General features: G+C 32.6%; 1 long non-coding RNA gene across 1 annotated transcript; it reads left to right on the top strand.

Annotated features, from left to right (window-relative positions):
• Positions 1 to 29915: 29915 nt before the first annotated feature.
• On the top strand, positions 29916 to 62154 carry LOC118188652 (uncharacterized). Its single transcript, XR_015042889.1, has 3 exons — positions 29916 to 30036; positions 61147 to 61235; positions 61856 to 62154. It is a non-coding gene; the product is annotated as an uncharacterized LOC118188652 (long non-coding RNA).
• The last annotated feature ends 9935 nt before the right edge of the window (positions 62155 to 72089 follow it).

The following is a 72089-nucleotide window of genomic DNA, read 5'->3' as shown; positions in this document are numbered from 1 at the left end:
TGTTTGTTGCCAAATGTTATACTTATGGCATTATCAAAGTGCCAGTTGAGAATCTACTCTAATTAATTTCACCGCAAAGAAGAAAATTTCACAAAACCAAACATTAACTGGTAAGACAACAAAAATGAATTATCTTGCCAAAGAATCAACCTAAAATAAATTTATAAGACTAACAATCAAATCATTACTATTTGAGCCTTGCTTTGTGTTGTTAGAAAACCCCAATCAACCCGATTTCCAAGTAACAGTTTAAGTGGAATAGAACAAACAATAACACAAACACATACTAGGTTTTATTTAAGAAGATAATCTTAGATAATTTCTTAACTTTTAAAGATATTAATCAATTACTCCAACCATGGTGAAGTACCATTCAAATAGGTTACTGTGGTGTGGTGTTAATGCTTCAACGGTGTGGTGTGGAACTCCAACGAAAACTCTTATGATGGAACACCGCATAAAAATTGTATTGAATAAAAGGCTACATACATACATTCAAATATCTCTACAATTTTCGTGCGAGAGCCATACGTGGCTCTCGAGCCTGCGTTTGAAACAATGCCAACATATTAATATTATTTTTAAAACAATTAATTCAACAAATATTGAAAATGTATTCGGAAGTTAAATAATAATAATATTCATCTTATGCTCTAGAGACATCCTTGCCCATATTAATCTTCAGTTTCTTCTTCCCTTATGCAACCTTGTCACACTACAAATAAATCCAATTTTCATAATTTACTCAGATTAATGTAATTAACATGTTATCCCAATAGATTACTTTACTACCGGCAGGTAATATATTAATTCATCAATTTAGTAATTTTAAGGTTAGCTGCTATAAACTCTAATCCACACTGTCTCAAAGAATAGTAAAAAGAAATATTGCCCAAATACAACCAAACAAAAAAAAATGCACTATCCATTTATTTAACACACCGGATCCACTTTCTAATTTGATTTTAAATATTTAGTTTCTTACTTCAAGAGAAAAGGAAAAAAATTAACTTTCTTGTACTAAAAACAATAATCATTTAAACTAATTTTTCTACACAACTAAATTTCCGTTAAATAAACTTGTTACTACAGATCACAACCTGTCTGATTTCCATTTGTTATGATTATCTTAACAAAAGTTAAGACGAAAAGAAACACTTAGCTGTAACAAAGGCGAGATCTGGAACAAACACATAACAGAAGTCGAACTTCATAGTTATCCATGTGGCTGTAGAGCTACGAAGGAGGCATGAACTCCGGAAAGTTAGGTCGGCACCTTGTCACAAGGAACTACTGCTGCTGGACTCCCGTTGAGGAGAAAAAGGAAATGAAGAAGGTCGGGCGGCAGGAAAAAATTACAAGCAAGCCATCTAGGTCCGGATCTTGTCACCGTCAAATTTTCCAGATCCGGAAGCAGCTGGAAAAAACACAGAAGTTCCTTACTTGGCTCTCAGTAGGATGAAAAACAATGGCGGTCAACGGACCAATGCACGGTGAAACTGTGGAAATTTCCATACGGCATATACAAGTTGAGCAAGGTAACGTTGTCTTATAAAACTTGGAGATGTTAAAGTTTTGCCAGTAGTGAAGGGCTGGAGCTATTTAATACCAGAATAAAACTCGCAGAAACTTATAATCCGAAGTTAGCAGTATTAGGTATTTAAAAGCACTGTCGAATGCGCAAGCTAATAATCCAGCCGCAAAAGCAAAATCTGATTTTAGAACTTTCTTACGATAAAACCAATTAAACAAATGAATAACTAACACCCTTTTATTTAAAGAACGTAAAAATTGTGTAACCGAAATTTGGAATAATTGATTTAATGGATGAATTAGTTAGAAATAATTTAATATGACTACACAACACAGTTAAATTCGACTAACTCAGGAGTATTTTTCCGATTTTAAAACTAAACTGAACGCTTGATTTATGCTATTTGTGTAATAGTGGTCTCTCACGAATCAAGTAAAATGGCGCCATACATCTTATTATGATAACGCATTTATAAAGCCGTTTACTACGCAAATCGGTGTAGAATTGTATAAAAATACTTTTCCACAATATAACCATAATGGTCTCTATAATTTTGTCTTCTCAGTAACAGTTCGAATTTTGGAATCAGGAAAATAAATAATGTACTTTGCTGAGTATTAGATAATTTCAAAAAATCTTTCGGAGACCAAGATTATTTCATATTTTAAGCCTCATATTTAAGAAGGATGAAAAGTGAATTATCGCTTGTTTTTTTATCTTTCGTGGTAAAGGAGACGATATTGAATTAATTTTATCTCGAGTTACGGTATTTAGATCATTTAATAAGTTTTCTCTTAGAATACGATCAGCATATCAAGCTGAGGTATAGGATTTGGATTTATTAGGTTTATGGGAAGTATATCTTCCTTGTACTTGCCATATATCTGCCTAAGCGAAGAGATAGCTTAGTGGCTGAGATGTGGAAGCAAGCAGCTTTATATGCAAAGTTCCATTTATTCTTTATAAATTACTTTCAAATATATAGAATTGTCTTATATCTAAGACCGAGGTATATTTAGAATAAACTTCAACATATAAAAAATACAATTTTTAATATTCATGGTTTTTATGTGCTTTCGATAAGTATTACTCTTCTTCATTAAAATGTTAAAATGAATTTGAAATTTTACCATAAATTAAGAAATTAAATTTTTATAATTTCAGAAGTTTTTTAATTAAATTCATTAATTGAAGGAATTAAGTAACTAAGTTTTCACGATCTTCGATTTAGAAATATTATTTCCATTAGAAATATTTTAAATTCGTTTTATCTACAAAATTTAATTTAATTATTAATACTCAATCAGTAATTTCAAATGAAACCTTTTTTCCTTTAGTTTCCTAGTTTTTATTTATATAAATAATTAAAACATGCTATTCGTATTAATTTTCGAAATGCAAATATATCATGCACCCTATGCTTTTTCTTCGATGTTTATTTTTCTAGAAAGTTATTTAAATGCATTAGCTATAAATTTAAAATAAGAATATTGCCTTAAGGGTTTGGTTAGTTAATTACTCGAAAACAAATGCTACAAATGTCCTAAGTAATGAGGTTATGTGTGCGAATGAAAATGAAAAGAAATATTTTTTTTTTTTTTTTTCAAAATATAACTTTTTCATAGAAATAGATAATTTCTTTGCCTAAGGAGGTGTGTTTAATTTATTCATTTTAAAGGGGTTTATGGGCTTTTTAATAATTGAAAGTGTATTTATGTGATTTTAAGATAAATAACTGGTATTTATCTGCGCCTGCGCGTGATTTGAGTCAGTCTTCACCTTTAAACTTATAAGACCTATAATACTATATACTGCTTTAGTTTTGCAGATTTGCAAGCGATATGGCAAAGAAAATATTACTACTTGAGAGAAATATTTGTTGCAAGCTTTGTTAGAAAGCAATGTAATGAAATAAATGCGTAGATATGCCTTGAATACTAAATATTTTATTCATTAAATAAGCACATAAGGTGCCATGTGATATAGTCAAAAGTATCCATCTTACATTAATTTATCGTAAAGTAATACCATTGCAAGTCTTTCTTTTTCCTTATTATTTTGCAAGGCCGCGATTTTTGAGCTTCGTTTTAAATACATATGATTATTTTATGGATTATTACCTCAGTATTTAGTTTATTAATTCTTAAATTAATCGTAACTATTGAACTTAAAATTCTTTTAGGGGTTAAATTGAAATCAGTATGTGAAGAGAAGATAGCAGTTTTTTTTTTTATTATTTTAAAATTTTTAAAACTTTAACTAAGAATCTGTCTAAGTATTAGATAGTAATGTGAAATCTTACCAAATCGCAGTTTATTTGTCCATCCTTTAATTTTTTTACTTACAGAAACAAACTCTTAATTGAAAAATTACATGCAGCAAAATTTCTCACAGCAATTAATTCCCATCAGCATCATACTTTAAAAGTAGCTGTCTATCTGAAAACATTTTTAAAAAATAAAACATAGAAGTTAATCATCTGTTCCATTATGTTTCAGCTTGTAGAGAGTAGGAAAATAATCTGCACTCATTCCTGGGAAGGTTTCACTGAATACAGTGAAGTTACTTGTTTCATATTCGATAATAAATTTATAAGATATTTCTCTCGCCTTCTTAGCGAGCCTTCGTGGTGTAGTGGTTCTGCATGCTGGGCCGGTATTACAGAGGTCCCTTGTTCGATTCCCGGGGAAGGCGGTTGCATATTTTTCATATTTCCTGCCTCCAAATAACCTAAAGCGCACGAACTAAAAGAGTTGTGGATGATGACTCTCCACACCCAGTATTTGAGTCCCCTAAAAACCCCAGTTGATCTAAAGGTGAAGTATATAAGGTATTTCTCTCGCCTTCTTATCAAGCCTTTGTGGTGTAGTGGTCTGTACGCTCACTGCGTAATTGAGAGGTCCGCGGATCGATTTTCGGCGAAAGCGTTATTAATTTTTCATCTTGCCTGCTTCCAAAAAATACCTAATGTCTCTACAAATTAAATGAAAAATATAAACGGTTTTCAGTCTTACACTAAAAGTTTTCCTGTAATGGCAGTAATGCTGCAGATGCTGCTGATGGCACACAGGATAAGTGAAATGTTCCGATACCTCTGTAGCGTAATATATTAGTACTCCCTGAAACTTACAAGAGCAGTGGCGCATACTGGCGAAGGAGACGCGTTCCCACGCTAGAAATAGACATAGCTCTAGACAGAAATTGGGAGTTAGGACATTTCCTTGTGTTTACTTTACTATGTATGTTAATGAAGATCTTTACATGACACACATTTGTGCACCATTATCCAACCATCCAAGTGTAAATATTTTAAGGCAGAGAATTATTTAGGTTGATTATTACATTATAAGGTATTTCTGCCGCATTCTTAGCGTGCCTTCGTGGTGTCGTGGTCTGCACGCTGGGCGCGTAATTCCATAGGTCCGTGGTTCGATTCCCGGCGTAGCCGATACTCATTTTTCATGTCACCTGCCTCGAAATAACCTAATGTCTCTACAACTTTCAACAACTACAACTTTTAACAAGTTAAAATTTTACTTCTATAAAAACCTATTAGATATGTAATGCAATTTAGAAAGGAATATTAAAGTATCGTACATAACTTCTTGATTTCTGTTAGCGTGAGAAGCCAAGGGGAAAAACTGTAGAGTCATTGCGCTTCTTGAAGAATTAACATAAAAAATTTGCAATGCCTTGCCTTGATTTCAATTTTACACCTTCCGATTTCTAACACGACGGGATTTCCAGTTAGACATTTGTGGTGCAGAAGGAGAAAATACCTCACATTCTCTGCCACCTAAAGGGCGACTGGAGTGGGGAACCAATCGCCAAATCCTGGTGATGATGAATTATAGTCTTCCACATTTTAATTCGGGCTCCATCTGTAGATACACCCGAATTTTTTAAAAATCATCAAAAGCAATCGGTTCACTGTGCCTTCCCCGGGAATCAAGCTTTAAATCCCACCTTTACTTTAGAAAGTCATAGATCGTATTGATTAATTCATTGCTGTGTTAGTTATAGTTAAAAATTCGTTTACCATGAAATTTTTGCTTTGATGTAAGTAGATACATAGTCATACATTTGTTGATACATTTCTCAAACTGCTTTCGATATAACTATTACATTAGCTGAATAAGGGAATATTGTTGGGTACGATGACATGTAGTAGTTTTAATAATATACGGATGTAATTTCGTCCACAACGTTTACACAGTTTATTAATCCCAAAATCCAAAGACTAGAAAATCAGGCAATCATACTGAAACGTACATTGTGAATACAAAGTAACGCACTAGGAAGCATTGCGACTAATATTTTGCATTAAATACATGTTATAAAATGTATAATTTAAGGATTAAATGTATTTAAAGTTAAGAATTAAATATATATAAGTGTATAGACAACGTAGATGAGCTTTATTTAAAATTTACAAATATATGTGTTCTTTATTGGATAAAGTAATCTGAATAAGAATCCTAATCCTAATGCTAATCTATATAAAACTATGGGCATTATTCCTTCCTAGATATATTGGTTACACGTATCACAGGTCACTTATATACTCAAGCGTTTTGGCTTTCTTTGGTATGACTGTGGTTAGCCTGAAGGCGACACATGAAGAACCTAAATTCTTTATTACACATATCAGAAATTAAGTCAGAAAATTCAATTTAACAAACTCTTTTATTATACACAAAAGCCTTGTAATTTCAAACCCCCCTAGAATAAAGTGCATTCTCACCATATAAAATCAAGGATTAGTGTAAATTCAATCATTGATCTTTACAAGTCTGAATCTTTTCAGACCTTGCATAAAGCGCCATGTTGAATATTTAAACTCATCTGAGAAGTAACAGCGCTTCAAGATGATTTTAAATACAGGACAGGACAAGTACAGAGGGTACCATATCATCACTATGAACAAAAATGGCATTGCCCCGATGTACCCTTTCTGTATTTATTTAGAATTAAAGAAAATGACATACTATCATACAGATGTTATACATTTGGATATACATAGCTGCATATTGTTACATTTGGTGATGGTAATGTTCATAGGTAGGTAGGTAGGTTACGGAAGACTGGAACGCCTGGTGTCTAACAGAGGTAAACAGGCATGTGTTCCAAACCCTCCTCTAACTACGGCAAAAGCTTCCTGGAACCATACGAGGCTGCACCAGGAGATTATTGAGGTTGTCAAAGGGAAGTACATTGCCTTACAAGGGCATTAGTAGGATTGTATTACAGTTTGAAGAGGCAAGCTGTGGTGTTACAGATAGTATGTAGTTAAACTAAAAATACTTAGATAATAAGACGTACGCATAAAAAGACATAAAAATGCATAGGCAACAATACACAAAGCACAATGCGTAAAATGCATAAACAGAGAGCACAAAAAAAACAGGTACATACACATAGTCACTTAAGGCACAAAAAGATAAATGGAGTACATGAAGTCACATGAAAGCTGGAGCACAATGTTAGTGTAAGGCAGTTCTGTTGGATATAAATACAGGTACATCTTGAATGATGAATGATGAGTTCATGAATACTCATGTGTGCAGAAGAAGAGTGCGGTTAGATTGCTAAGGCGTTGATTATTGTAGCATCGCTAAGAACATAGATAAAAACACTGATAAAAGGCACGAGGATGTTGTAGCACTAATTATTGAGCAGTGCCACAGCAATGTGTGCACTGTGAGGCACACAAGCGTTCACTAACACTGCGTAAGAAGATGTTGTTCACATGCTGTTGAAGGGATTACACAAGTATCATTATGGAGGCATAACACATCTCTCTAAGGAGATGCCACATATTTGCGAATTGTTAGTATTGCCACTTTAGATTGTGGGCAGGGGAGCTTAAACTAACAATTGTGGTGAAGCCCAGATATTGTAAAATTCACTGGACTAGTCTTAGAGCTTATCGTCAGTACACCATAACGTCATTTTAGCACGGTAGGCAAAGGTCTGTGCCCAATGCCGCGATGGTATTCATGATGCTGGAGATTGAATTAACCGCTCCTTTATGCGTTATAAGGAACCGGTGATAGGCGTTCCTATTATTTGTAGGTAGCGGAAGATGGTGTGCAGCCGTCAAAGGACATTCAAATACGTAATGGTCTGATGACCCTTCTGATCCACAGACACAGATATCTGTATTTGAGATGCCGTGGCGATTGTAATAGCTGGGAAACGGGCCGTGACCAGTGATGAAGTAGGTGAGAGGTGCTACGGCAAAGAGTCGATCGGCGGAAACTTTCGGGAGGTAGGTGAAAGTCCGTCTGCCTGTCTCGCATTTGGTCCACTCACGTTGCCATTGGTGCATTCCTTGCTCTCGTAGGAGGCCCTTTAGATAAGAGCAGGGCGCAGGTACGGTGATGGGTTGGGCTGTCGGGTTGGAAATTGCATCTTTGGCCAACGTGTCACAGCCTCGTTGCCCTTATTATTCGCATGGGCTTTAACCCAGACTAGATTGAGATGGTAATGAGGGTGTTGCATAAGGAGATGTTGGAGACTGAGTATGAGAGGTGAGACATGATGATGGTTCTCAAGTGCAAGTAAAGTTGAAAGGCTATCGGTAGGTAGGTGAGATACAATAAAGTTCGTAATAATAAATCGATACAATATCATGGTATGGAGGTAAGGCACATATATGAATGAAGACAGAAGGCACGTTAGAAGTGTGTGTTTGGTGGAGATAACAATGGCACTCTGAAATTATTGCAGAATGAGAGGATTGAAGATTAAGGGTGGCACATATTGAGTCCTTGTCTCTGGAGGTAGTTGATGATGTTCTTTATCTGACTAAATGTTTTTCTGTGCTTGATTAGAAATCGCCTGAATTCTAGACCTGAGTTGCCTGTGTAACGGATATGGTGAACAGACGTCATTGGACAGTTGAAGATGTAGTGCTCTGGGTTTCCGTTGCTTCCGCAAATACATCTGTCAGAGGAGACTCTGTGTCTGTTGTAGAACTAAAGCAGAAACGGTCCGTGGCCCGAGATGTACTGGGAAAGGAAGTAGGATGAAAAATTGATGTTTCACCTACTTTAGGGAGGAATTCATATGTTCGTCTCCCTTGTTGTCCGTGATCGCATTGATGTTGCCATTGTGCATTCGCAAATAGTTTAAGCTTGCATTTCAATGCTGACTTTGGCTACGGATAGAGATTGGAGTGCCTATTTGGTGGATAGCTGCGTCTTTTGCTAAGAGGTCAGCGCGTTCATTTCCTGAACAATCGCTGTGACCTCTAGCCCATGATATTATAAATTTGTTGTTGCTGTTGGATATTAAATCCTGAATTAGATATACAATTGGTGAGTTTGGGAACTGTTGTTTGATAGCACAGATAGATGACTGGCTATCAGTAATCACTCGAATGGTGTCCGTATATGTTGGTAGAAGTAGCTTGATAGCATTCAGAATGGCTGTAAGCCCAGCTTGGAATACGCTGTTTTCGTGTCTGAAGACACCTTGCCATTCAGTGTAGGTACTTGTCCCGGAACTTATAGTGACTCCGCAGCCTACTTTGTCCTCTATCTTCGATCCATCAGTATATTCTGTAAATTTAGTAGATGGTGGAGGGTTGTTGAGGTTGCAGTGCAAGTTATGAAGAAAGTTACTCGTGTGTCTAATGTATTTCCGTGGTGTATCCTCGTAGTCTTGTGGATTGTGATTTTGAATAAAGATTTGTAAACCATTTGTAAAATTTTACGGTTCTGAAATAGTAATTTTGCTTTTAAATATTGGGATAAGAGTATATTTCATCTTAGCGTTCGTAAGCAAACATTACGACTCATATAAATACAGGAAACTAACGCTGCAAATTCGTGTATTCTAAGTTCAAAGAGGAGAGCAAATTATTTTGACATATTTGTATTTCAAGTTATTGCACGTATGTTGACTTTTTGTATAGATTTCAGCATGGAAACAAAGAATGGAATTTGTAAAAAGTAAATTTAATTTCTCTTTTTGCTACTTAAAAGATTTACACTCATTTAATTTTTAAACTAACTCGTTCTTGGTGCCGCGACAAGAAAAAAAAAAAAAAAAAAAAAAAAAAAAAAAAAAACTAAACTTAGCACTACTTAATTACTTTCATAATTTCATAATCAAAATAAAAACACTTTTTTATCAAAGAAGGTGAAACATTCATCCCTGGTGTCTTGATAGAATCAAAGATTAATTTTCAAAACAATTCGAAAATGCACTTCCGCAACAAAATCATTAACAAGCTATCTCTCACTAAAATAAAACTAATTCAGATCTCCAACCCGAAAACACATAAATTTCAATACAAAATCTAGAGATAGCCTTAAACCCAACATTTAAAATGCAACACAGAACTCTTCAAAACACCAGAGAAGGATAAATCTCTCACTTAAGCAGTCTACTCACAAAATCAAAATTAATTAATTAGGCCAATCGTATAGTCACCAACACATAAAACTAATTTTTTTTTTTTTTTACTATCTCAATATGGTTACCCAGGTTCGATAGAATAACTATGTTCCGTAAGGATCACATGGGTGACTTACAGTAGACCACAATTAACTCAAAGAAACATACAATAATAAAAATAATAAACACATTTATTAAATAATTCAAATATTATAATTTAAGATAGCTGGCCAGACTACACCTACAAAACATAATCTAAATATTTTCTCAATGATATCTTATTTGTTCACTTATGTCGAGTACAAGTGTGAATACTACAATAATTTCACATTTAGAAAAGAAAACAAATTATCTTCTAACATTTAGTAAATATTAAATTCCTGGATATAATACTGAAATCATAATTACCTTTAGCGAAAATTTCTTTTCAGAAATATTTATTTTAAGACATATCGAAATTAAATAAACATGACCATTAAACATTAAAAAATAATGAATTCAATCCCTCTATTTAGAAAAACACTAGTAAAAAATAACAAAATTAGAGGAAACGAGAATGCACTCACAAAATCCGCTTACTGAACTCAGTGGAGCTCGGGAGTTGCACGGATCCAGTCACAAGACAACGAAACAAAACCATCACACTTCTTCGTTCTCAGGGAACCGATACTGAAGTCTGTTCCAGGCACAACGGAAATGTTTTTCATAATTCCCTTTCATCGTTGTCACGTAAACCGATACTGATGTCTGTTGAAAGCACAACAGGAATTTTCTTATAGTTTCACATCCTCGTTGTTAGGAGAATCGATACTGATGTCTGTTCAAGGTTCTGTTTTCTCTCATAGAACCCGCACTACTCGGTTCAGCAGCATTTAACTCAAAAGAATTCACCCTTTTATTTCGAAGACTCTCTGAAGATAAGAGAAGGAGATGGACAACAGGAGATGACAACATTCCTCTTTTTCCATATTTTCCAAAGCAAACTGGAACTTCAGAGAGAGAAATTCAGACTGAACTCTTCCACACGTAGAAAACGTCAGAGACATGATTAAGACGCTGGACCTAGCTCCAGATCTTCAGCCAATTACGCCGGAATTGAACCGAAAGGAGACCGCGACGAACTCACACTGGTCCCGCTGCCAGTGCCACGGAGATCATCAATATTAACCGTAACCGCGGTCGCCTCCAAGGGGTCGACGGGTACGCTCCTTTCAAAGTCGATCAAAACTAGACCAAATCTCACAAAAATCTCACAAAAATCTCGCAAAAATATCTCTTTTCATCCTGCCGTGCAACGGCTTAAGAAAATTAGGTTGACACTCGCCAAGAAAACGCCTCTAATTCACTATTGGCTCAAACATTAATAAAATTCAAATTTAGCCAATTTTAAAGAAACTTGGACCCCCCTAGCCAACTACAACCAGATGATAAACCATAAGAAAATTTCCAAGAAAATTCAGAACTCTCAGCAAGATGACATACCCTTTCTTTTCCACGCAAAGAAGAATGTTTCCAACCTATAACTGTGTCAACTACCGCCGTCCCTTAGATCTATTCGCGAAGCGAGCAAAACACGTGTTTTCAACCTCCGCGAAAAGAGGAAAATGCAGCTGGGCAGTCTGACCCCTAACCTCCGAAAGAAGCCGACTCGTGAGAAACAAAAATACACCCGCGTCCTTTTAACTGTAACGCATCTTCTGCCAAACTTAAAGGAACTTTGCCGTAATTGAGTTTAAAGAATAATAAATACTATGCATTAATTCTTAAATAATAACAATACTGATTCATTAAACACAGTAAAATAATATAATTGCTAAGAATACTTTATTGGCAGTAAAATAATACATAATAATTATGCACAACAAAATAATACATAACAATTTCCATAACAAAATTTGCAAGCTTCAAAACATGAAAGAAAACATTCATGAAAATAAAGAACGGAAATTTGCAATTCAATTCTAACAAATGCTTTTACCTTTTTTGAAAATTCCAGTTTTTGTACCTACAGGAGTCCCAAATCCCTTTAACCCTTTCAATCCCAATGGGTTATTAAGTCCCAGTAGATGTTTAAAGAAGCCCATAGTTTGCTACGTAGTTGATGTTCCACTAGTAATAGGCATCATTTCTAATATCCACACTACAAAGTTGTATATGGTAGATCATACACTACCGCCACTACAATATGGTAGACGAGGGTTCCAAGTTCCTTCATCCAGTTCCAAGTTCCATCATCCAGTTCCAAGTTGTTGAACATAGGAGACCACTTACCCATCGAAGACCCAAGAAGAAGGTGTCACAGTTGTACAAAGAAAAAAAAAAAATCTGATGTATACACCACATGACTTCCTTGTACGGAATAATAAATTATACGCATTTTTTCTTGAATTTCATTTAAATTGATTGGATTTAATTAAATCTACTTCGTCGACAGCGCATAAACCACAATAGAATAAATGCACTCTTTAAAATTCACTATATTTGTTTACTATAACGACACTCTGAATGCACAAAATTTAGATAATTTGAAGAATTATCGTTGCTACATGTTCTATTCAAATACTATAATAAAGTTAAAACGATGTATGAAAGAAATTAAGCAAACAAAACAGAGAAGAAACAGTTTTTCGCAGACGATTTAGTTTTTCTCATTCAATTAATTCAGCTCTCACTTCGCGACAAGGCAAAAATACATAAAAACTCAAAATATCTGCATTAAAAATTACGAAGTAAATCTTAAACACTTATTTCATCGAAAAAATTCCAGAAAGGATTAAGCATGATTTAATTCGCAATAATAAATGAACGCGTTATTTTTGTGTTGCGAAGCTTAGTCTCTCTAGATTGGCAACAAATCTACAATTCTGCTGTTTCAAATGTAAACAGCTGCTGTTTCAAATGTATAAATATATTTATGTCCGCCATGTTATTTAAAACTTAACCGCACTTAAACAGCTTTTAAATTGTTGATAATTGTACGAATATTGCTTCCAGAATTACGAAAGGCATAAAAACCTTAACCGGAAGATAAAAACAACATAATTCAGTCATTTTTAAAGCAAAAAATGTACAATTTACAAACATATAAGAGTACAGATCCTGAGATCACTGAGCCGGGTAACAGAGTGGATATATATATATATAAATATATTTATATACGTTTGGTGCAGCCGATTGCAACCAAAATACGAGGTGCACATCTACATATTATAGCAGTCCTATATACAAAATTTCAACGTTCTGAGGCTAATCATTTTTTAGTTACGCGAGATACGTACGTACGTACAGACGCCACCAAAAATTCTCTTCAGAATTAATTTTAAAGCATTTTTATAATTTTTTTGGAGGAAAGGTGTATTTTATTCTGTCCTTAACGATTACAATACTTCCTTTTTACTTTGTACAAGGAAGTAACAAGAGAAAAGAACTAAAACAATTTGTGTGGCATGCAATCTATGACTATGCAAAAACTGATTTACTTCTTATTAAACATAAGTTATGAAAATAAAAATAGGTTCTTTTGATTTTTTCTGTTATGTGTCAACAGTTTAGTTCTAATGGGATACATATGTCCAACCATTACCACCCAGTGGGACATATTTGTCCCAGGCCCCTGTAATCTCCCCATTTTTAAATAAAATGTTTAAAAAGATATTTTTAATTCTTTGGGATAATTACTAGGAGTACATAAAAAATCAGGTCAGTTGAAAAAAACAAATAAATTAGGACTGAAAGAATTAATACAGCTTATATTTAAATAAAATTGAATAAAATGTATTAATTTAATTAAATATTTCTAAAATTAAGACACAATAACACGCCGAATAAATACTAATTCAGAAGTCAAACAACAAAAATCAGCGTTATATTTACAAAATTTTCACAGGACTAGTTTCGATGGTTTTACCGAACCACCATCTTCAGCTGCAAAACCGCAAATGAACCAGATAGGAAATAATGATTAGATAAGATAAGAAGGCCTGGACACAACATTGTTGGTCCGAAAACCACACTTTCAGTTTTTCTGCTGCCAAAATTATTCAAAAAAACAATTTCCGTTGGAGAACTGGATTTTCTAGAGGCATTTCACATTCATAAAAATCTTTCTGTTCTAGTTAACGATCCTAATTCCAATCCAAATTTGCGTTCGGCCTTTAAAGAAATTATGTTTTAGTTCTGGTTTCACCAACAGATGGCGCCACTTGCTTATTCTGTTTGATTCTGTTCTTTGTTGTTCGACTTCTGAATTAAATATTTCTAGCCTAAAAGGACATAGCCCAAATAATCTTGAATCCTGTATGTGAATGTAAATGACAAAACGCCCCTTTGGGCGTAATACAAAATATGAAAGTTTCAGATTGTTTTATTATTTATTTAATACTCGTACTTTTAAACCTAACATTTAATCTCAGTGCCATTACTTCAAATGATGTATTAATTTTTCAGAACACATCGTTTCTACATAATCCAGCTTCCAATGATAATCTGAAAGCGATGAAAGACTTGAACTGTATGATAAAAGATGGGCGCAGTAAACGTCTTAAGATTTCTTATTCCAAAACGATGATTCTATAACGATGCGTTGATGAGAAGAGAAGAATGTAAGAAATTAATAAAAAATTCTTCATGCTTTTGTGTAGCAGTGGCAACATATTCATCAAAGAACTGAGAGAATACTGTCTAAGCCAGGTTTATGTTTAAATTATTTATTATGCCCAAACGACTGAGGCATAAATGTCTCTTCAGGCATGTTTTCGTAAACATTTTCATGATAATATTAATATAATTTAAATATTTAAATGCGTGTGTTTTTAAAAACATGTATGAAAAGCGTTTTTAGACTTATATTCCAAGCTATAATTTACCTTTAGATAATGTTTGATTTTAATGCGTCTTTTATGCATCTAAAAATAGTATATGTTGTCATATTATTTTTCTTTACTGTTTTTAAGGGGAACAGAAATTGTTATAAATCTCCAAACAAGCATTAATTTAATTTGAATGAAAAAATGAGATTTTACGAAACAAATATCAGAGAATTTTCAGTGATTCTGAATTCAGAATGAAGCAAAATTTGCAAAGTTCTGTATTTCGTAATGGGATTTAGAAGATTATTTGACATTTGGCTGCTTCCTTAAAATAGGATGTATTTAAGCGAAGTCTCGAGATTTGAATAAAACATGAACATTTTGCTTATTTTTGCGCTTTATTACAGAAGAAAAAATTCAAACTCCATGCAACGAAAGAGCAGCGGCAGCGTGTGTATATGTAGGAAAAATTATTTGAGCGAGTTAAAAAAGATTAGGATAACGAGCCATAAATTTTTTATCTCAAGACTCACCCTGTGTTTAATGTATCAAAACAGACTTATAAGGATTGATAATATATTTAATTTTATACAACTGATAAACTGATACATTTAACCTACATAAGCATTGACCAAATAATATTTATGGTTTATATAGATGATCTGGCGTTTCTATGTTCTTTTCCCAATCATATATTTATGAATCAGTAACACTAAATTTGTGACTGTAAATAAAAGAAATATTCGTATTTGCATAATAGCACAAGTGATGGTAACAATTTGCACCTGATATAAGTTAGCGTTAAATTAACTCTTCCTTAGAGCACAGAAACTGCAATTATACTAATAGTACTAAAATATTATAATTGAGACTAGTTAATAACTGCAGTTTATCTGTTGTTTATAAACGTGAGCAGTATGTTAAAACTTAAAGCTATGGTTCTCAAATCGCTCTTTTTAGGAATGTCTTTCTAAGTTATTATTATCTTATCCTAAGTAGCAGAATTGTTCATTATTGGTTTAGTTGAAAATAAAGCTTTTCAGGTAATACAAAAGATCGCGCCATTTGAACTAAATGCTAAAGAAACCCAAACCAAAATTAATTACGAAGATTGGCATGAAGCAAATGTGGAGTTCTAAATTTAAACAGAACATTTAGAATTTTATAAATTCAAAAGAACATTCTTTCTCTTCAGCGAACTTCGTTTTCACATTCTCAGATAAAGGAATGAATTCACTTTAATCTTCGAAACAAATTCTTCATGCTTACCTCTGTTACGAATATATTTGCTGCAAATGTGTTCTTTGTTTAACATTTTCACTCTATAACCTTCCAAACGTTAATGAGTGAGAAAAGACGATAAAATGACATTTTCTTGTATATTTTTCATTCTTAAAACTTTTTGAATTATGAGGTAAGGAAGTAAAATAATGAATTGCAATATTATTCTTTGAAAATTATATCTACGGTACTCATGATATTTTGGTAATAGTATCTTTATAAGTATTACATATTTTATATATTATTAAAGCATTAAGATTAGATATGCTTAGTTAATATTCAGGATAAAAATATAATGCGAAAAATAATTTTAATGCTAAGTAATATGCATATATTTTAAAGTCAATGTATATTCTGATATTCTCCCACTCTTCTTTCGTTTGGGTAAACTTACCGTTTAATTTATTATGCCGAAAATGTTGATTACCCTTATTCTCATATATTTTTATAATACACATTTTCAAACGAAATTGTTACCAGACTTTCCACCTTGAGCAGAACGGTAGCTGACCACTTAACATAACTAAAGATTCTGCACTCTTCCTTGTGATATTGCTGCGTATGTGCGTTTCTCCCGTGTGTAAAACAAGTGCTATTCAAATTACCCCGGAGAAATCCTCTTTAAGGCTGACAAAACGAAAAAAGTACCCCATTCCGCTTTAGCCCTACAAGTGACCCGGGGGCAGATGTTAAAACTGTTGTATACTGATAGTTCGGCGTGCTTTGGGTTTGAACTCAAAAGTATCGTTTCTTTGGTTTTCCCCGTATGTAAGGGAATACAAAAGCCAGTTTCCCTCAGAACGTACTCCACGAATACATTCCTGCGTTTAGGAAGATAGCTTTTATGGCTTTGCCATATTAAAATAACCTCACCTAACCATTCCATTCGGAGAGTAACCAAACAAAAATATATTTTAGAAACAAACTTAATTCTTTATTGAATTTTATACAATTAACATTTTTTAAATGAAACAATGTTCTTCACTAAGTATTATATAATTAACATTCTTTAAATTAAACAATATTCTTCACTAAACGTTTAAATGTTTCTTAAATTATAAGGTTATAAAAACTTTTGCCTTATGTATTTGTTAACAGTTAACTAACACATTTTTGGTAACTGGTTAATTATTATCTACATCGTAGTTTTCAATAACTGGAATAAAACATCATATCTAAAATTGATTATTTATCTCTACCTTTCGTCTGAGCTGCAGAAATGGGAATTTACCAACTAAACGTCCTCCACCGTATCTAGAGGCAAGAACATGAAAGCAGAACAAATAAAATAAATTCTAATCCCCGAGTACTTAAAAGAAAGCAGGTAATATCTGAAAATTTAGAATGTAGCCCATTCACTTACTATCTTAAAATTCTTATCCCTAGGATTTTAAACGGGCTCTCTTATCAGTGTTGTGTTTATTTTCAATTTACACTTTTACTTCTACTTTCCACCAGCAACAAAAAGAAAAATATATTACTTGTATACTTTAACAGCTGGACATTTTCGCTAGACTAAGCTCTTCACCAAAGCCCACTGTGCCTTCATAAACTAACAACGAATCTGTACTTCGGAAATAGAATTGAATTAAAAAGGATTTCTGAAAAGAGTTATATAGTTTTTAAGAGGAGAAAAATTTAATCATTTTGTTAACTAAATTTTTTTTTAAAATTATTGCTACTAAAATCTTACTAAATGATTGTGGTTATAATATATACTACATTAAAATTTTATATGCACCATTTGAAGCTACAATGAAATGATTTGTTTACATTCTAATAACTATTTTATGAAGCAACAAAATTTAATATAAAAATCAGCCTTTCTGTAATATATTCAATATTGTAACATATTTCTTGCTTGGAAAATGTTCATGTTAGATTCTATAATATTCAAAATATGGTTTTAAAATCTCTTTTATTGACTAAATTATATACGGAGCAAAGCGCGACTACTAAAATTTGGGACAGGAAATTTTGAAGACAATCATTGATGAAACTGGCAACGATTTATAGAGAAAGCTAAATGTGCTATCTGTATATTGCAGTTACTTATCGGTTTCTCAGCTATTGTATATTGCTGTTATTTATGGTTTCATTGCTTGTTCACAAGGTTTAGCTTGTGAAAGTATAAACTTAACTGAATTTAAATTAAATTTAGAAAAGTATCGCCAAATCTGTCTAGAGTTTATTAGTGACTAAAATTTGCATTTAAGCAAGCAAATCTGAAATTCATGCTGCCACTTCAGAAAAACGTCCAAGATTAAGCAGCAAGAATCCTTGTATTTAATTGAGATACTTCGCTTTACTGCGTTATACAAATAGTTACTTTCCTCCTCTCCCAAAAGACTTATGGCAGTTCTGCAGCGAACAAGTTAAGGGGCGATCTAATTACGTTTCCTCGCTTCTTGCATCTAAACTCCAGTTTGTTCATTCTCCCGAAAATTTCAGCGTAATCATACTGAAATGAGATCAAACCGTTTTTGTGCGACAGACACCACGTAATCAAATATAAAACCCCACTTTTTATTTAAATCTCCTAAAATTTGTGCTTTCTTAAATTTTGATTATTGTTAAAATTGTACATTGTATATTTTTTGTCCAAAATATTAAAGAATGACTTGTGTTAATTTGTACAACACTTCGAACTTTTTCGTTAAAAATTATGGCAAATAGGACAATTAAAATACAAGTAAAAACATCTGTGTGTTCAAATGAAAATAATAATCTGCTTGCCAAAAAAATAAGCTTCTAATTTTAATTAGCATATCTGGAAATTAATGATTTTAAAGAAAAATACACCATAAGGTAGAAAACTCAGTAATTTTGTTTAACTTTTAAGGAAATGCAAGTCTGTAAATAAACTTTTGTCTAGGGTATGCAAAATCAGTAGGAAATTAACTGCCTTGTTTCCTATATTACGAGCTTTACAAAACATATACGAGAGGACAAAAAAAATCAAAATGCCACTGAATTGAATTCTGGACGCAATTGCATTTAGGAAGTATATGACTTCAAAATCCCACAGCTCGAATGAAGGATCTTCCGTGATTTAGTCGTGGGCTTCTGATGTCGAGTAAGCAGATGTAACTGCTGTCATTATAATCGGAAATGTTGGTTCTGGAATTTTGTATCCTTAAAAATTTCAATTTGTAGCCTGTAAAAAGTGATTTATCGAAATTATTCCAACAACAATATGACCCTTTAGCCTTTCGAAGGCGTCATGCAACTCTGTTCAATTTTACTGGGACACATTTTAGGGTACAATTTAAGTCTTGTAAATAATAATTTCATTAAAGTGTTCTCTCTACACTGCGGATACCGCATCATATTAAATTATATTTGTATTCACAACGTTAATAAAATTACAGTACTGTTGCGTGCATACGGGTTCGTAATAAATTGAATGCACAAGTCCGATGAAAAGCGAATAAAATTTATTCTTATCACAACAAATAAAAACAAAATGCTTAAATTTCCTCAGATATTCGTACAATATTGCAATATCTTGCAGTAGTTATCTTTTAAACTACTGAAACATTTAACAGAACTAATTCAAAATAGAGAAAGCTAATCCGATTTCACCGCGAATTCGCTACAGTAAACAACAGTTTTCTAAACAGATGAACTGAGATAGTTTGATTCCGCTTTTTTTATAAGCTTTTTAAATGCACGAGCACAGCATACTATTACGAGATATCTACTCGTATTTATAAAACGCGCGCGCTCCTGTATTTTTTATTTTTTCGGCGTAGCTTTCTTTTCATATTTGTCGCGCGCAGCATTGCACGGGGAAATGAAAAATTTAACAATAATTCTATTTAAAAATAGCTAATTCAACACAAAAACCGTAACAATGCTTTGGCGAGGTATTTTGTTAATTCTGAGTGTTTACCCCACTTAACTTTAAAATAATCATAACAAGATTACAAGACTTGATTTACAAATTAAACCAGTAAATTTAATTATATTAACGATCGTCTAGATTAAAGTGCAGAGATGTCAGACACGCAAACTAAGGTTTCTTCCTAGGCAGGAGAAAAGTATTTAATTGTATCTGAAGCCTTTCTTTTTCTTTTTCACTAACCTCATTTGCATTTCTATCAATAATGTATTTGTCTCCGGTATAATTCTATAATAGATACGAACAATGAATTTTTACTTTTTTTCACAATGTTATAAATTAAATTAATAATTGTGAGTGCAAATATCTGTTTATCTGTACATTACACACAGCAGTTATTTCTATTTCAAGTAGCAAATCCGGAATATGGTATTTCTTATAAAAACATTATTCCTTCTCTTTACAGAAGTAATGAAATTTGACTCATATACAATTCATATAAACGTTCTTAATCAAAAAATAAACACGGAATATTTAAACTAAAAGGAACTTATCAAATGAATTTGAGAGAAATTTACAAGATTAGAGTTTGCGCACAGATTAGGCTACATGCTAAAAATATGCAAAATAACTGGGGAAATACGTAAGCTATAGCTATGACATTTAACAGTCAAATTTGGAATGGAGAATGTTCAGTGCGTATGTTTATCTGTTATGTTATGTAGAAGTGAGGGGGCTACCTAATATTTATCCTAAGCAGGTATTAGCCCCACACACTAACTAGAAAACTAACAACATTCTGGCATCATTCCTGGAGTCGTGATGGGAATTGTGACTCCAGTGAGCACTACAAGTACTGCCACCGGCGGCGACAATCAACGGTACTCCTAATCTTTCAGCGTTAAATTAGCTCAAGTAAAAGGGATTAAATTACATGATATACATTGCGATATACATGGTTGTACAAGTGCATATTTCAAGATGTTACCTATGGTACTGGGTACAGGCAACATGTTTCAATATTTATCTGTTGTTGTCTAAGCTAATCTTGTCTAAGCTAATCTGAACAAACCCAAGAATTTTAACATGACAAAAAGTACAAAATAGCATCTGGCGTTGGCAAACGCCTTGAACATCATACAGGTGACAGTTCGACTCTGCTTAATTCCTACTTATTCTGCTTAATTTTTAAGCAGAGCACGCCGTGGGATGGTTCTGAGTCTTCCAACCCTTCCCCTACCACCAAACATCTTGACAGGACTTTCCAAATGCCGCATATTTTGAGTGCCCCTACGCCGCACAGGCACTATGCATTTGTAAACACCCATGTCTTCTTCGGGAATCAAACCTACGGTACCTCAGTCAGCATCACTAATCACCTTCCCGTTTGGGCGGTGTCTGTTTATTTAAAAGTGTGTATGGTAATCTTTAGATAAAATGTTCTCATGATAGTGGTGACAAATACCTATACTAGCATTACTGATTGCTTATTGTAGCAATAATGATCTTTTTCTCTGTAAGACAGCATGTTGTGACTTTTAAAAGGTACTTAATAGAACATTGTAACCTGCAGTCCCCTTTCCCAATATACCTCGTTAGTATCCATCGGATACAGGGATACAGGTCTATTGAGTTATAAATGGTGTCCCTTAAATGTTGCGACAAACTTCTGCGGGACGTAGGGCACATCATAAGGATTAAAAATTGCATAGGAACCTATGTCCAGAAACGTCACTGTAAGCCATCAGAGGGGGCTGTACAGGAGAGTGCTAGTGCAAAGTGAGGATTGCCTCATTCGAGCGGTAGGAAGGATACGAAAAGCATGGGAAGCTATACTAACGGAAAGCTTGTAGACAAGCACTTAGTGTATGGAATAGCTGAGGGTAATGAACGAACCGCTGCATGCATTTATCGAGATCGCTTCCCCGACTGACACCCCAGTTTGTTTGCATGTCTCATCAAAATTTGTGCGACTACGGCAGTGACGGGCGTGTTTGTGCTGGGTTGCCATCAAAAGTGTCGTGTATCACAGTCCTGTTTTTTCTGAAATGTATCTCGTGACAAGTCTCGCCTGCGCAGCTGCTACAATCAAAAAACTCCCGGTGCGTCTGAACATATCCGACAATCAAGATCCGTCGGTGTCAGGCATGTTTGGCGTCTGATGGTGCATCTGTTGTAATATACAAGCTGTCGCCATGTCCAATAAATGTTTGAAATTAGACATTCTCTTGTTTCCTTTCCCATCTTCTACATCTGCTTCCATTTAACCTGCCATTTCTGCGAATTCCTATGCAATTCTTAATACTTATGATGTATCCTACCTTCCCCAGAAGTTTGTCTGGCTAAGCATCGATTTGGTTAGGTGGAATGGAACCAGGTCCTGATATAAAATAAAATCAAACAGGTCAATTTACCTTGGGGGCTACTGCATACGTAGAATTGTTTCATTTTCCGTTGTAGCAATAAACTGTCCGGGAATAAAATGCAGAGCTTCATATATATTCGAAACTTACTGTTGAAACTACACCAGAAACATGTAAGCTGTTCTATATTGTGCCTGTCTTCAACAGAAAACCAAGTCCTCTGTTATTCCGTCGATGGTATTCATTGCGTGTATATATGCATATAGATATTATCGAAAGATGCATATATATATTATCAATAATTTACAATTAGAAAAATTTTGTATACCATCTCCAAGGAATAAAAATTCAATTAAAATCATGAATTATTAAAAGAAAAAGAATTTAGTCATTATTTTAATTATTATTTTAAATTAGTATTTTTAGACCTCTATTGCTTTAAAAACACAAAAGAAAAATCTTTAATCGAAAAAAAATCAATATATATATATATATATATATATCAATAAAGGCACAAAGTAAGAAATTTAGAACTAATTTTTCACGAAGAATATAATACTAGGCAAGATTATATTTAGTTTTTAAAATTTTTTTTGTAATTTTATATATATGCATATATACGTTATACACTGATTACCAATAAGTATTTGGACACCTGTGATCGAAGAGAAAAACTAACTTTATTCAAAATCAATAGTTGGTAGAGCCTCCCCGAGAGGTAATTACAGCGTCGAGCCTCTGGGGCATACTTTCCACAAGTCTTTGTATGACAGCTAGTGGTATTTTCTTCCGCTCGGCTTGGAGAAGACATAGAAGTTCCTTCACCGATTTTGCACGGGTAGTGCACCCCTGAATTCGGCGATGCAACTCGTCCCAGAGGTTCTCGATAGGGTTCAGGTCTGGACTCTGGGCAGGCCAGTCCATTCGATGAACTCCATTGGCACCATGCAAGCCTTGGTTAACATCGAAACATGACAATTGGCATTGTCGTCCTGAAAGTAACAGGGGTCCAACCTTTAAAACTGCCACAACGTAGGAAGCACATTGTTATCCAAAATAGTGCAGTAGGCATCGGAGTTGAGCTTACCATGAATGGGCACCAAGGGTCCCAGCCCATACCAGGAGAAACACCCCCAGACCATAATTCCACCTCCGCCGAACTTGACTGTTGGCACAATGCATTCTGGCAGGAGACGTTCTCCAGGTAGACGCCAGACCCAGACCCTGCCATCTGAACGGTAAAGGGTGAACCTTGATTCGTCACTCTAAAGAACCCGTTTCCACTGATCTACGGTCCAATTTCGATGTGCTTTGCACCACATTAACCGAGCAACGCGGTTGGACTTTGTGATCAAAGGCTTATGGGCAGCAGCACGACCATGAAAACCAAGCAGATGGGCTTCCTTACGGATGGTATTCATAGAAACAATACTCCCGGATGCCTGTTGAAACTCCTCAGGATGAGGACCATCGGTTGGGTGCAGTTCTTCCGAATTTCTCTGGACAGCACCCGTCGGTCTCTATCTCCCAGTTTCGCTGGTCTGCCGACTCGGGGCACATTCTGACAATCACCGCTCACCTTCCACTTCTTAATCACATAGGTCACTGTCGATTTTGGGTACTTCAGATCGCTAGATATGTCTCTTAAGGATTGGCCACATTTGTGATTAATTATACCTTTCTCGAAATCAAAGAGCTCCGAACTGCGACGCATCTTGCATGCGACTAAAGCCGATGCTGTTTCCTTCACGATATATAACGGCGGAGTCCGTGACGTAACTTAGGACCGCAGATATCGTCACTTGCATAGGTGTCCAAATACTTATTGGTAGTCAGTGTATCATTCCCCAGCTCTTCATATGAAAAATCTTAAAAAAACTCTCAAGGCTGTTTTTGGTGGTAGATATCTTCGCAATGAGTACTTAATTTCATTTTTCTTGTCCTCGTCTGAGATACTTACTTACCAGTCCAGCTCAAGTTGATTGTGAAATGAAATGGTCATAGATGCATACAGACAACAGTTCTTACAAACAATCCACCCTCAGCTTACACAAAATTGTTTTTTACGATGTGTACTTTATTAGGAGAAAAACTATGCCAATTGTTAGTGCTATTAGCATTCTACTGCATTTCGTTCTTTAGCACAGAAAGGGATTGTGTGCGGCTGGAAGAATTCTACAGAATCTAAATAGTTTAATTTCCATCATATTTAGTTTTTAATATTACTTTACCAAGATAGCTCTTGACTACTTTATTACTATACTAGATACATTTTATAACACATTTTACCGTAGCTACATTGTGAAGCTTACTGCGTGGTAAGCTATCTCGTAAGATTATGATATGAAACTTTTAAATGCTTTGGGAAATTTTGTTTTTCGTACAGTTCCGTTCGGACTAAGACTGTGCATTATAATATTCATTTAATATTTATTTTTGAATATTAGTTTCAAATATTTGAACCATTATAAATACGGTTCACGTATTTTAAATTAGTGCTGAAACACCATGTCCTTAGTTATGTACATTTTAGGTGTTAGTTCTATATAATATATATGATATGGTCATTTTTAATTTCCTGCTTTAACAACAGTGTACTGTATATAGGTTTGTGGTTCTACGTAGTTTATATATCTCAGTCTTAGAAAAACGCAACAGTAAGATACTGTCTGATACACGTGAGCACATTCCTGTCTGTCAAATGCTTAAATTCTCAGATAAAAAAAAGCGCTAAATATCATAAGAAACTGTAAATAAGTTGGAACATCTTTTTCTCAGGTTTCGCCTCGGTTCTTACAACTATGCACATGCTCTCAGCATTCTTTCTTGCCTGATATCACGGATATATTATATAAAAGCAACTGAAACATGAAAACATCACTCTCAAGCAGGTTACAGAAATAGCAAATAAAATTATATGACTGAAACATATAGGTTTATGTTTATTAGTCACATTATTCATGGTCATTCAGAAATGTCAGATATAAGTTGCACTGCTTTTTCTGACATAACATGCATTGTTTTTTCTTGCATAGCTAACGAATGTAATATATTCATTGAGCAAAGCATGTTAGCACTGACGGACTTCGTAAAATCTGGCTATTTGCCATTTCTGAGCAAACTGAGAGTTATTAAAGAAGAAAATTCTTAATAATTTTATAAACGTTTATTAAGCCAGTATCCTTAAAAAAAGGAAATTTTTATTGGCACATTCATTACGTCATATTCGGTTTTGAGTTTTGGACACATTTCGAAGGCAACAAATTATATTAGATTTTACTGCGTAGCAAACGTAAATAATATTAACATGTCACTCTGCATCCTAATAATAACACATAAATTATACCTGAAATCAGCCGCCAGGATTTAAATAAATGTATTATTACCATATTGTATACTTTTTCTCTCAGAAGTAGATATGTATGCTTTTTGTTACATTTTTCTAAAACTAGTCTTACATATCTTCGAAGCCACCATTATAAAAAATTTTATATTCTCAGTTTGCTTCTTAACATTTTTTTCCCTACCAAGCAATAGCTACAAGGTATTTATGCAGATTTGAAAGCTTCTGCAAAATTTTCATTTCATAAAATTTAACAGAAAGATTTTTCGAAAACTTTATTTCAAAAATTCATTCCCTACATCACTGTATGCATTTTTGCCACTGATAAAATATTTCACATAAAAACGAGCTGTGATTGTTCATGTCAGTTTGACACAGTTGTTGAATGCCCAGAATAGGGTTAAAATGTTCTAGATTTTTTTTTTTTTTTTTTTTTTTTTTTTTTTTTTTTACAAAGGCTGTTTAATTTTATAACTTAATGTTTTATGAAAAAGAAAAGAAATGGCCTTCAACATTTTTTTCGGTCAGTTGTTTTGCAACAAGCCTTATTATTAGCGATTTTTTCAATCCTAGCACTAATGACGTAGCTCCAAAGGTTTTATTAATAATGTTATATTCAAACATACCGTTGCGTTCTACAGGTAGGTGAATTTGGAGTGATCGACAACAACACTCCAAATCCAAGAAATCAAAAAATGCTGCTTTTATATGTTGTGGAACATCCTTGAGAAGAATATAAATAAGTCTAGACAATTTTGTTTTTCTTTTAAAGCGTCTCATTAAAAAAACTGGAATGTCGATAATGCTTAGTACTGAATTTTAGTTACGTTCTTGGATATACTAGTTATTTTTGGAGGTGCTTGTCTTACAGAATGGATCGGGATGAAAGGTTTCACTTTGTTAATTCCATTATGTAAAATTTCCATTGTGTTATGGAATTTTTGGCCTTCTAAATTCTCTTAATTTCCATTTGTTAATGACCAAAGAAAAATAAATTTCTGATGTCGACATAAATGTACTGGAATTAAATTTAATTCTAATTTTCCAAAAACTTTCAGTGGAATGATAACCATTTAAATATATAGCATCTAAATTAATGGATTTAAGAGGATTAAAAGTTCATAGGATTTTCTAAATTATTCTTCATTACTTTTACGTGATATTTCTAACTAATGTTCGAGATATAATGATAAATAAACCATTATCTTCGAGCATTTAAGGAATTATACCATTCCATATTCCAAGATAATTAATAATGCATTTTGAATAAGATGAGAAATTTGTTTATCAAACATGTTCGTGAGTAAAATGCAGAAATTAAAGTGCGACATTTGTTATCGAAACAGATAGTTCATTAAATTTAAATCTTGCTTAATTTGAATTTGCATTAGTTTCGTAAACGTTATGTGCAAAGCAAAATAAAATAGCAAACTCACGTTCGGAAATTGTTTGCTTTTGTTAAAAATGCGAAACTATTCACTAAAATGTTCAGAATAGATAAAGATATTATATGTTAAAATAATTGCATTAAAATTTACTTCAAGAACCAGTACAAATGTAACTGGCATTTGCTTATAAATTGTTTCTATATAATTGAAAGTGTTTAATTTTCCTTTCAATAAAATGTAATATTTCGGTAAACAGCCAAGAGCTGTTACTTATTCAATAGCATTTCCATTTCGATAAATCTTCTATCAAATATGCTGACTAAAAGTACAGTTCCTTTAAAAATGATTAAACTAAAACTTTGCAAATGAGTGCTCGTATACGCTAAGTGCTCTTTGCGATACCATGTAAGATTGTCGAAACCAGACAAACCGTACAATTTGGGAATTATCTCTATCAGAAAAATGCAGACAAAATGTTGCGAAGTTTTGAGCACAATTTGCAGGAATCAATATTTATATTGATGAAAGGTAATATTTGCATAAGCTGATATCTCAAGAGCTGCTGGTTACTCAAGAACGTTTCTATTTATAGAAAAAACTCACTAAAAATGTTGTCTCTCTAAAACCATATTCAGGACAACTAGAGCTAAGTAAATGAGGCTTAAGTATAGCAAAGTGCTCTTGCGTTACAGATACGATTTACAAAATCCCCCAACTGCAAAAAATGGAAATTAGTTCTACTCTCAGAGAAACTGTGCCAGTAGCAGGTAAACTTAGATTATGAAAATTCTAAAATATCAGTTAAAGGAATCGACATTTAACATCAGGAACATCAGGAATCGACATTTAATCAAACTGGATTTTAGTGACAAATAGCCTTAAACGCCAACTTTCTAAAATACAACGTGTTTACCATCTGCTTCAAGGCTTCAACATATAGTTTGAAGTCATCAGAAGAGCATTCTCAACAACTCATTGGACATGCATGCATTTTCTGCAGCGGGTCTGTTCAAAAATAAGTTGTAATATTATTAATTTCTTTGAACTGTTGATTAGTATCACTGACGATTCAAGCTTTGAGTTGCAAGGTGTTTTCTCCATGCCTTCGTGGTGTAACAGTAGAGCAATCGGCGCGAATTCGAGAGGTCCAGGTTCGAGTCCCGGCGCGGGGATTGCACATTTTTCGTGTTTTCTACTTAAAATCCTAATGACTTTTCAGAATTATAGAGCAGCAGCAAGTCGCAAAAACACCTGTCCAGATTCTTTAATGCTTGTTGGCTTAACAAATATAATGTTAATATGTTGTCGCCTTAATTTTATGTTCAGAAGGTGTGTCATGTCAAAATTTTATGCGCAAGCAGAAATCGAATTTCGAAAACTTAGAATTTACAACATTCTGTTTACAGACACTGTTTCTTCAAACTATAGTTTCAATTTTAATGCTGTAAAATAACATAATTCACAGTTTTACTGCTGTTACTCATATTTTTCAAGATCCTAGAACTAACATCCACGTTTGCCTACAATGAGTGTTGATTCTGATCTCATTTCGCTCCCTCATGGTTCCATGAGGGAACTAAATTACAGAGGTGCAATAGTCTACTACACATATATGAGAAGATATCTGAGTGACTTAAAGATCGGACTGTGTAGACATCGTGAGTAGAATATATAAAAAGTAGATGCAGATCTCTAAGAAGAAATATCAGTTTAAGCCAAAACACCAGAAAACATACTCTAAGGAAGAGTTAACGATCGCCCTAAAGGATTTGTTAAGTATTATGTACTCTTGATGAGCTCGCAGTCTACTAAACCGCTGTTGCACTCACTGCTGCTAACCGACTTTTTTTGTCTTTTTAGCTTTATTATTAGACACAATTTTTTTTCGCACTTACGCCGCATACAATTCAACAACAAAATTACGAAAAAATTAACAGTAGCGTAACAGCATATGTTTAGAACTCGCGATGCGGTGTGGAAGTGTTAGGATACATTCTTTACTTTTTTCAGTATTTGGCTTGGATTATTTAATTATGGCAAAGCACACAAGGGCTATCTTACCTAAAGGGAGGTATGCCTCCGTAGAGGAATTTCTAAGGGAAACTGGCTCGTATACACGTTACACATGGGGAAAACCACGAAAATGCCCATGCAGCTAGCCCGTTCGCGGGATTCGAACCTCTGACCGAACTACCAGTGTTCAGCGTCTTTACCGCTCGGCCGCTGGTGGGCCTACTTTTTTCAGTCTCTTCTCGGTTAATAATTTTCTCTTTACTTAGTAAGGTGACCAGCAAAACTTTTTTTTTTTTTTTTTTTGTCTTTTTACTTTTAACGTTTTGTTATTTAACTTTATTTGTTGTGTGTAACATTATTATATTCTTAGCACTTTGTAACATAAAACTCAATTCAATACCAAAATTACAAAATAATTAAAAACATAACATCTTTAGAATTTCCGATAGACACTATCGCGCGCTTCGAACTGAGGTACAATTGGCGTTTAGCTGATTAAGATTTAACCAATATGAATTTCGCACGCTGGTGGTAAAGTTCTTTATCTCGTACAGTGTTGCCACTGCTCGCCTTCAAATCGTTCATTTTGTTAATCTAAAATTGATTAAGTTTCACAAAATATGAAATATAAAATTCGAAATGCAAAAATCAGGCATTCAGGTGCCCATGATCGGAAGGAAACCTATGTTATTCAAAACTGGATGACCTTTAGATATTGTCGTTTCTCACAGTGCGAGAAATACAAACATGCAGATTTTTCATTATTCTATATCTTTAAAAATAATACATGGCAATAATATTTGGTGGCAACTGTTTGAAGAGAGAACAGCTGTTTATACTCGGCGACGCAAAATCCCGTTTCGAGAGTAATTTGGGCTAATAAATATTCTTTATTTGAATAAAGTATACGAAGTTTCAAAATTAAATAGTATTGTTTTACGGAGAATTTATTACATTATCATTTTCATTACACATTTAATTCTAAGATTTGTATATCTGCACTGAACTCGGAGATAATTCAGAAGTAAAAGAATTAGTAAGTAGTAAAGTTAAGAAGTAAGTAAATTTATAATATTTCTTTGTGTATATTTGTTAAGGAAACATGCACATTTTATAAATGACCACCTGCTAATTCTAGACTAAATCATTTCAAACATTTGCAAGTCATGTTTATTAAATTACTGTTTTGATATAAATTAAGCTTGATTTTTGAGAAAAATATCTAGACGCACTTCTTATCATTAATATAGGTTGCAGAAATTTCTTTGGTATCTCATTTTTTGGATGCGATAATAAGTATGATGAAACAAAGTGTGGGCTTTAGTATCACACCACCGTAGTGTTTCGTGCATTTTTATTGTTGGAAGGCCTTTTCTCTCGCTACAGAAAATAAAAAACTGAATAAAATAATTTACAGGAAAGCAAATTAAAAATAAAAAAAAAACTAATGTAAAAACAAATTTAACATTTGAATTGTTCCTGTGATATGAAAAAAAAAAGTTTATTATTTCAACGATTAATACTCCGTAAACTGTACATCAGAGAAAAATAAATGTTGAGACAACATATAAATGCATGGTACTTAAAACTTTACATTTATTTTTTCAGTGAAAAAGAAAGAGATACAACTTTTCGAGTTTAATTTTGAATACTCTTGCTCCAGTGAGTGAATTTAATAATTACCCAAAAAGTGCAAAACAATGGAGCAAAAATAACTTTATTTCAAAACCTCTCCTACACAAAAATATTGTTAAGAGCATTTTTCGCTATTTTACTTCTACAAAACGGCAAGAAAAACGTAATTAACCTTTTTAATTAGCTGCGAAAACTTTTCCACAGCTATTAGCACTTAATTATAAAGAACAACTCTTATCCTCTGAACAGGAACAAAAGCCTAAATTTGCAAAGAGTTTTCTTTTTTATTTTTGCGAAAATTATGCCAAGCGAGAAAATTAAAACTGAAAAAATAAATAAATAGAATTTTTCTACTCTTTGTGATAAACATTGCTTTGTTATCTTCTTTTCTGATGTACTAATGATTCAGCATTGAGCCAGACAATGTTGTATATTCATGTTTTTTAGTTGCTTGATTTTTCCAATAAATAACTTAATGAAGCTATAATAAATAATTAATTAAATATTTTATTTGTTTTCGTGTGGCACATTCATAATTCACCATAAGTTTTGGATTAGCGGCAACATATTTTTTATGTTCATGGCACTAGCAAGTTTTTTTTTTTTTTAACCTTTCTAAATTAGCGATCCCCACCTCGGCTTCCTGTGTTATATACGCGGTAGTCCTCATATTTATTTGTCAGTTTACCGCGTTTTAATCATCTTTTATTGTCACAATAGTTAGCCTTCATAACTAAATTAAAATTTAGAAAAAAAATTTCTCGAGTGGTAGAAACTGTTTGTAGAAAAAAGAAAAGAATTCTTTCTTAACTCTCTTTGTCACACTTTATTGCCATTTTTATTGTTTCATGCTACAATTTTATATCATATGAGGTGATCTTCAATTTTTTCTTTTGCATTTATGTGTCATCATGTTATGTATGATTCCACGAAAATTCAGTAAATTATAAGTCATAGTCTCTGAGAAATCCGTGAATTTATGCATGTAAACATAATTTTGGATATGTATATTTATATATATATCCACTCTGTTACCCGGCTCAGTGATCTCAATATCTTTACTCTTATATGTTTGTAAATTTTTTGCTTTATAAATGATTGAATTATGTTGTTTTTATCTTTCGGTTAAGGTTTTTATGCCTTTCGTAATTCTGGAAGCAATATTTGTACAATTATCAACAATTTAAAAGCTGTTTAAGTGCGGTTAAGTTTTAAATAACATGGCGGACATAAATATATTCATACATTTGAAACAGCAGAATTGTAGATTTGTTGCCAATCTAGAGAGACTAAGCTTCGCAACACAAAAATAACGCCTTCATTTATTATTGCGAATTAAATCATGCTTAATCCTTTCTGGAATTTTTTTCGAGGAAATAAGTATTTAAGATTTACTTCGTAATTTTTAGCAGATTTACACATACATCGTCCACTGTCGCTTACCGTCCTCGACTGCGTTTGTATTTGAGCTTTAGACAATTTGGAAAGCTGACGAGTGAACTTTATCTCAGCAACAATCCCCACCTTTATTTCAGTTTCAATCAAGGAAGAGTATGTGTATACCACAGGCCTACGGCACCAATGGCAAAGAGAACGATGTCAAACGACATACGTCTTGGAAATGTGCTGTACAGATTTGGGAGCCATCACTTAATGGTGGTCACTCTGTAGGGTTATGTACATGTTTATGATAATATAACACTTATACGCGGTTTTTCACTAAACTTTAGAACCGCTACATTTCACAGATGTTGTAAGTCATACGAATTTCGGCAAAACAATGCACTTAAATGTTTTGCAAACATTTGAAAAACTCTCAGATTTGGCACAAATTAAAAATATCTGCACAAATGTTTTAACCCTCTGAGTGGCCCGGACCGTCTCGAAGATATGTATTTAAACAGCCTTTATAAGCTAAATTAATACATCTACTTATTTTAGTCTATATTTTTATAAACTTACATTCATTAAGATGGCAGTTACTTTATTAAAGAAAGTAAGGAAGCAAAATATCTTAAATTATAAACTAATATAGACCAAGTGACAAAAAATCTCATGACTGGATAAAGCCGTTTATGGTGTTCATTGTTAGTAAAGGCAGGACCACTTCGTACTTGTAAGCTATGTATATTTTTTAGTTGATAATTCTGTTTCATTCTAAACATTTTATCAATTCAAGTGTACTACCTAAGTATAGAGTGAAAACTCAAATCTCCCACCTTATTCAACTGCCGTTTAGATTTATATATAGCAGGAACTGTCAGCAAGTCGATCACAAGTGATTTTTGGTCGTAATGATAAATATTCGCAGTTCTTTTAGTATCAGAGCTGATGCTGAAAAATCATTTTCCGCGCCAAACGTCCAGAGAGATGAAGAACGGCGCCTTTCGTCACCTGTCATCCACCTGCCATTTAACGAACTCCTCTGTTCGGTGTGTTTTAATCATCGATGTAACAATATATAAGTTGGCTTTCTGCGTTTTCTCTTTTGTTTTCATCGGGGTTTAGTATTCATAGGGTTAACATCGTATTAGCATTTCTAAAAAACGTGTCAGTTTTTCTTAACACTACTTGCTGTTAAAAATGTAAGCAATTTCTTTCTGTGGTTAGAAATGAAACTATACTTATATACTTCTTTTGAATTTTAGTACGTATTACATTAGCAATAAACACAAAATGCGAAAACTTATCATCTTCAATGAAGAATGGGGACGTGAATGCTCTCTTGTAATGATGAAGGATAAATGACTTTGTTTAATATTTAGTGTCTCTGTAGCCGTTCCTAGAAAGGGCAAACTAACTAGAAAGGGATAGATGATTCTGGTAACTTGATATAAGAAGTACCAAACAAACTATGAACAAAACAATTTTTTGATAAAAAGTAAAATATGGGGTCTTAAAGTTCAATCAAAAGCTCAACAACATGTTTTTAAAAAGCCTATGAAACTACATGCAGTGACTGTTGCAGCTATATTTTGTTTCAAAAAGTTTAGATAATTTTCAATCGAGAATTTATAAAAGAAACTAGGAAACTTTCTTTTAAATGTCAGATTTATTTTTAATGATTTTATGAACAAGACTCAAGTTATTGTTGCAATTAACGGCCTGCAATTCTATCAGAATATCGTAATGCGGAGGAGTGAAAAAAATGAATGAAAACATAAAGGAACGATAATGAAATGACATTCACAGACATCCTTATTTTTCATTTTAATATGATGAATCATTCGTACGCATAAGTTATACTGAAAAATTGCTTATATTTATTCGTAATGTTTTAAATATTATACATCTAAAGCACAAATGTCAAATATGATTTCTTTGATTCTTCGAAAGAAAGAACTCGAAGTGTAAATACACTAATTTGAAATTACCACTTTTTGAATTAGTTTCAATAGCAACAGATAGAATGGGATCAATGATAGTCTGCATAAATGGATTGATAACTGTAAAATGCCGAAATGATGACGATTCTGCAAGCATTTTTTTAGCTACATTAAATAATTAACAAACTAGTGTCAACCATACAAATATTACGTACAAAACAAATAATCGGCAAAGTGTTCAAAACTGTTAATTTCAATCGAAGAAGTTCTATCAAACGCTTTCTTATTTGCCGCTTAAAATGAAGGAAAGCAATTATTGCATACCAGTATTAGGAGGCTAAGTAAAAGCAAATTTCTGCAGTGATTTCTTAATATAATAACTGAGATAAAAATGGTTTCAATAGATAAAAATGTATAGGAAAACGTTTCAGCAAATATTTAATACTCATGAACTTCAATTTTGATGTAATACCCCCCTCTTTCATCATCACTTTTTAGTATCCAAAACCCGAGTTTAAATGTGTTAAATGTCGGTATTTTAATAGGTAGATTTCGATACATTAAGAAAAGAAATGCGTGTGATTATGGCAAAGCCTCGAGGGCTATCTGCCTAAGAGGAGGGATACCTTCGTGGAAGACTTTCTAAGAGAAACTGGCTCCTATACACGTTACACATGGGAGAAAAATACGAGAACACCCATGCAGCCAGCCCGTTCGCGGGATTCGAACCTCGGACCGAACTACCAGTGTTCAGCGACTTTACCGCTCGGTCGCTGGTGGGCCCATTAAGAAAAGAAGTTGATCACATATATACAACAGTTGGTCATTCTTGATACATAGCATTGTTCGAACATATGTATTCTGAAACAAAATCGGAAATTCTCTGATATAACATGCTAATAGTTTTGCCATAGTTCGATTCTGCGACTCAAATTACGCTGAAAGTCAAGTTTTGTAAAAATGGCATGATTAGGTATTTTTAAAATTAGACCTCAAATGTTAGCTGCGTAATTTTAAACGCTTTTGTATTATTTTAATAATAACTATTTTTTAATAAAACTTATGTTATTTCTTTTTTCATAATCTAAAATTAAGATTTAACGGAAATCAAATTCAGTCATTTTTTTATGATTTACTTTCAATTTAAATGTAAATTTTCCAACAGGAAATTAAATTATAACCTATTGAAAGTTGTCACCGTCTTGAAATAAGTGCAGTCTTAGATCAGTTTCTGTAAAATTATTACTTTTATTCACAATTTCGGAGATATATGTAAATTTAAGTATGGAAAATATTTATCGATGCTGAAAAATTTGGATTAAGATTTGAATATCATTCCGAATTGATCCTTTACGTTTTTTTCACTTGCATTAGTTCCTCGTTTTTGCTCTCCATTTCCAAGAAAACTTAACAAATTCAAATCCTTTTGAAATCAGTATGTTAAATATTTTAATTTATAAAACGTTAAACCAACAATTTTTGTAACTTTTAAGTGTGACTGTTAAAACATAAGGGAAGCAAGCCAAGTGAAACATAAAACTAGTAACACAACAACCTTGAGTTTGGTTTAGATTTATATCAAGATTTTCATGTAAATCTATGCTATTTTAACACAGTTTACAATTTAGTAAAATTAGTAACACAGCTACCTTGAGTTTGTTGTAGAGTTATGTGAAGATCTTGACATAAATCTACGCTAGAACACTAGATATCTCGAAACAGTGCTTTCGAGACATGAAAAATGCAAATGTAAAATTTATTGATTGCGAGATATGGACGGATCCAAATTTTTTAAGTCATTGTATTTGCAGGTTTCATCCACGTGCAAATTTTTCATACATCTTTTTTTTCCCTTTGTATTGCAATCTAATTTTATTCAAGGTAAATAAATGCATACGTCACCTCCATTTCTGGATGATTAATATAGAAAAAAAGTTTTTTAATGCATTTCTGCGTAAACCAGTGTTATGAAAAATCACAGGGAAATTTATTATTTAACTTGCCGACAATGTTCATAATTATTAGCTTTGCAAATATGAATTTCATTCTTTTACCATAGCCTGATTTCTGATATCTTAAGAAATATTATAGAAAATGCTCTCCTATAATTTTCAGAATACATTATGTAAGTTATATTAGAAATTGGTTCGCTTATTATAAACGGCGCCTTACTAAATTATGATTTCAAGAACAAGCTCCTATATCGATATCCGAATTAACAGTATCTTAGTTTAATGAGCAATAATTATAGTTTCTGAGCCTTGCTTAATAAAAGTTTTGAAATGAAGTTCCTGCGAAATGCATCTTACATATTTCACAATTCACTTCCTATGAACGAAATATCATTTGCAGTCGCATTTGCTGCAGGTGCCCCAGGGTAAGCACACCCATCTCTCCATTAAAGAATCGATAAGGTACACGGAGTTGACTGAGGTTTTCGAGGCGCCATCAAAATATCCCAGTTCATGGATGTCTGCGAGTCTGGGAGAGGTAATGTCCGACACCCATAATGGGTTTAATGCTGCTTCGGTCACAGTTAGGGTGTTTGTTTTCCAATTTCTCTGGAAGCTGAAATATCGAAGGACAGTTTGAAGAAGAACTCTTGCTTGAAACTGTGTATCTTTTTAAAGGGAAGGTGTAAGATATAATTTTCTAAAGTGAAGGTGAAAGTTACATCAGTGAAGTTCTACAGTTCTCTAAAATTTTAACGCAGATCTTTTGTTAATTTTGCATAATGAAGTGAAATTCCTACTCACATGAACGAGTTTTCCCTCTTGCATTTTTTCTTCACGTACATTGTAACGATTTGGGGTGTAGCAGGGATTCGAACATATTAGTCCATGCATTGGGTTCTTTAAATAACTGAAGTATGCGGAGCCAGCAACAAAATATAGTCGAATATTATCTATATTATGAAACTTCTGTAATTCTAAGCTGACTGCCTGGAGATTTGCTTGACTAAGTAATTGGAGCATAGCCTGACCAAGTGTGTTTCCCATGGAGTATATTATTGGGATGAAACATATTAGTCCATGCAGGGATTCGAACATATTAGATATAAAAGAAACTTGCTTTGTATTGCAAATCTGATTCTGAAATAATATAGGCACATGATTTAAGATTTAAGCGCGCGAATAGCCTTACGCACCGTTCCTTTGTGAAAGACATGCTAAGGGAAATTTATTAAGATTTATTTGCGGAAAACTACTAAAATATGACGTTTCTACCAATTACTTACCAGAAACCGTAAGGAGATCAGCTAACAATATCCCGTAGTCTTTTTCTCTCAACCATATATGAGCTGGAGGTTTCAATATCATTACCAAATCGCTATATGTTATACTGCTTGTACATGTATACTGCATAAATCTACTACGTTGAAGTTGACAGAGACATTTTAGATGTACTCAAGTATTTTGCTTAAAAACTTTTTCATGAAAATTCAGTTAAAGGCGAGCATATAACTTAATTTAATTTTACATTTATATGCGCATAATTTTCTGAACAGCAAACTATAAGAGCCATTGAATTGCATTCAGAAATATCAGCCGTAACAAATCACTGGGCACCTAGCGCGCGAGCCATTCCTTTAACTATAAAAGTGGTGGCAGTTTTCGCACAAATAAAATTCTTTTTATATATAGAATTTTCCTGTTATTTATAAATGGACATAAAGAGGAACTAGAATATGTGATATTAGGATATATAGCACATTTTAAAATAATATCAATCATTTTAAGTCAAAGTCTTTATGTGCTGAAGTTTTCTTTTCTTGAAACACACATTTTTTTTTTTTTTTCAATTTCCTGTAACATGCCTTACATACTGACCATTACATGTAAACTACTAGTACATAGATTATGAAATGGTTTTATTATAGATCAATAGCAGATAAAGGATTGTTTGCAGTCTCAATATACCTCGGAGACAAGATACTCCATAGGTACGAAATGACTTTTAACAATTCCAGTCTTTATTATCCGCACTGATATGTGCCCAAGGGTGTCTATGAAGGATGAAAAATATCTTAAGGTTCTCATTTATTGCTAAGATAAGATGATCGAGTTATACGATTAATAAATGGTTGTTCAAGACGATCATGTATTGCAGGTTTAATAACAGAACTATCTCGCTCAAATATGTGTTATGGACCAGCACATGTGGACTAGCACACGAATTTTCACACAAGAACCAGTATTTAAAACATGAAAATATAGATGATATAGTAGAATATTATTGAAAAAAACTGTAGACACTATACTAAGTTGCAGTACTTTTTATTATCTATTTGTTTATTTTCTGCTTTTATTCCATGCCTCTTTGAAAATGTTTTCCTATGTTTTTGTCACTGAAAATTACTTGCGATATTTGGTGAAAGTTTGCCATAAATTAAACAGACATAATTTAATCGAATCTAAACGCGTACAAAATGTTTCTTAGTTAATGATAATGATAAACACTTTTGCTTAAATAGCCTTTTTATACTTCCGTGCAGTTCTTTTTGTTGAAAAAAGGTACTTCCTTCTCATGCAAATTACATTTTCCTCTTTTTAAAAATGGATATATTTATGAAAGTAGATTGTTAGTATATTGTATCTCATTAAAATCTTTATCAGGATAACTCTCTTTTAAGAACTAAATCCTGAGATTTTTCATGCTTATTTTCTTAGAATAATAACATTGAAATTTCAGTGATAAAATGCAGCTTTTAAATTTTTCTTCCAAAGAGCTTACTAGTGTTGAATAGTGTATTAACAAAATAAGCTGCTGAAGGGCATTTAAAGTAGTGATATATTTCAAGTAATAAATATTCTTCTCTGGAGAGAATAAGTTAAAGTTAATTACAGAAAATTTATAGCTTAATCAGTGCTTATGTACAAGAGGATTAGCGACTGTAAACAACTGAACAGTCATTGCCTTAAATGTAGTTAATATAGTGCAAATGTTTCAGTTTTTAAAGGTGAGAATTTAAACAACACTGATGAGACTCCTTGTTTGTTTTCTATAAAAATATAAGAAATAAAAATGCATTTCGTTCACTTAATTGATTCGACTAGTAAAATGGTAAAACAATTTCTTTTACAACAGTGTAACAAAATGTGCGAAATATATTCTTTTAACTTGTGAAAAAAATATTTTATTCAGAATTACTTTGTTTTTTCCTGATTTTCCAAGTTTCGTACTTTTAGTGTGACATTTTCCTTAATTAAAGCTATATAAACGCTTTGGTTATTCTTTGAATTCTGTGAGCTTTGTTATGTCAGCAATAGCTTCATCCAGAAGAAGATTTGCTTTTCTTAGAAGCCCAGATTTTTGTATTGAATCTTATTGCTTAAAAGTAATAAGATTCTTATTAAAGGTATACGATTCATCTTATTAAAGTAATACAATTTATCTTATTTAAGTAATACGATTCATATTATTAAAGTATTTTTCATCTTATTAAAGTAATAAGCTGAAGTAATCTTATTACTTAAAATTGATGCATTTTTTATTTTATGCTTTTCTATTTGGTTAAGCCATTTCTAATAAATTGATTAAACATAGGCGAAATAAGTTTACGGAATTTTGAGCAATCAATAGAATGTCGGCAAGTGACATATCGGTAATGCTTATTTTCTTCAGCTGTGTCGGACTTAATAGAAATGTTGTCTCAAAATGGGGTTTTTAGCCTGATATTTCCTGGGAGCTATCCGCTTTGAACTGCTATGAAGCTTTATCTATAATTAGTCATATCTTAGTTGCCGAGAACTTGTTCTGGAGCAATTTGACATGAACGGTCGGACACTGCCCAAGACACATGATAGCGGTAGATTGATATCACGCAAGAAGAGGAAGCAGACATACACAAACATCCAAGTCTTCTGCGAGATTCGAACCAGCACCATGGATTAGCAATCAGCATCCGAACCAATATACCGTCCTCAGAGCGACCTGTAATTAAACACAAACACTTATTTTCAATTTACTCATTTAGGATAAAATATAATGGCAAACACTTATGTTGTCTGCTTTATAGCTGATGTTATCAAACGCGTTTTCTCATGGTAGACAGCTAGGATTTCAAGTTGATATTGGGGGACATAATGGTTAAATAAATTTGGGTTACTTGAATACGGTGGAGCACGCAAATGCCCATTATTTAACGAGAGGAGTGCCTTTATGGAGACCGTTGTAATGGATACTAGTACGTATTCACACTACATTTCTAGAAAACAATGAAATCATCCATGATATTAACACATTCACCAAACTTTGAACTTCATTCGAGTTATTGGTGTTCAGCAGTCTTAACTATTCAGCCACTGGTAAATGGGGAACATTACGAAAACTCTGTTGTCAGGAAATGAACTTGAGATCAACTATTACAGGCTACACAATTTAATGTTCATTAGCATTAAATTGTGTAGCTTGCTTTCTCCTACTATAGTTTATTTTATTTAATTTACACGTTTTACAATTGGAGTTTTAGTGCACGTTTAAACATTATACTCTTAAACTATGAATATTATGATATCGTTATTTCAAAAAATATTTACTGTTTAATCTAGAGAAAATGTCCTTATGGAAAGTTTTAGGACGCGAATGAAATAGCCGTAAAGTATGGAAGTCTAAAAAATTCAAGGAGGCATGCTTAAAAATTGGGATGTTAAAATGTTATCAACATTCGATATCAAAAGTATATGTTTGGCGCTGTAGACTAGGCATTAAATGAAGTATTCATCATTTTAGTATTTATGTTTCTTTTACTTACTTCAAAATCTTAGATGTATTAGCAGTTTTTCACTAGTTTATTGTTTGAATTAATATTTTATCTACCATTAATTGTATGTGTACTGAACATTCAATGATGGTAGTTTTTAGTTCTTCAAGATTAATCTTGAACAGGAGCTTCTATTTTATTGAAATAACGTGCACAATGTTATTTTTACCTTTTATGAAAGCACACTCATTGCTGTGAATATTTATGGCTCTCTAAACAAAAATAGGTGTTTTGTATAACATGTAGATCAGCGTTTTGAATTGCTGAAGTATTCATTAATCTCGTTACTTTGTTGAAAAACAACAACCTACACGTTTATGTGAAAGAATGAACTCGCAGACATTAAATCAGATTTAATATTAATTTTGAAGAGAAACTTAATTGATTTGGGTTATTTTTACACGGATATTAATAACCCGATTTAAATTTTTTTAGAATAAATCTAGAGAGAAACCACAGTGTAAAACTAGAACAATTAGGATTAGGATATTCATGATTTCTTTATGGACCAAATACTTTTCATACTAAATTCAGAGCTAGCCCATGTCAGAGAACTTAACATTTTACTATTATCGCAATTTTTAATTACTTGAAACACAGAAAGCACACAATTTTTGCTCTCTGGTTATCATTTAAACAGTAATTTCTATTTAGAGAAATCTCAGATGACACAAAATTGTGACTATTTTCATTAGATTCTGACCTTAATTTTAATACATTCTGCATTTATGAATATATTTAGAATTACAGAAAACATTAATTTTTGCAGCAACCTATTTTAAGCATAACACATGCGCCAAGCGTCTACAGAGTTTTAGGAGTATTTTCAACTGGTCTCGTTATACGTGTTGAATAATTATTAGTGACACTGATTATTGCGGATCTCAGCATTGTTGTTACGTTAGAAACATAGTAAGAAGAGTATTTCGAAAAGTCCCGAACTGTTACATTATTATTTTATGTTACGCTATCATGCATGCATTATCTACCTGACTTGACTAGAGCTCAAAAATTTGCTCAAAAAATAAGAACTTTAAATTTACATCTACACAGTCCCGCTAGCAGAATGTTCTCACAATGCTTTTTGGTTCAGCAAAGAATACTACAGTTATTTTTTTTTTATTATTATTTTTTTTTTCAAATTTAATAAACCTGCAATAACTGAATGATATAAAAGCAGTAAGGGCGCTTCTTAATAATTTAAATCTTTATTTTATTTTAATTACATACCTAACTGAAATAATTAAGGCCGCTTAATTAATTTTTTGTGACAAGAGCGCTTCTTAATAATTTAAATCTTTATTTTATTTTAATTACATATCCAATTGAGAGAATTTAAGCCCGCTTATGTAATTTTTGTGAGCATTTTAAATCTTAGTTTAATTAGCAAGAAATATTTCTAACGGCATATTTTACGTACCCAATTACAGAATAGTTTGGTGTTGTTTAAAGTATTGCCTTTCAGAGAAACGATACTTATTAACTTTCTTTCTTCTTTCTTTCCATCACTTAATAAGACTGATATTATAGTATACCCTTAACTTCAGAATAATTTACCCTTAAGTTAACCTCCCTATAGTTATTTCCTTACATATATCTTACTGTTGTTTAATTGTAGCATCGTAAAATTAATAGATTACAATGAATAAAGATGGAAAAGTAGAATTAAATGAAGTATGATTATTATTTCAAATAAACATAGTGATAAACACATAATTTTAAATCTAAAAATAACTTTTTTTACATGCTACAAATATTTTCAATATCAACTTCAATGGAAATGCAAAGTTGAGTAAATTGATGAATTTTAATAAACTTTATACTCAAATATATAATGAACAAATCAAAGTCATATTGCAATTTTAAAAATTAATAAAAAATAAGCAATCATTTTAAGATTCTGTTGTTTAAACCTCACTATTAATGTGATCACTCAGCCTGCTTAGTTCAGCTCAATGTTTAAGTAATGATCTAATTTGGAGAGATTAAATATTAAATCAGGAGCAGTTATTTACCATAATTACTTTTTATATACGTAAAAAAATAAGAATACTGCTTTCAGAAGTCCAGTGCTCTTAAATCCAACTAACGTTTTTATGCTCATTGCATAATTTTTTATGTTTTTCTGTCATTGAAAATCAAAAGGAGCAATGTATTCTTTTTTAAACACGACTTTCCAGGAAGCATCAGTAGAAAACGGAATAAATTGTTCTTCCCTAGAGAATGATAATTTTGAAGTTGCTTCAAAGAAATGTCCATTGAAAAGATCTTAATTACATACGTCCTCTTCACTTCATTTGCAAAGGAATATTTAAACACTTCTTAGAGTCCTTTTAAATAGGTGCCTACATTCATTTTGACTTTGACTGTAGGTTGAAGACCAATTTAATTTACGAAATAAATCGTAGCGTCTCTAATGTTTCGGTCTGAATTTTTCAACATGTTATTCTCATAAATTTAACTTAATTAATTAATAATCATATAATTTAGTTTAAATTAGTCAGGTATTCTAAAAGAGTTACGGAACTGTTCTGTTATTCTAAACTGAGACCTATCAGCTATTTCTGAAAAAATATCATACAAATATATAAATCCTTGAAGCCTTTAAATTTGTAAAATTGCAAACTTAACTGAAACGGATGGTTTGAAACGAACATAAGCTTCATGTAAGCTTAAGCCCTTAAGCTTCACATTCGTTCTCGTTTGTACATATTATTTGAGATAGACAGCTCAAATAATGTATTATTTGAGCTGTCTATCTCATCACATAAGTTTCTGAATTGTCGGGAGCTTATTGCATTGAGTTTAATGAAATTAATAATTGTTGCCAAGTCATCTTCTCTCAGTGACTATGGAAACGTTTTGCAATTTACCTTTTATATATGAATGTAGCCATGGCTTTAATCTATACGGCGTTGTCTTTCTTTGTTCTCAGACCTGTGTAGCACCTTATCAACAAAGGTTTGTCCGTATCTCTAAGAACACTACAGCACTTGTTCCAGTCAATGTTCCTTTCGGTAAAATAATCATTAAAAAGTCCTTTCTATGAAAGAACAACTTGGTAAGAAATTTTCATCGAATATTTCCCTCTTATATTCCTTTTAATATAAAGCAAGATTGAAAGTGTTAGCCCAACTATGCTCTAGTCAGTATATACAGAAAACAATCGATTATTTTTATGCTCTCAATTACAGCTGACTCGATAACATAATATATTTCCTTGATTCTCAGAAAGGTTGCATTGTTAAAATTTTTGCAACCATATTCAACATAAGAATCTGTTAAAGTTTCAACATTTATTTGTTTTTTAACATTTTTAGCGACACGAGTTTTTTTCTACATAATATTTTAACTTCATTTTCACTATCTATGTCAGCTGATAATAGATAAGATTTTGCATTGAGCATTTTAGATAGTAGCTGGAAGAGTATTAATCCTTTTTGTCTGCAGTTGGGATATTTCATTTTTAAGTGACTTAACAGTAATGAAACTTACGTATAAATATGCATGTGAATGCTTTCAATTTTTTTTCCATGGAAGAATTATATGGAAATTTCATACTGTTTATCGGTCATCTCTCACTATAATAACAGCTTTACTCTAGCCATCAGCTTTTAGACTTCCTTAACAATTATTAATGTAAATGTCAAATCAGAGCCAGTCTACGAGAGCTTCAGCTCGGTATACAGACTACTTATTAACCAGTTAATTCATTTTTATGTATATTGTAAGGATCTTAAGTTTTACTAACGTTTATTTTATTTTAAAACTGTACTATCACTTCTTATTTTTTACTTTCGGCTAGAATTAAATGTGTTAACTTCTTTATGCAAATTGTACTTGCTAACGCCCAAGTATTTAAGTTGTGGCTTTTTGGCAAGAGCTAGAGAGAGAGGGAAAGTGAGCCGCCTTGCCACTGCACTCTGTACCAGTTTTCAATCAGTTGCTGCTTGCCTTTAAGGCCGGAGGTTTAATCCTCTTGATATTGAAAACGTATTGTAGTTTCGGCAGTTTGCTTACTACATACGTAATCTTTTAAAAGACCAGTCTTAGTGTTAGGCATTTGTAAACTAATTCAAAGTTAACTCTTATTTAGAATTTTAGTTAGTAGTTTTATATTCTTACATTCAGGCCACAAGTGGTTGGTCTCTGTATCCCGAAGTGCAGAGAATAAAGGGTAAAGTAAACCCTTCCTGCTTGTGTCGTCCATTCCACACATACTTGAACATAGCTTGAGTAAGCTCCCTGTTCTTATTCAGAACACATCATGTTCCCTAAACAAGTCAAAAGACATAGCAGTCCTGATAATATAACACTTTTATATTTTGCAATTCAAAAAGAACAAAAGTTATTTTAAAATAAACTCTGCAATTAACCTTGTTTGAATTTCACATTTGCAAGGAAAGAGAACTACGTAACTTATTTATGACTTTCTCAATATTAAATATTTGATGTGGGCACCACAACACTTGGCCTATTAAATTATATACATTTTTTGCTGCATTTCATTTAAACGTATTTCCTAGAATTACATTAGAGATGTACTTCTTATGGTCTCTTTGTGGCAAAGGGAAAATACATAGAAACTCAAAACATCTTCATTGAAATTTTTAAAGTATTAAAAAATAAAACACCAAATACAGTTAAAAATAGTTTAAAAGACAGTTTTTACAGTTAGAGCTTCTATGCAAAAACATGCCATTCGGCCAGCGGGCAGAAAGAAACTTTTGGGTGCACAGAATTGATCACAGCATCACAGAACAAGACGAAAAATACTGAACAGCCGCCAGTATGGTTTTATTGCAGGAAAAATCCGTTGACCATACTTTGTTAGCACAATCATGCTCAATAAAAGAGAAAAAATGCACTCACTCATAATTCAATTGAAACCATGCATAGAAAATCATGCTTTGTACATAGATGGCTACAAAGAATAGCAAGGTACTGGCTGCAGTTTCTGCGAAATGCTAGGGAACAATGTAATCCAGACCTGGTCACGCAGGCTAAGTTTCGACAACTCAGTCTTTCAAGCCGAGCTCGTTGCTCTTAGAACAGCTATACAGCTGATTTTTCTTAATTCTATGACTTGTTTTCCCTTGGAACTTTGGGGGACGTGATTCTAGGCACTAAAAATGTGTACTGGATCTAAGCAGGCCGGCAAACATCTTTCCTAAGAGGAACGTCTATGCAGACAGCGGAAAACAGAAAAGAAAATTCAGCAATCCTTTTCCAATTATTATGGTAGCTTCAACCATCTTTTTTTTTCTTCTGCAGCTTGAATTAGTTATTAGTTATTTACTATTAGTCGTATTGCATTTCTCCTGATATTATAACGACTGCCACCACTGTAATTTCACAATTGCTTGTCCTCAATGGCAGATTTAAACCTTTAGAATATTTTCCTTATTTATCAGCACTTATGCTATCGATTTATTGTTTTTCTCTCCATTAATAATAATTTTCTTGCGACTCAGCCGTCGTATATGCCTCAGGTATTCATACAACATTTTCGGAACTGCTGTTCTAAAGGAATGCGTTTAAAAGAAATGTTTTGTTTGAATTTATGTTGGAGAAATCTTCTGTTTAGGCTTCAAAGGCTGAAAATATAAAGTAATAAGGATTCGGTTACATCCTTCAGCCGGCAAGGTATGCTTAAGATATATTTTTCTCTATATTTAAGTCAACAAAGAACATATCTGCTGGCTGAAGAGTTACGCACAAGAGAGTAATCTCAAATTTGTCAAACGAATCTTTACTAGTGATAAGACTTGCATTTACTATTGGTGATATTTGAGACTGTTTTAGTTGGAACCTAGAGGGAAATTAATAATCATTTACCTGAATAAAAGAAACTTCACCTAGGATCGCCATATTTCGTATTTGACAATTAAAAGTAAGACCATTTGTCGTGGATCCGTTTACTTTTAGTTATTGTTATCGGGAGTAAATAATGTAAGAATATGTTCTACTTAAAGTAAAAACAAACAGAGCAAATTCATCATATTCGGCTATAAGAAAATTAGACCACGTAAGAACTTATGGTGTCTCTTTAGCACAATGTAAATATGCTCAAGGTGTTGATAGCAAATGAAAATGTTACTATCTTTACAAGCATTAAACTCTTCACTCGTAGTTTTGCTAATTGCATTTTACTGCGTAAAAAATCGAGAAAGAAAATTTTTACAGTTCATGACATTTTTGTGGGAAAAGGTAGCAAGAGAGCAGTTGAAAAAGCACTTATGAATTGGTATTCTAATCTTAATATATTCTATTTGAATAGGGGACAGTTATAATTAGTACTTTCAGTGTTCGTTTTTCACTTACATATTGTAATCTGCTATGCATAACACTTCCATACTGCTACCTCAGATCAGAAGAATTTAAGGTATACGATGAACCTAGTGAAAGAAAAATGTGCAATGAGAGGATTATAAGAGTAAATATCTATTACCTTTAATATTATCAGCCGATTTTTTTTTACATTGAAAATCTTTTTCAGTTTCTTAAAATGAAATCTTACATTAAAAAGCATAATTCTGACGCTTGCAAAAATTCAGGAAACTTTAACAAAGAACGAAGATCATTCTGAAAATTGGATTCTACGAAATCATTCATAAATCCTCTAGGCATGAGATATTAAGCGTTAGAAAAAATTATGTAGAAAATTAAACTATAAAAATTTGTTTTCGAAAATGTCCTTTTTAAATTAATTAAGCCATAAAATGTCTATATGCATCACAGCCTAAATTCGCACATATAGAGTGCATGCGAGAACATACATATATTGGATTGTCATGCATTTTTTTTCCAATTTCTTTAATTTTTATCTTATCTTAAAACGTGCTGAAAAATCAGACACTACTACCATTTTATATTCGTGTTTAAAGATTTCTTGCCAGCATTTTGCTGGTATGCCAATCTCTAGTAAAAATCACCGAGTCATGAATCGAAGAATTGATAGAGCAACCTTTACACCATGGTTGTTGAAAGAAAAGCTCGCACATTGTTGAATACAAACTGAAAATGATAATAACCAAGCATTCGATCAGAAAAATGCAGTAGGAATAGTAAACTTCAGCCAAGCAAATAAATAACAGTTTTAGTAAATTCACTGATGTGAGGGCGAGCGTTCTCGCCTTGAAGAAGGACACCGTATTACCGACAATGACACATTGAACTGCGAACCACTGCAATCTCCGATTGCAAAACTCTGTATTAACGTTTAGTTGATTATATATATTGCGTGAATATAACCCGAATTTGGACATGCTCGTTTCTTGATACCATGAAATGCCCATCCCGTGACAAGTCAGAGCTTGAGGTTCCCTCGAATGGGATAGCTAAGGATTGAGAGAGAACAGTTAGAACGGAGATAAGACGCCTTAAGGATTTGAGAGAACTGGGGCACAGTAAGGAGAAATATTATATAATATAGGATTGAAATCATGTGTTATGTAATAAAACTTTCCACGGGCAAGACTTATATAACGAAACAGTTAAATTCATCTTATATATAAGGACTACGAAATTACGCAATGAATACAACAATACAATACATTGCAAGGAGAGAATAATAATGAACCATACATAATGCTTTTTAATGAACTTAGAGTTGGAGAAGGATGGGATAAACTATTTGCATGAACTTACTATTAACTCTGTAAGGATTATGTTAATTTTATTAACAGTTAAATTTTGAGTTCAACTTCCTTTCCTATTGATTCTTAATTTCAACTTACCGCTTCTGGCCAGAACGTAGTTTTAGAATCACGTTTGAATGCTAATGAGGAAGGGCGATATTTAACCGCAAAGTTGTACTGCCTTAAAGGGAGAGATACCAGATATTCTGGTTGTACGCGGCCACCTTTTTCGGCTACTCTCTCGTAAGCTATTATTACGCTCGGCCGTACTTTAGGTCTTTGATAGTTTCGAGTCAATTAGCATTAAGGGGCCAACTTTGTTAGTATTTTGATAGGTTCAGCTGTATCTCTTAACATTAGTTTGATTCTTAGTCTCTTAAGTTCATGCCCAAGTGTCGGCTTAATTATACAACTCCAAGACGGAGTTCTGTTAAATCTTATTTGAATAATAAAGGGTCTTTTAACCCTCCCCAAGTTTATTCCTTGTCTCACGAACTCAAGCGATTACTCGTTTACTAGTTCTTAAGATTCTTCACTTTCAACTGTAACTCCGAATTACACAGTGGAGAATCCTACAAAGCATATAGTAACTTTATCTTAGTTTTACGCTTAGTGCAGGTTCTGAAGTCTTAATTTTGATTTTAAACAGCAAAATGTAATTTTTCTTAAATGTAATTTTTCTTAGGGATAGAGTCAAGGCAACATTATTTTTACTACACCCCAGGTGGTCGTCATCAAAATAAATGCTACGAATTTGTATTATATGAAGTATGACTTTAAATTTATGAGAAGATAGCTACTGGTACCATTAGCTTGATTTCCTTCCTCTCATTGTTATCGCCTGAGCACGAGCTTCTCTTTCGACATTTGCACTTCTGTAGCTGAAGAAGACGATTCTGTGTGTAAACCACCGGAATTAGTCCTGGAAGTTTACGATTATTACACTGATTCTTGTTCTCTTGACACCTCCGATAATCTTATAGCTATTAAAGAGAACACAAATTACGAATCTTTTTAAGTCGGTGTTTTGCACAGCGGAAATGAATTGCAGTTGCAGTTTGAAAAGTACATTATAAAATTCCATTTATTGAAATTAAAATAATTCATCCATTTTAATCATACGTTTCACTTTGTTTTGTTTTGGATGACTCTAAACAAAGCATTTTATGTAATGAAATTTCTATGGTATATCAATGAATGTAAGAGCTATATTCCAAAACTTAAAAATTTATTTTCATATGAGTTTATTCTATTTTCATATTCGTGAAAGAAATAACCCTTATGTAGAAAAAAGATGAGCAAAGCAAATATTTCATTCAATTAGGCACAATCAAATTTGATCTCTTGGAGGAGAAAAAAACTATTTCTTTCTTGTTTTTTAAAGACTAATCTTGTGTTCTTTTCTGCAACGAAGACTAAAGTTATAGCTGTGGAAGGATAAAAAAAATGCTGCCACTTTTAATTTTCTCTTTGATCATTCTATAAAAAATCTTCTGTGTCAGCTAAAAATCTTCTTGTCACCGCTCAAAGAATAACTCGATAAAATAACGCCTCTCACTTTTCTCCTTTGATGTTCTGCTACTTTATAAATTAGATTCATTCTTCTTTTTTGTATTTTATTCCATTTTATACGTGCTTTGCTATTAAAACGATTTAAAATTAGGAACATTTCTTGTGAGCTAACAATTAATTTTCTAAATAACCATTACTGAAAAAGAAATAAGCTTGTTTTGCATAATTGTTATATTTACATATTTTGCAACGTCAGAGGAATCAAACTTTTGAAGGATTATAATATAAAAACTAAACTAAATTTTTTTTCATCAACCGCAGTTCATGAAGTTCCTCTTGTAACTCAAGTTCACCATCAGCGAAATTTAATCTCAAATGCAATCAATGCCCAGTCTAGGATGTTTAGATCTAGTGGGTCCTTAAACTGAAATTGAATACTTTTTTTTATTTCTTCTTAAATGATTAACACGCAGAACAAAATCATCATCTTCTAAGTGACTGCTAACTGAGGCAAGGTTTGGAATGGCGTGAAATGTTGAGACTTTATGATTGAAGTGTTCCTAAGAATACATTGACGGCTCCCTTGCTAGATATTAAATCACAATTATGTTCTTGCAATTGCCTATTAACAGAATTCAGTTTTTTAAACACATCTCAGAGGTAAAATATGTCTTTCGTTTCATGGCAATGAACTGTTTTTCACTATCAATTTAGTTTAAAATTGATACAATACTGTCCCAAATGACAAAGACGGAACGAAGACAGTTTGACTTTAGACAACCATTGCACCTCTGTGTGAACTACATGACTCTGTATACAGTACAAGGTACTTCTTCATTTTCAGCACTAAATTTCCAAAAGAGACGATCTTGAAGAGCATTAACCTTAATGAAGTTGACAGAGTTTATTTCAAGAGTTAATGTTTCATAAACACGTCCACTAAATCTCTTCGCCACCAGATTCTGAGGGTGAACCAGGCAATATATGCACAATACTTTTAGCAATGCATTTTTGAAATGAGCTATTATGTATCTACCTCTCTATAGACCATGAAGCGCGCCATCAGTAGCTCGAGTAGTTAAATTTCCGAGTGAAATATCTTTTTTAAAAATAAGTTTAGGATTTCATTATATATTGTTTTACATTTAGTATCTGTTTTGAGGAATCTTGCAAAAAGTATTTCTCCTCTGAACTGATTAACATGCATGTATCTTGCATATGTAAATAAAAGTACTTCATTGGCTATTAAAAGTTGACTTACCGAGTTGCAGTGCAAACAGTTTTATTCAAGATAATAGATTAATAGAGCAAGTAGTTGGCTTTCTAGATCTTCAGAAATTTCATCAATGCGTCTCTATACTGTGCTATTATTCAAAGGGAGGTTTTCGGTAATTTGGAATGCATTTTTTTCTTGATACTATAAAAGTTATAACTAACATGAATGGCAAGATAACATTTAAAAAAAATTGATGTTATTTCTGATTTTATATGATGTTATTAAACCGCTACCTTTGTTGCTTGCTTATTTACTAAGAATCTGATCCGATTTGTTTCTTTCTTGAAAATTGTCTCGCAGTTTTCGATAATGCAGTACTGGTTTATTTCTCTTTTCGCTATGCCTGATCTCCAAATGGTGACGAAGCTTATTAGCTTCATGTTATCATTAGTACGTAATCTGAAAACAGTAATTTTAATATTAGTTTCAAATATTTAAAGTTTGAAATGCTTGTAGGCATTGCCGTATCGTGACCTCTTACTAGGAGCAGTGCTTATCCTAGCACAGACTGTATAGTAACACACATTTCTTGAGTTTTCTCAATACCCCAGGAGATGCTTGCCTAAAAATCTACAAGTAATCTTAATATTTACTATTCGTACCCTTAAACTTTAAGCATCAGATGTTGACTATTAAAAATAAATTGCGAATTTAAAATTTTAGAAATACATAATTAAAAAATTAACTGAAATTTAAATTTTTTTATTTTGTTTTCAGAAGGGGGTTTAAATGCACTTCTGCTCACTCCAGGAGCCGCCTCTGCTAATAATTCACTAGAGCAATAACCTTCAATAGCGCAAACAATTTTGTAACACACCGATTACTCACTATAGAACGTATTGAAACTGTAGAATGAAACGACTACGTTTGATTGACTAACTTCTTCCTTATTAGTCGGTGCTAAAATATTGATTTCTTCTTCGAGAATTTTACATGGACGGAATTTTTTTTAACGTTAAATAAAGAAGATTCCAGAAAATACGAGTATCTTCTAACCGCAAGGTTTCTGGACCTTTCTTATTAAATTATTTCACTAAAAGTATTTTATCGTGAATCCCTTAGTTCATATTATGGACACTCAAGGGGAAACATATTTGCTTGTGATACTATCAAAGTTTATATCGATCCCGGTTGGGAAACGTTGGTTTACACTAACAGAAGCTTCGCATCATGTGATTTTACCACGGTCCCGTATGTTATTGTAATGAGATTCGGAATCTTTATATATATAAGCGGCTAAAGTGTGTGTCGCCGATAGTTCATTGGTTGCTTGCGTAAATGTACTAGCTAATGGTTTCTCAAACATTTGATTTTCAAATCCACGTTCATAATTTTCTTTTATTGTTGCCAAAACTAGATAGGAAATACAATACAATGTTGCCAATAAATACATTTTCCTTTAAAATTATTAAATCTGTTTTTGTATTTTAAACTGAATTTTCAGCTGAACGCAAATTGAGCGCGTCAGGGGAAACGTGAATATTTGTTTGCATTGGCAATCATCTGTTTTAAATGAAAACTGCGTCTTAACGTAATTTGTTTTAAGAATGCCTCCTAGAAAATACAGCACTGAAGAGGAGAGAAAAGGAGCTAAAGCTGCAAAAAAAACTGCTTTCTAGACAAAAAAGAACCAATGAGCTGAGAAACACAAAGCTTGTTTCAGTCGCAGAGCAAATGCGCCTTTCTCGACAAAATGAGTCCCTTGAACAAAGGGAGGAGAGAAATGCAAAAAACGACAGAGTAATGCTGACCGAAACGCAAAAAGGATTAAAACAGTTTCAAACGGAAAAACTTTAATTTTTGAGCATTCCTGTGGTGACATGAATATTAAATGTGAACACTGTCAGTCCTGAAACTTCAAGTTAGAAACTAATCGATTTGACAGTGGCAAGAAAGGATTTTTCTCAATGTGGCAAGTACGGAAACACTGTAGTTCCACTAATTGAAAATTATCCACCACTTTTAAATAAATCGTTGACTAATTAGCATTCCAAATAGCAAACAGTACATGGATAGCATTCGATCCTTTAATAGTTCGTTTGCTTTTGCATCCATGGGAAACAGACCAATTGACTTGCCTCGACCAGGACTTTATTGTTTTCAACTTCATTTTCAAGTTTTCCATCAAACTGAAACTTTGCATCCTTCTGACGAGAAAGGAAAGTTTGCCCAATTATATATACTTGATCCCTCAGAAGCCAGTTCGGCACGTTTAGAATGGAATAAAAGAGTTCCTGAGACCTTACTTAATGAAATGGGGAAGTTATTTCAAGACATTAACCCATTTGCTTCTGCATATAAAATGATGCACAAAGTTGAAAACAAGTTGGCCTCTAATGCTATAGCAAGCAATGAGCCAGCAATTAGCATTGCCATGGCCATTGTCTGTGATCGTAACTTAGATCAAAGGCGGTATAATGTCCAGCAAGCCAACGGAGTGGCTGTCATATTTGGAAACACTGATGGAGAGCCACCACATGAGCGAGATTTAATAATTTACCCAAAGGCTCAACCTGAACAAAAACTGAATTAAAGCGAATCAGCACGTGGGATCCAAATCTTGACCCAATGATGTATCCTTTACTTTTCCCACGAGGAGAGCAAGGCTGGAAGCCTAAACGTAGCTTAAATAATCCTGGAAAAAATAGATCGCAAATTTCAGAAATGGAATTTTATAGCTATATGTTGTCAGTTCGAGACAACTTTAATCCGCTTAATGATGGCAGGAAAATTAACTCATCAACTCTTTTGTGAGTATTGCCGAATGGATCCTGGGAGGCTTTGCTACATTAGAACTCACCAAAAAGATCTTAAAACTGAAAAATACAATGGTCTCTCTGACTACTTAATTGGAGAAAATACTGAAGTTCCTGGGAAAGAGATAGTTTTTCTATCTTCCTTTGAAGGCAGTCCCAGGAACATGCAACAAAGATTTCAAGATGCAATGTCTATTGTTACAAACTTTGTTAAGCCAGACCTTTTTGTAACAATGACATGTAATCCAAATTGGGATGACATCCAGAAGAACTTGAAGGACGGTCAAACAGCTACTAATAGATCTGATATTGTAGCAAGAGTTTTTAACATTAAGTTAAAATCCCTGTTAAAAGATTTAAAAGACGGACTCTGGCACAGCCCAAGCTATGGTATACGTCATTGAGTTTCAAAAAAGGGGACTGTCCCACTGTCACATTTTAATAATTTTAGACAGTGAATCAAAGCTTAAAAGTGAGGCTGATATTGACAGAATTGTCTGTGCGGAAATTCCAGACAAAGTCAATTCGCCAAGCCTTTTTGAAATTCTAACAAAGCACATGATTCATGGTCCGTGTGGATTAATGAACCCAAACTGCGTCTGCATAGAAAATGGCAAATGTAAAAAAGAGTTTCCTAAAGCATTTGCTTTCACAAATAAAGATGTGAATGGATGTATAAAATACTGACGTAGAAGAACGGAGCCTACAATAATTGGCAATAAAGTAATAGATAATTCGTGGATTGTGCCACACAATCCTTATTTACTTTTAAAATACAATTGCCATATAAACGTAAAAGTTTGTGCTTATATTCAAAGTGTCAAATACCTTTATAAATACATTTATAAAGGACATGACTGTGCACGAGTTGAACTAAGGAATCAAACTCAGGATGAGATTTGCAAATTTGTGGACTCACGTTATGTTAGCGCCCCCGAAGCGGCATGGCGAATATTTGGTTTCAGTATGCACTATCAGAGTCATACAATTTACAGATTACAAGTGCATTTGCCTGATGAGCATTATGTGTGCTTCAATGCTGAAGATTTAGAAGGAGCTGTTGAAAGTGCAGCAAATTTGACTGCTTGGTTTGAACTTGATGAGCACAATGATGAAGCTAAGGAATATTACAATCGTGATATCCCTGAACATTTTGTATGCAATGCAAAAGCCCCAGGAAATTGGTGCCGGCGCCAACGTGGCGGAGACAAAGTAATTGGAAGAATGTACATTGTCAATCCAGCTGATAAAGAACGCTATTGTTTACGGCTTCTTCTTTTACACGTCAAGGGTGCCACTTCTTTTGAATACCGTAAAACATTTAATGAAATGGAATATTCGACTTTTTATGAAGAGGCAAAGGCTCGCGGTCATTTAAAAGATTACTAGTTTTGGAAAACAACACTAGCTGAAGCTAAAGAATTTTTGAATTCAAGGCAGTTTTGCCATCTTTTTGCATATATATGCAAATTTGCCGACGATTTTTTTCAGCATACTGAATTATGGAATCAGTTCAGGCAACACATGAAGGAAAGTTTTTGTCATAAAATCCATCCTAATAATGAACATTTGCCACATTTTAATTGTGAAAATTTTGCCCTTCTTGAAGCACAGAGTGTTTTGCAAGAACACTCCTTAAAATATTCAAGCTTAAAAGATCCTCCTGCTGATCTTGCTATGCAAGAAAATCAATATGATCTGGAGGAAGAGATGGCACTTGCAGAAAGAGATAAAGAGACTTTTAATGCTCAACAGAGGTCAGCGTATGATTGTATTTTAACTGCTTTAGATGCGCCAATCAATAGTGGCAAACTGTTTTTTTACGATCCTGGAGGATCTGGAAAAACATATCTTTATACAACTCTGTTGAGGTATTGCAGAGGAAAACAAATTTCTGTCCTCTCTGCTGCTACAACAGGCGTAGCCGCAAATTTATTACTTGATGGAAAGACAATACACAGTCTTTTTGGATTGCCAATTCCATTAAATGAAACATTAGTATCTAATATAAAATTAAATACTGAAAAAGCAAACCTTTTAAGAGAAGCAATGCTCATAGTAATTGACGAATGTACCATGGCTTCAAACCATGTTTTGGATACAACTGACAGGTTGTCAAAAGAAATGATGAAAAATGATTATCCATATGGAGGAAAAGTTTTACTTCTTGGAGGTGACTTTAGACAATGTCTATCAGTATTGCCTCATGCTCCACAAGCTGCAATAATACAAAATAGCATCAAATTTGCAAAACCATGGGATTTATTTAAGAAACTCCCACTGACAATGAACATGAGGTCAAAGACCCCGAATATAGTGAGTGGCTTTTAAAACTTGGAAATGGAACTCTTTCTGATAATAATGGATTGAGTGAAGACGTTGTCGAGATTCCTTTGTCAATGATATGCAAAGATAGTTTAGTGGATTGGGTTTTGGATACTAAAATCCAGCGTGGAAACATCAGTGAAATTAGTGAAAGGGCAATATTGTGTCCTAAAAATTCTGATCTAAACAAACTAAATGATGATGTCTTAAATATCATAGAAGGGAACGACACGACATATTTAAGTGTTGATTCTGTTGTAGCTGACAATAATGCGAGTGCCAACAACTTTCCAACGGAATTTTTAAATAGTATGTCGCCTTCTGGCATGCCACCTCACATATTGAGGTTAAAGTTTGGAGCAATTATTATGCTGTAAAGAAGGCTAGAGGTTCTCCAATTCAGAAATAATGTAATAATAGCTAAGTCTTTGACTGGCTCCTCTAAAGGTAAAATACATGTCATTCCAAGAATTGATTTCGCTCCGTCTCCAACAGGGTTGCCGTTTCAATTGAGACGTAGACAATTTCCTGTGAAACTTGCTTTTGCTATGACCATCAATATGTCTCAGGGCCAAACGCTTAAGCGTGCTGGCATTTTTTTACCTGAGCCTGCATTTGCACATGGTCAAATTCATGTTGCCTGTTCAAGAGTTCGTGAAAGAACGGACGTAAAATTAAAAATAATTGATGGCCCTCTGCAAGGCGAGCTTATAAATGATAGAAAGATCTACACAAGAAATATTGTGTACGAAGAGATCTTTGACCTGTGACATGATCTTTAAACTCTATTTATTTATATAGCGGTGGCTCTTAAGAAATGTACCGCCAGTGGTTTCCTTCATTGCATTCTACTTTAAACAAGTAGAAGGGGGAAAACTCTGTGGGGCAGTAAGCAAATGAGCGTCCTCGCCGCCTGCCCTGAGTAATTCAGTTTGAATCAGCATATACCTTTGTAGAAATAATTTTAATTTCAATTTATAATATCTAGAACAGCGGTCATTTCGTAGGACCGCCGGGCTTTCTAGTTTTGCATAATGAAACTCGATATCCTCAGAGCAGTATATAAATTGCACTCTCAGCAAAATTTTCTACCATTGCACCTGCAGCGTTCTTAACATTATCTCAACTATTATCGCGTACAGGTGATCATCTAAAATGTAATTTTCTGCTCTGTTCAAAAGCGTATCATTTGCAAAAATTGATTTTTTTTTTTTTTTTTTTTTTTTTTTTACAAAATCAGTTATTTTATGTTATAGAGTTTTGCTCTCATTCCTTCTTTTCGTTTTCTCGTCAGAATGCTAATTTTTAGTTCGCGCATATTCAAATGAGGTAGAAAGAGATAGCATTTAAAGAGAAGTTTTATATTTTTTAATCAGAGCGTAGTCCGCCTGTTGAAAGCCACGCCACTAATTGCATGTTCCATAGCAGCATGTCTTCAGCGTTGCTTTGTTCTTACTAGTGCCTGTCACCCCGATATAGGTTTGGGCCATCTTGCTAATTAATCAGTTCAGCGTAGCCTTTGTTTGACTTACGACCTAACTTAGATTTAATTTGAATTTCTATCATTTTGAGTTACATTCATTCTTAATAAAAGGGGGTTTTATATCCTTCTTACTTTCTCTGTCTTCTTAATATACATAGCGATATATAGCTTAGAATCCAGCTTGAGTCTTGATTTTTAGTTTATGCTTCCCAAGAAAATGAGTCTCTGCACATTTATGCAGTTATTTTCCCGTGCTTCAAAAATTTACCCAAAATTTACTTCAAAAATTTTAGCACTCTATTTATTGTTTTTATATTAACAAACTTCGGCATTCATATTAAAGATGGCGAAGTTTACTTTTTGTTTATGCAGAATCTTTGTTTACACAGTTTGTGATATTCCTCGTCTGCAATAGACTATTCGGTTTTCAGAGCCTACGTTCAAGTGCTCTTCCTTCGGTATGGGCGTATAAAAGTAGACGCCAAATATGAAACATTTGCGATATTTGATCTTGTTATTAGAGTTTCGCTGCCAGTTTTAATAGTGAATTACAAAGATTTTAAAAATCTCTTGGAAATAGAACTGAAATTTCAGAGGTTTGATGTTTTGTATGCTAGTAACCCTTTTGCGGGGAAGCTATCTTATCGCAATTGGGATTTTGGTAACAATGTATTTAATTTCTTATACTAAACAATCTCATGTATTTTTTTTTATTAAAAAACATAATAAGTTCCCCATGTATCACATAGTATCACACGGAGCTTACAGAAGTAAGTATGAAACACAATACAAAATAAACAGAAGAAAAAAACTGAAGTAAAATTAAGGATGATTACAAAGTTTTACAATGAATTGACAAAAAGTGTTAAAAGCACTTCTCTCGGAAATAAATTTGTAAAATTCTGGAGGCCAGTTAATATTAAAATTTTTCAGTCCCAGTTTCAAGACTTACTACATATTTCAACGCAACGGTTTACAAAAGTTTTTAAAATATTATCGAAACCCGCGTTAAACCATTAATAGAAAAGTTACCTAAAATATAAATTATATTTTATAACTATTTAACTGTTAAGAATATAGTTTCCAAATTTTGTAAAGCGAAAAACATTAAGTAAAATATCATAATGAAAGGAGTTGGAATTTTAGATGGAAACAAATAATTTTGTGCTTAATAAAAATTAAATTCAGTATTAGCATTGTTCTATCTACATATAAATGGTCATTCAATTAAAATCTTGACATAATTATTACCTCTTAACAATTTATATATCTTTGATTAGAAATAAATCAAATACGAAGAATATAAAATAGTTTTAAAATCAATAACACTATGCGTGTTAATGTCTAAATTACAAGTTCCATTCCCAAGAGCTTTCTCCGATATTGTTACATTGATGTAAAAATTCATCGTAAAAGCAGGAAAGGTAAGGGAAAAAAACTTTACCCGTTAATCAGTTAAAGGGAAAACTTGGTTGCACTTCATTTCGATCCATAATTTTTTGTTTTGTCATTTTTCTAATTTTCTTCACTTTTAATTGATTTCGGATCAGTCTGTACTTCAAATACTGGAGTGAGTTTTAATTAAGTTTAGCCGAGTTTCATTTCCTCCGAGGTCATGCTTATGATTAAAATCTGCTTGAATATTTTTATTTTATTTCCCAAACTATTTTTCATTGCCATTTATATTGCTTGAATGTTCGTAATGGGTTATTTTTGTTACGAGAATTTTGTATTACATTTTTCGTACTATTTTTAGAAATTACCATTTTAAAGCGCGCATTCTGTAAATGGGAGCACGCATTTTGTAACTGAGTGATCTAAGAATTTGGTTAACAAATGTAAATATTACCAATGAGATATACTAAAAATATATGATTTTTAGACAAATTATATAGTTGGATTAGAAAGTTTGGAAATTATGCATGTCAAATTAGTATACATGCTTTGTATAGGCAAATAAACAAACAATTAATGATACCGTGTCCTACGGAGTATGGTATATTCCAGAAAACATGTGATTGAATGTAATTATGCGTAAGTACTTCTCAAGACGCTATAATTCCCAGAAATCTATTTCTTTAAACTTTCATTTTTTTAAATATACGTTATGTGGCAATAACAGCATTGCGTACTCATAAACTGCTCTTCTTTTCGGCGTTTGATGCTCTTTTTTCCGTTTTCTGATCTTTAAATTTCACGACATTTAGACAAAATCTTCAAACACTATCGCAAATTTCAAGTTGTGAGAATTAAGATTGATTGATTTCTTCCACGATAGTAAATGTATGGTATAGAAAAACAGGGTCGTCATACGTTGCTCTTTTCTAACAAGTAACACTATGATAGCTAAATTGAAACTAAAAAGGTGTTATCCTTTTCTATTATTAAAACTTTCACTGATTCTACATGTCAAAGTCTCATCTACCGACAGCATCAACAAATACAAACTTTGCTTTTGCTATTAATGTCAGTCTAGTTGTTAAAAACTAGTTAAAATAACGATTCAGAACTCAAACCCTAATCAACAATTTGAAATCAGGATCTATAAATAACTAAATCACAAAATGAAGAACTGTTGCTGTCAGTAAAATATTAAGAACGTAAAAAAAAAAAAAAAAAAAAAAAAAAAAAAAAAAAAAAAAAAAGATCTGAGTTTCCGGAGCTACAGAACAGTACCTGTGGTGAAATTATAAGAGCCAATGAACAGCATGCTATCTCATTTGTTGCCAGTAGTAAAGTGTAAAAACTGTCATTAAAAATTTACTATTCAGAGACTACTTTTTAAATCTTCTTACCGTATGAGATCTTTTATAACCAATAACGTCAACAGTGCATGGAGAATCAACTTTTCAGCTATGCTAGATTCATATACATAGAAATAACATATATTTGTATTTGCTGGCTATATTTTTTTTTCCTATTTCGACTGTTTTCTGAAGGGAAGTTTAAGCATATTTAATCACGACAGTTGGAAATCAGTAGGATTTATTGAAAATAGGTTAATAACTTAAAACAAACAATCGTAGAGTCTTTTTTTAGAATTTTTCGATGCCAGGAAACTGAAGAATGTGTAGTGCCTTCGCCAGTATTCGAACTGCGGACCTATCGAGTACGTTTCGAGTGTTCTTCCTGTTACACCACGAAGGCATGCGGAAAGGAGAGAGAAAATACCGTGTACATTAAACATTCTAGTGACATTGAAACAACTCTTTGTGAGTCATTTGAAGGTGTTTAGATGGAATTTGTTTACATTCCCTTTGCATTGCGCGAATAATTTGCGATTGCCTTTACAACATATGACTTTCACATTTACATTGGTATATATTTCATGTTTTTTATGTCTCATTTCGTATAGTATTTAGTTTAAAGGAAATTTTAAAAATTTAGTTCTATTTATAATTAAATATTGTTTGATTTCACTCTACTTGACACTATTTATATTTTTTACAGGTAAGGAATTTGATGGTATTCTGGTGGAAACTGAGATGACATTATAAGTAATAGAGAACAGTTTTAAATGCATGGAATATAAATGTGCGGTGCGTTCAAGTTGTAAGAAATTCTTATTATTTTCAAAACATATGTTTGTTAGTCTTCCATATGCAGCCACTCAACGAATACGTTTTTCATAACTATGACATCCTGTCTGCATGGCTGAATGAGATTTGCAGCCGAGAAATGATTTGCCTTCAGAATAGAATTCCTTCAGTGTTGGTAAAACCAAAAGTTTCTTCGCGAACCAAAAGTTTCTTCAAATAAGGTTAGAGAGTGAGCAATGCTTCAAAACTGGTGACACTAACAAACTTTTGAATACAAGACAGCAGATAAGCAATAATTTTTTGTTGGTATAAAAACACACGTTCAGCCTTTTCAAGATCCATTTCTTGTTCTGCTGGAAAAATTTATATTTTTAAAACTTTTTAAGATGCAGTTTCATTGTAACTACCACTGTCCATCGGTGGACGTTAACAATCATTTATTATCTTCGTGCAATAAAAAATCGTCTGTCCGAACTGTGTGAAGCCAATTTCGTTTGTTTTTACTCGACATTTGACTTTCTTTGAATGGCTGCACCCACAAACGCAAATTATGCATTTTTGTACCTCTGTATCATATATCTCACTGAATTGAAACTTAATTTCGATTGGTTTCTTTACAGGCCAATAGGAGAATGTGGAAGGTTCCTCGAATGTAAAATCTAGCTACTTCATTATCTAGAATGCTTCTTTCACGGGAAGAGGCCAGAAGATTTCTAACAGTGAAGCGAACTTTCCATGATTTCCCTAATCTCAATGAATGACCTAATCTTTTAAAATACTTATTATAATTTCGCATGCTTGCATTTCCAAGGGAAACAATTCGGAGAACTTAGAACTTGAACGCACATCATATTAATCACTTAAATATAATTTATATATGTTTCTATTATTTTAGATATTTATGCTTTTGTGTGTTATACATTTATAATTCCCGAACGAGAACTAAATAAATTGCGTTAGAAAAATCTGACCGCTTTTGTTGGCTTGTTGACCTTAAGCAAGGAAATAACTGTTTTATTTCATGATATTTTGATACATTTTTAAGAAATAGTTCAAGAAAAAACTAAACGTGAATAGCTTTACATGAACTGTTTCCCTTTTTACTAGCTATGCGTCTATAAATTACTAAGTGAGTATTATAAAAATAATTAATCATCATTAAATTATTGTAGATCAAGGAGTAAAAGTAAAAATCAAATAGCTAATTCTTTCTATTTTCATTATTAAAATCTTAGATTATTTATTTTTTCCTTAAACAATGAATACATATTTGCAACTAGAGAAACTATGTTTTTGTTAGTAAAATTGTTTCATAAATTTATATTTTAATTTCGTGTTTATTAAATTGAGGAAAAAGATCGAAACCTAAATATCCTTCTTAACTCCTATATTATTTAATAAAAAATAAAAATTTACATCAACAGAAATTTTAGGTATGATTCTAATTTACAAATGGTGAAATCGATTGTTATAACCCTGTAAATGGTTCAGACTCAACGTCTGGTAACTTTCATACTGATATCTTTAATTTTTCTTCTATTATTTGAGGGGGAACGGATTTAATCTGCAGATTAGGTTAGGACTACATCACAGACAATCAAAATCTGAGTTTAAAGATGTGTCTTACCTGCTCTCGTGGATAATTCTACTACGTCTATAGTCTGACATATTGTTGATTCGACATGTTATTCATTCAATTCATAATTTTTCTTACGACTAGAAGAGAAACAGTTTTAATGAATTTTTTACTTTAAATATATTTTTCTTACTGAGAAAACATTCTAAAAATAGAAAAAAATATTAAAAAAAACTTCAGAATGTCTGGTTATAATTTTTACATATCTTTAAAATTATGTATATGTTAATTATGCAATGTGTTATTATCAGCGAGTACTTTAATGTTTATGGTTCAAAATATAGATCCTATACTGATATTCTGAGTAAATTTTAACCACGTTTATTTCATTTCCTTTCATAAATAGTACTGTATTCCAAATCAGCAATACCGGGTAATCCAAAAAATTACGCATTTTAACTGTCACAAACTGTAGAAATTGCACAATAGAAACTAATACCCAGTTGTAGCAATGGGTGACATCATTATAGTGTTGCAAGTAATGCATCACTTGAAACTGTAGGTGCCTTTCACGCTTTTAAATTTAAAAACCTTTTCAAATTTAAAAACCCTTTCAACAAACGAAGGAGATGAGTTTTTTCCAAACGCGATGGATTTCTCTTGTTTGCTTTATATATAATTTTTACTGTTTCATTATACATATTTCTTGCGTTTATAATTTCGCTAATTCGTTTCTGTTTTATGCAATTTTCAGAGCGCCGTATTTTTTTTAAGTGGCTGCAGTTTTTCACGTGTTATGTTGGCGAAAAATTAGTCGATAACAACTGACGACTTTGCGGAGCAGTTGGGCGGATAATACAATAGCACCCATACTTATTTTGCAGATAAATTTTGAAAATCAGGAAATGAAATTTTACTAAATTTATCATTTATCTCTAATTTAATGACGCTAAAAATAATGCTAATTACATGTATGTACGTACTCAAAGTTTATATATAATAAATATAACAGCCAAAAAATGAAATTTTTGCAAACTCAATTTCACCAAGAGTTGTAATACACGCAAATGTATTATTTCAAAAAACCCTCTTGCAAGGGTGCAACAATTAATTATACTAATACAGCAAATTATGTGGCATGTAAACAAACCGTACCCAAAATTTGCGAAAAATTTCGTTCAAAAGTCATTATACAGTCAATAATTTTAATTAATTCTCGTTAAGCATAATCAACTATTTAAAAACATTGAATGTAATATCAAATCAAATAGTCGTGAAATACATTTTATAGACGAACAATTAAATCGAGAAATGATTATTTTTCAGTTGTACCGAAAACTAAAATTGGATATAGGTACTATCCCACAACATAAAATTCTGATATGAGCACCCCATGACTTCTTCGTACGGTCTGTTAAATTATACACACTTTTTGCTGCATTTCATTTAAACGCATTTACTCGAATTTCATTAGATTCATTCATGCATTAGAATTCATTTCTCATTCAATTAATTCAATTCTCACTTCACGGCAAGGCAATACATAAAAACTCAAAACACCTTCATAAAAAAATTGTAAAATACAGACAAATCTAAAGTATCAAACACAGTTAAAAGCAGTTAAATAAATTACAATTAAAATTAGAATTTATGCGCAAAAACAAGCACTTCGACCAGAGTACAGAAAGACAGAATTTTCTGTGCACAAAATTGAAAGTTTAGCTCACTGAGCCGAGTAACAGAGTGGGTGTATATATATATATATACGATTAGCACGGCCGACTTCAATCAAAAAGGGAGATGCACAACTACTTGTTGCAGTAGTCCCATATAGAAATTTCGGATTTTGAAAGTACTCGTTTTGGAATATGCGAGGTACATTCATACGTACGTACGTATAGATGTTACAGAAAAGTCTCTTCCGAATCCATTTTATATCGACTTTACAATTCGTTTGCATTATGCCGTCCGTACGTACTGATGTCACGCAAAAGTATCGTTCAAATAGATCGGAGAGCGGATGAAATAGATATTTTCGCTGAAATAGTCGCGATTACAATATTTTCATTATTTCGCACAAGGAAAAGTAAAAAAAAAAAAAAAAAAAAAAAAAAAAAAAAGGAAAAAAGGAAGTAAAAAATCGTTTAGTTGAAAATGTTTCGTTTTACATTAAACTATTCATATTTTTATTATACGTATGAAGTTATAAGATAAGGAAAAATGGTAAACAATAAAAAAACTATACCGCGACTAAAGGTTGGCGAAATGAAGTTTTAATTACCTATGGTAAGGTTTCAAAATATTCCGATTCATTAAATAGTGTAAATAAGAAAGACATTTTCTTTCATTAAATACATATATAATATAAAGCATGATGATATTGGATGCATTTGATTGTTTTTGCATTGCATTTAAAAATAATTTAATCTCACTAAACATATGTTTCTTATTATTTTCTTAAATTTAAGACTAAACAAAGTCCCATTTTAAATAAAAATTCCATCTTTTCCTTTGATAACTTTTTGTTCCAATTATATTAATGCAAAGATGCAAGAAATGTTAAAAGAAGACTAAAATAATAATAAAAAAAAACAGAAAAAGCTTTGAAGAATCAATAACTTAAGGCTTGTAATTATCTTTTCCGAGAATCAAACAGAAAACCATATATTATTATTCTTTCCGTATAATAACTTTTTCCGTTTTTCATTTTTAAAACCGGACTTTTGGCTTAACAAAAAGAAACTTCCAATCAATTGGAATAAATAAGAAAACTTCGGAGTATAATAAAAGGTTTTCCGTCCCAGGAAAAGAAAAGGAAGCAGATTAAAAATTTTAATAGCTATGTAATTTATACAGGATTCTTCGTCGAAGATAGATAAGTCTGGGATTAATATCCGATAGGCTTTAGGCAGATTTAATTAAAAGTTTCCTTTCATTCCAATAGAGGAGGTTTCAGACTCGGAAAAAGATTGGATGGTTTAGGCGATTAACATTTAGAGAAGAATTTGAAATTGTTTTATTTCAAATAAATTCAGATTTTAAAGTATTAGACAAAACAGGTAAGCTAAAGGATGCATTAAATCTTAACATATCGATTCAGTTTTAATATTTTAATATTTTTGAATTGAAAGCGATCAATGTAAATTTCTTTAATTCTCTGTAGTTTGGAAATGTCATAAGATAAAAAAAAAACATTTATATTGCTATAATTTTAGCTACCATAGTTTGAATATAAGATAATAAATATTAGCTATCAAAACAATGCTCAAAGACGATATTACAAATTTTATTTGATCATACAATAATCACAAATATACGCTTTGAATTACAGTTTCCTAAAAAAGGGGGTATATATATTTAAGAAGATTGTTTAAAGATAGTACATTGTTCAATGGGTTTATTTACAATTAGAAGCTAAATTTTCCTCATAATTAACTGCCAAGTTCGAAGAAATATCTGAAATCGATATTTCCATGGAGTTAGTTGCAAATTTTGTAAGGATCGATGTTTTATAAGTACAGAATAAAAATTTTGATTTCGTTTCCACTGAAACCTTCTATTCGCAGCATTGAATGACTTTATTATAAATTTTCCTCAAGCTAATAAGCTCATTTTTTCAGTTCAAATAAATTATCTTTAGAATAAAGTTCTCTATCAGGGAACATGGATTAGGTTTATAGAAGTAATTTTTGTCTGTACAGACAAAGTAAGCATCTTAAACCTTACACATTATCATAATATAGATTCTATGTTAGTGCACAGCCACGCGAGTTTATATTTATTTTATTCTTAAAGTGTTCTTTAAAGAAAACAATATGTTTGTTATTTTGTCGTGCTCCGATTTAGATATATATTGATAGCTTCTCATAGCATAATATCCTTAATCTGCTTTCCATCTTGGCTACATGACAAATTAACGGATCTTTATATCTCGGCAACTACTCGTTCATTTACAACTCACATCTTTTAGAACAGTCTCGGAAGTTTATACTCATGGACGAGAACGACTGAATCTTTCATAAAGTATGGTTATTCTGATGACTGGTTTTTATGTCAAGCAAGTACTCTTGTCTCTACCATTCCTAAAATTTCTCTAACAGTTTGAGATGATACGTGAATATCTTACTACATTCGTTTATTTTTGTAGAGGTTGCATTTATTATTATTCCTGAAAGAAATGATAATATTTTTTTTCTATTAAAACGTGTGCTGGGGCCTGTATCGTTCTTCAATTTCACTATATACATAGCTGAATCACATCGAACTTTAAGGATTGTTTCAGTCTCATTAAGTGTTGCCGTTAGTTCTTCATAACTGAGTAGTGGTTTCATAAAAATTTTCATCAAAGATTATTTAATTGAACTTGCAAGCCTTTCGAAAATGCCTCTTTACAGTGATGCTTTCACGATTATGAATTTCCATTCTATGCGTTTACTACCAATATAACCTTGATTTTTTTTTCTTAATAGCATTCTACAAACTTTGAAATATCTAGATGCTTTTTTGAATATTCTTGCATTGTGGAAAATATCACGTCAAAATGCGTTTTCTCAATGACATCGCAAAGTCTTTAGTTGTAATAGCCTTCATACGATGGTATCAAACATGTAGCCACATTTCTGTCTCATCCTGCACATCGATGACACTGGTGTTAATCATAAGATAAAATTATTCAAAATTTTTTTGGAAGTATTAGTTCTCATATTAATAGAAGTTGTAACAAAATTTTCAATCGGTATTACAGAAACAGTATACTTTTGGAAAATCAATTTGCTGTTCCTCAAATTAACCGCTCAATAATTGCAATTACGGATTTGCGGATCATATCATTTCCAGTTAGACATATGAGAAGGAAAATGCTAACCTAATTTTTCTTCCCTTCCCCCTGTTTTTTTTTTTTTTTTTTTTTTTGCTGATATTTCATTTCCTGAACTTATTTCTTACCTTGAAGTTTCTTTCAAAACTCTTAAAATTGAATTTCTTCTCTTTACCTTAATTACCAATTCATGAAGCAGAACTCATTATGCCTTACTTTAAAATACACCACTTTACTGAAAGTCAGGGTCTGGAAAATAGATATAGCAGAGATGTATCCGTCCTTTTACGATATTCTGCTAATTAGGCCAAGGGGAAAATTATTAACGCTCGCTGCAAATTCCCAGAAGTGGAATGAAGTGTCGAACTCCCGCTGCAACAGGGACCGGATATTGTTGCATTTATGGGCTTGGACTTAAAATTTAATGGTTTCCGATTCTTCGAGACCTGATGTATATTTATGAGAGTTGAATCAAGCGGTCCATGCGGATAATTATGAGATGGAATGTCCAGCCATGCAACGAAAAGATGTCCAGATTATTGGGGTGGGATAATGAGTTAGTTTGCGCAGTTTTATCAGGCCACGATATAAATTGCAGGTCACGTGAGTTGGATTATTATAAAGAAATCTTCTTTCGGGATAAATATAAGGGAGATGAGTTGAAGTTGTGGTAATATATTAGTAGTTGCAATGGCACGCCTTAGGAAGAAATGTATTAAGTTTTTCCGTTGTATTAGTCTTGCCGTTTTCAGGTGTTTGATTACGCTTACTTTTATTAGCCCAAAAGAAACCTTAGTCCCGAATGGGATATTAGTCTCGAAAAGGCATTTTGCTTTGAATCACTAAAAACGGCGTATCATTTTTCAAATTGTTGCCACCCAAAATTATCGCCCTGTAGTTTATTAAAAGAATTAAATAATGAAGAATCCGTATGAAGGTATGTAGGTTTCTTGCATTGTGAAAAAAGCAATGGTATCTAGAGTCTTCAAATTTTGAATAACTTAGTTCTCCACCAGAAAATTGGCCCTTTGAATTCCGAATTTTGAATTTCGAATTTGCTTTATTCTCTATTTCATAATTTGTAAAACTTTAAGGAATTTTCGATTAAAAAATCTCAACAGTTTCAAAGCAAGTAGATGCAACACTAGACGAAATAAAACATTCTTATCTCTAAAGCGAGACAGTTCTCTGGAATTCTAAAATATATACTGTTTTTAAATATTTTGTGATTTTCTGTCGAATCAAATTTATGTAGCTTAAGCGCCAAGGCTGTAATATTTAATAAATAAAATAAATATACAAAACTTTAATAATAAAAATACAAAAAGAAGGTTTTTAAAGCCATCTTAGTAAGAAAACTGAACATTGATATGATAAACTGAGAAAAATTTGAAAAAAATTGAAAACTATATGTCAACACTTAGCACTGAATCGCAAATTCTAAACTTATACTTTATAGTGTTTTTATTTTTTATTATAATTTTGCTGTTGAATTGTAAATGGCGTAAGTGAGAAGAAAATGATGCTTAATAATAAATAAAAAGGCAAATTTTTTTTGTGTGTGTATTTAATTATGGCAAAGCACACTAGGGCTATCTGCCTAAGGGGAGGGATGCTTTCGTGGAGGACTTTCTAAGGGAAACTGGCTCGTATACACGTTACACATGGGGAAAACCACGAAAACGCCCATGCAGCCAGCCCGTTCGCGAGATTCGAACCTCGGACCGAACTACCAGTGTTCAGCGACTTTACCGCTCGGCCGCTGGTGGGCTAATAAAAAGGCAAAAACAAATGGGTTAGAAGGAGTGAGAGCAAAAGCAGACTTGAAGACTGAGCGATCAGCCGAGAGAGTAAAAAACCTTAACGAAGCTTTTGGGGCGACCGTTAAATTCTAGACACTTTTCATTTTTTTCGGGGGGGGGTGTATGTGTGGGTTCAATGATTTTATTTATTTATTTATTTATTTCGTTTCCTGTCATTAAATTCATATGATGTAAAACCTTTACTATAAAAAAGGCTAACAGTGCAACCATAATTATGACAGTTATTAACTAACGTCATTTCAGATATTATAAGTTTGTTAAATAATGCAGGCTGGTCAAAAATGAGTCATGGCCAAAACTGAAAGTGGATATAAATTACCTATCAGGACAAATTTCATGCGAGTAATTTTTTTCCTTCAGTTGTATTATATCAATTTATTGATATCTTTGCTCATTACTTTCATATTTATTGCGAAAAGTCTGGCAAGTTTCTGTTATCCTTATATTTTGAATTACAATTGCTTGCATCAGTTCTTTCTCCTTAACTTTTTCATGGTCCAACTAGATCGCTTTGTCCCTAAGTTGCTTTATCACATACTATCAAAAAGCGAAAAGGCCTTAGATTTATGAACGAATATAAATGAGTTGCAGTATCTGGGACAAAATATTTAAAGAAATAGGGCAAAAATATTTCATTATAAATGCAAAATCATTGCATGAAATTTTTAACTTCTCTAAAGGAAACTTCTTCGGCGGTGCTTATTATTTTCGCTTGTAGATTCAGGGTTCTGTAAAACAGGAGGTAATACAGCTTGTGGGAAGTATTTGATTAAAATCTCATATGCAAGACAGTGGAATAAGAACAGTTACGTCTTGAGTAACTAAATCTTTTTCCTTCTAGATAAGTGCAAGAATATTAACGTGGCTTTAATTTACCATAGATTAGAATCATAACAATTTTTCTGCTACATTGTATAAGGTATTTTATCCCTCCTTTCAACATGCCTTCGTGGTGTAATTGGAAGCATGCTCGACGCGTATTCGAAAGATCCAGGGTTCGAATCCCAGCGAGGGCACAGAACATTTTTTTCTTTTCCTGCTTTAAAAAAACAACCTTATGACTCTACAGTGGCGCCTGAACACAAAGGTGGTAGACGATAATTCGTCATCATTTGGCGATTGGGCACCCTAATTCTCAATCACCATTTAAAAGGGAAGTATATAAGGCATTTTCTCCTTCCCTTCCGCATGCCTTCGTGGTGTCATTGGAAGCATGCTCGATGCGTATTCAAGAGCTCTACGGTTCGAGTACTGGGCATCGCATTCGCGATTTCTTCAGTTTCCCGATATCAAAAATACTACATTTGGCTCTACATTTGACTAACTCATTTAAAATATAAAATTGTTTTATATCTTTTATCATTTGGGGATAAATCCTTAAATTAGTGAACCTATCGTAACTACTTATCTTAAAAATCTTGTTTTAATTTAAACCAAAATATAACTATCAGATTGCAAGATCATATTAAAATTTCTACTTAACCGTAAGATTTTTATATTTAAACATATTTTTGAACTTTTCTCAATTGTCCCGAAGTTTTAATAGCAAATTCTTTGATATGTTAGACTGTTATATTAAATTTACGATTTGCAGATATTTCACTTACATTTTTCTCACCAATACCCTACAAGACCGTAAAATGGCTTTTGAGAAATGAGATGATACCTGCTTTAGTTTTTAAAAACCAAGTGCACTTTTTGTAATATATGAAAATGTATATTTTTTTAATATTTTTATTATATTTTATTTGTATAATTTTTTTATTAAATGTATAATTAGTTTTATCAGCTAATTTCCTCTAAGTTACCAAGCAACTTTAACAATAGCTTTTTACTACTTCATATTTGCAATTTTATTAAAAACTAACCGCTTGGACAGGCAAACACCTAAAATAGTTTTCATAAAATAAGAAAAAAACTTCTTTACGCCTATAAGTCCCGCCCTGAGGCTGTATATTTTGTGGGGGTTCCAAAATCCTTCTGCAATTCCTTATAATCTTATAATCTTCTCATGGAAACAAGCTAAATGGATGTTTTGAAGCCTCTGAAAATCCATTAATGCAAGACCCTCAAACTATCTTAACCTTCCGAGCGTTACGGGCTTGAAAATTTTAAGTTCCAAAAAATATCTTGAATAAATGGCATTTTGTATTGTAATTAAAAATGACTCTTTCATTTTGTACATTGATTCTTTTCGGGACAATGGATGACTTTATTTTAGACGCAAGAAATTGTTTTTCAAGTCTTAGACCCAAGCAAACTGCATCGAAATGAAGCATGACCGTACCAAATTTAAAATTATCCAGAATTCATTCTGAGATATATTTTTGTTTATACAAAACATTTATACATTTCGGGGAGGCAGATATGAAGTCTACTTTTTCAAAGTACTTACATATTATGCGCCTTAGAGTGTAAATATTTATTTAAGTGAGTGAAATAAAATAAAATACCCTTCAGCTTCTAAAATTTTCGTCATGCAAAATCATTTTTAAATTATCTCATGCTTTTATAACCTGTCTAAAATTCATGTTAAATTCCATTATTATTATCAGTGATAGATTTAATACAGTTTATACATTGATATCTGAACTTCCTTTATTGTATTTCTAATTTAAATACAGCTTCATATTCTTCAA

Source organism: Stegodyphus dumicola, chromosome 8 (genome assembly GCF_044657685.1).
Source record: "Stegodyphus dumicola isolate Sdum_Otavi_A_Nest chromosome 8, ASM4465768v1".
In the NCBI taxonomy this organism is placed as follows: domain Eukaryota; kingdom Metazoa; phylum Arthropoda; class Arachnida; order Araneae; family Eresidae; genus Stegodyphus; species Stegodyphus dumicola.
The sequence above is the reverse complement of the archived record's forward strand: the minus strand, read 5'-3'. Positions and strand labels throughout refer to the sequence as shown.